The sequence below is a fragment of the Bos mutus genome, chromosome 7 (assembly GCF_027580195.1).
Source record: "Bos mutus isolate GX-2022 chromosome 7, NWIPB_WYAK_1.1, whole genome shotgun sequence".
NCBI lineage: Eukaryota > Metazoa > Chordata > Mammalia > Artiodactyla > Bovidae > Bos > Bos mutus.
In genome coordinates, this window is record NC_091623.1 from 53,116,176 (window position 1) to 53,172,885 (window position 56,710).

General features: G+C 43.9%; 2 protein-coding genes and 1 pseudogene across 4 annotated transcripts in view; 1 reads left to right on the forward strand and 2 right to left on the reverse strand.

The window, feature by feature from the left end:
* The window catches only part of LOC138988506 (zinc finger protein 709-like), a 15,343-nt gene extending 11,494 nt beyond the window's left edge, over positions 1–3,849 (reverse strand). The window contains exon 1 of the mRNA XM_070373612.1: positions 3,697–3,849. Within this exon, the coding sequence (XP_070229713.1) occupies positions 3,697–3,699 (3 nt within the window). The 5' untranslated portion in view covers positions 3,700–3,849. The remainder of the gene's footprint in view (positions 1–3,696) is intronic.
* A 31,689-nt stretch (positions 3,850–35,538) lies between these two features.
* LOC102269284 (zinc finger protein 709) lies at positions 35,539–41,151 on the reverse strand. Of its 3 annotated transcripts, none has more exons than XM_070373610.1 (5): positions 40,191–41,151; positions 39,930–40,056; positions 39,537–39,597; positions 38,944–39,160; positions 35,539–38,047 (listed from the first exon to the last, which is right to left on the reverse strand). In XM_070373610.1, the coding sequence occupies exons 1-5, from the start codon at positions 40,197–40,199 to the stop codon at positions 37,937–37,939; spliced, it is 525 nt and encodes a 174-aa protein (XP_070229711.1). In that variant the 5' UTR covers positions 40,200–41,151; the 3' UTR covers positions 35,539–37,936. The 3 variants fall into 3 exon arrangements, with proteins under 3 accessions (XP_070229711.1, XP_070229712.1, XP_070229709.1); XM_070373611.1 differs by having other exon boundaries at positions 35,539–37,391; positions 40,191–41,147; XM_070373608.1 differs by having other exon boundaries at positions 35,539–39,160; positions 40,191–41,128.
* Positions 41,152–49,817: 8,666 nt separating this feature from the next.
* On the forward strand, positions 49,818–51,311 carry LOC102287448 (transcription factor E2F3 pseudogene; annotated as a pseudogene).
* The last annotated feature ends 5,399 nt before the right edge of the window (positions 51,312–56,710 follow it).

Below are 56,710 nucleotides of genomic sequence, written 5' to 3' on the forward strand. Positions count from 1 at the left end.
TAAACTTGTTTTAACAAATAGTGCAAGAATTAATAGATATTCACAAACACACAAAATGAATAAAATGAATGTTGACACAGGACTTACATATTTTACCAGAAAAACCCTCAAAACCATTACAGATCTAAATGTACAGTACACAAGTAATAACCTCCTGCAAAATTTCACAGAAAGAAATAGAAATTAAGTCATCTTGGCTTTGATGATTAATTTTCAAACAACAAACACAAAGCCTATGAAAGAAAATAAGTATAATTTCACTTCATTAATAGAAAATGCCTCCTCTGAGAAAGAGAGTGTTAAGAGAATGATAAGCCAAGTCATAGGATAGGAGAAAATATTTGCAAATCACTTATGTGATAAATGGGGCTTCATGGTAGCTCAGCTGGTAAAGAGTCTGCCTGCAATGCAGGAGACCCTGGTTCGATTCCTGGGTCGGGAAGATTCCCTGGAGACGGGATAGCTACTCATTTCAGTATTCTTGCCTGGAGAATCTGCATGGACAGAGGAGCCTGGTGGGCTGCAGTCCATAGGGTCACAAAGAGTCAGACACGACTGAGCAACTAAGCACAGCACCACACATGTGATAAATGACTAGTATTCAAAATAACCTCACAACTATGAAAACTCAACAGTAAGAAGATAAAATAATCCAATTAACAATGGGCAAATGATCTCAACAGTTGACCAAAAAGCATATACAGAAGGGAAATAGGAAATATGAAAACAAGCTGAACATCAAATGTCAATTGGAAACTGCAAATAAAACAATAAACTGTCACTACACAGTCATGACTATCAAGAAAAATACTCAGAATACCAATTAGATGTGAAGATCATTTCATTCACTGTTGTTGCTGTTCAGTCGCTAGGTGGAGACTGTGAGTCCCATGCTCTGTAACCCCCAAAGACTGTACTATTCCAGGCTCCATAGGGGTGCTCCAGGCAAGAATACTAGAGTGTTTTGCCATTTCCTTCTCCATGGAATCTTCCCAGAGCAGGGATCCAACTGGAGGCTCCTGAATTGGCAAGGGGATTTACTGCTGAGGAAAATGGAATTTGATACCCCTATTAAGTAAGACTGGAGAAGGCAATGGCACCCCACTCCAGTACTCTTGCCTGGAAAATTTCATGGATGGAGGAGCCTGGAAGGCTGCAGTCCATGGGGTTGCTGAGGGTCGGATACGACTGAGCGACTTCCCTTTCACTTTTTACTTTCATGCATTGGAGAAGGAAATGGCAACCCACTCCAGTGTTCTTGCCTGGAGAATCCCAGGGACGGGGGAGCCTGGTGGGCTGCCATCTATGGGGTCGCACAGAGTCGGACACGACTGAAGTGACTTAGCAGTAGCAGCAGTATCAAGGAAGACAGCAGCATTCTTTGAAAACAACATATACTAAGTACTTAAGACCCAGCGATACCACTCCTTGTTATTTGCTGAAATGAGGACAACTCTTGTATGCACACAAAATTCATACACAAATAGTTGTATGGGGCCCAAGGAGCAGAAGTTAACAGATAAGCAACAAATCCTGCAAGAGTCAAATAATCAGTGGTACATTCATACAATCAAATACTGTTCACTAATGAAAAGGAATGAAGTGTTAATATCAAACTATGAAAACACATGAAGGAAACATGTATTAAAACTGTATTGCAAAAAAAACCCAAAAGAAAACAAAAAAAAACTTTATTGCAACCTGAAAGGAGCCAATCTGAAAAAGCTAGAAACTGTATGATTCTGAGTATACGAAGGCCTTCAAGTACTTCCCCTTGCAGGCTACAAGGGGCCTTGCTGATGCTACATCATTTCAGTCGTGTCCAACTCTGTGCGACCCCATAGACGGCAGCCCACCAGGCTCCTGTGTCCCTGGGAGTCTCCAGGCAAGAACACTGGAGCGGGTTGTCATTTCTTTTTCCAATGCATGCATGGATGCTAAGTCGCTTCAGTTGTGGCCAACTCTGTGCAACTCTATGGACATCAGCCCACCAGGCTCCTCTGTCCACAGGATTCTCTAGGCAAGAATACTGGAGTGGGTTGCCATTTCCTTCTCCTCCAAGGGGCCTTAGCCGGGCCCTTAGGCTGAAGACAATGAACCCAGGCTCTGCTCCCCACTACAGGTACTCTACACCACCACTAAAACGTTAAACACACAAATCTTGTTTGACCAATTCACCATGTACAAGCCATGTCTACTACTTCACCGAGAAAACCACAAATAACTTCCTTTCATAAAAATATATGTCAATCATTATTTTCAACACAAGTAATCCTACTTGAATACTTTTTGTCTGCAACTGTAAATCCTGGAATGCCTTGGAAATGGACCAAAACTAGAGTGCCCCCCGCCCCCATGATTTCACCATACTCACTCAGGGAATGAAACAAAGTGAAACAAATGGAATGTAAGAATGGACTATTTCCCAAAGACATTCCCATCTTAAGTCTTCGGAAATATTGTATACAGTTCGTTAAGCTCCATTAATTAAATATATCTTACAGTATATAAAAAATAAACAAATAAATGAGTAGATCTTCTGAAGGGGACTCAAAGGGTAGTTCATCAATAAAAGTTTCAAAAAAGAAAGGAAAATCTTCATGAAAGGATTTCCTATGGAGTATCTGTTCCCAGTTAAAAAAAATTGGGCGAAAAATGGCTATTAGACAACGAATTTACTGGCGGTTACTCTCGGCTTTCCGCTAAGGTAAAATACCTACGGATGTCTCCCCCGCACCCCGGAAAAATGCCATCCAAGACTGAGCAAATAGGATAAAAAGTTAAAATATTGCGTTTGTTTGAAATGCACCGCAGAGACGAATAGTTGACCATTTCAATCGGAATTTTGGGAATGAGGGGAACGACCTGGAAGTTTAATGATTACTGCCAATCATAAAAAGGGCTTCCCTGATGGCTCATTGGCAAAAATACCGCCGGCCAACGCAGAAGACGCAGGTTCCATCACTGGCGGTAAAACATCCCCTGGATAGCAACCCCGTCCAATATTCTTGCCTGGAAAACTCCACGGAGAGAGGAGCCAGGGCGGGCAACAGTAGTCCATGGGGTCCCCAAGCATCGGACACGATTGAGAAACTAAAAAACAACAAAGAGCTACTAACTGGTATTAAGGTCTTTGAGATCCCGCTTCCCAAATCTTTGGAAAAATCAGAGGACACCGGGTGCCTGCAGAGTAAAAAGGCAGCCTGGGAGCCCTCTGCTGCTGCCGCTAAGTCGCTTCAGTCGTGTCCGACTCTGTGCGACCCCATAGACGGCAGCCCACCAGGCTCCCCTGTCCCTGGGATTCTCCAGGCAAGAACACTGGAGTGGGTAGCCCTCAGACAACATCTAATCCTACGACCTGACCCTGGAGAACGAGTTGCGATTGTCCCCTGTAGACCATGCACGTGGTAACACAATCTTGGGAAGAAGAGGGGCTGCGCGCGAAGAGCCGCCGATAGAGCCTCCAGGGCCGAAGTTCCGGCGCGCAGTGCCGGGACCAAACGCCCAGGTCCCGGCTGCCGGACCATCCATCCCCCCGCTGCAAGCCGGCGGGGACTGAGATCCGAGTGGCACCCCAGACCCAGCGTATCCACAGACTCCGGCGGTGACCCCGAGGTGCCGGATCAAACCGTGGCCGGGTTCGGACGGTAGCGACCAGTCCCACCTAGCTGTCGGTAACCCAGTCAGCGGACTCACCATTTCAAGTTGCTTGGAAGTTACTTTGAGTCCCTCCCAAGAGCTCCAAAGACTTGCACAGATCGCAGGGCTTCTGAACGTAAGAGGGACCAAAAGGGTGAAACCGGAAAGACACCGGTCTTTCTCCGCAGGGGGAGAAAGGAAGTCCCGGCATTGGCGCAGAATTGCCCCGCCCACCTGCCGCATCGGCCTCCTGGCTGGACAGATTCCAGTGTCCCGCCTCTTCCTCCTGAGTGACAACCTGTGGGAGGTGGGATTGGACCTCCCCTGGCCTGTTACTTGTGCTTGGAAAAATAATAGTTTTGGGGTCTATGATTCCGTTTCAAGATGGAGCAAGTACAGATAAGATGGTGGCCCTGGCCAGTCCTGCCTGGAACAAACGGGTCATAGGTCCTCCCGGGGTCAAGGGCTTGGTGTCAAATTGTGTGGCCAGGCATGGAACTGTGCTTCTTAAGAAAGTCAGACACTGAAATGTGAACTCACCGTCTCTAATACAGGGGTCGCCTCCATTTTCATCTTTGGTCCTAAGGAGGGCTGAGCTTTCCACCTATCCCTGCCCCAGCCCCACTCATTAGGTCCTGAAACTCAAGAATCCCTTGGCTCTGGTTGGAGGTCTGAATCACTCAGCCTTACCTGGGTGCCAGCACGAACCTCAGTCAAACCACAGCCTGTGAGGTGTCTTCATTAACTTCTCGGGTGTACGTTTTATGCAGGATGAAATTTTATTGACTAAGTTATTAATTTGTTAATTTTATTCCAGTGTAGCTGATCTACAATGGTGTGGGAGCCTCAGTAGAATAGCAGGTGAGTCAGTCACATATTTATATATGTTGTAGTTTGGTCACTAAGTCGTATATGAAACTTTTGTGACCCTATGGCCTGTAGCTCACCAGGCTTCCCTGTCCATGGGATTTCCCAGGCATAACTTGACTGTGGAGATTGTTGTATGTATCTCCAAATATATTAAAAGCATAAAAATGATTAATTAATGGGTGCCTTCTACTGGCGGGGTGGCCCGTAATACTCTCCAGGTGTATTCCAATTGACAGTATCATTTCTTGTTTTTATTCTATTATGGGAAATAGGAATACAGTTACCTTACATATATTTTAACTGTTGACATTACAATATTTTGTTGGTACACGGACGGTTTCAAAAATTAATCACTCAATCTAAGAAATAATTGGAATAACTTATTCAAGACAGATTTGAGGATTATAATCTGGGAAGAGCATCTCAGATAGCTCAGTGTAGGAGGAGTTTCGGAGGACAGCAGAAGCAATCCAGGCCTGGGAAAACTGTTAAAGAACCAGAAGTGCCTGGCAGGGATACATCCCAGGACAGCCACAGAAATGGCTCCACTGAGCAGTCATCCTCCTGCAGCTTGTCACTCAGGCACAAAGGGGTGGGGTACTGAAATCTACATAGCCAGGAGGCCAGGAAGGCAACTGGAAAGGTCCACTGGCCAGTTTCTAGTTGCCATCCTGCGTGGGTGGGTTTTGCTAATACTTGTGGGTTCCCAGTAGTTCTTGAGTATCTTCTGTGACTTGTGTTTGTCTTCAGAGTCTTTAGGAGGGACTCAGACCTCCTAAAGAGTCTGTTCAGAAGGCCTTGCTACTTTTGATTTCTAACCTGTTGATCTCATTCATTTCATTAAAGACTTTGAGATGCTAGCCCAACCTTTCATCCCAAGAAATAAGTCAATCTTGATCATGCTTTATAATACTTTTTTTCATAATGCTGGTTCGCAGTTGCTAGTATTTGTTGAGATTTTTTTGAATCTATATTCAGAAAAGAAAAAGGTGTGTGTTTCTTTGGTTATTTTATTTTATTTTATTTTTTGGTAGTTCTCATCTGGGTATAAGAGAAAAACTGGTGTCAAAAACGGAGTGTGGAATATTGTCTGCATTCTATCATTTACAATAGATTGTGAAAATTGTGAAAATCAGTAAATAAATATGGCACCAAGGGAGCACTCACAGAGTCCATTACACACAATGCCTAAATGGTGTCTATAAAGAAATACACTTGTTCTAGCCAAGGAATCGAGAAAGCCCAGCTCCTCCATTAAAAAAAAAAAAGTTTTGGCTGCACCTCACAGCATAGGGGAATATTAGTTCCCAGACCAGGATTCCAACTATGCCCCCTGCAGTGGAAGTTCAGTGGAGTCTTAAGCACTGAACCAACAGATAGTGTAACCCTCCTCCCCTCCCCCATACAAACATGCTGTATAAATGGTTGATAGATAATGAGAGGTGAAACTGACTTTGGCAAAGAGAAAAGTGCTCTAGAAATTTAAGAATTTATTGCCAGCCCTACATAAAGCCCATCTAGGGTGGAAAAGGTCTTTGAGATTCCAAGTCCCAAACATTTGGAAAAGGAGATTTCACATTCCAAACATTTGGAAAAGGAGATTCCACGGGTCCTACCACCGCCCAGAATCCTTCTCACTGACATCCATCTTGACTGACCAATGTGTACGCCACCAGGAAGAACCCTGAGTCAGAGTGACTGACCAAAGCAACCCGGAAAGTAATCCCATCACCATAAAATCCGGGCCATGTGGCAGAGCAGTTCTCCTGGGTTCCCTTACCCTAATGGTCTCTGTTTGGGCACAATTCATTCCCCAGTGTTAGACAAGAGTTGCCTTTCAGGACGCCCAGGTGCTGCCGATCAGTACCACAGAGCCTCAGAGAACAGACTCTGGCGGTGACCAGGAGACGACGGTTCAAACATGGTCGACCAAACATGGTCGGTTCAGCCAGTCCCAAAGAGTGCCTCTGCTGTGGCCGCAGCCGGATCAGCACACTCACCATGTCCAGGTTGCTTGGTTTGTCCGAATCCCGCCTAAAGGAAGCCAAAGACCAGTGCAGGTCACAGGGGCAAACAAGAGACTTGAAAGTTACCAGGAGAGCGAACCACAGAGGAAACATGCGCAACCTTTTCCGCAGTTCAAGAAAGTAAGGAAGTTAAGGTTCAATCTTGGCATCGCCCCGCCCACCGCCATAGTGGCCTCCTGGTTGGACAGATCCTAATGCTCCGCCCCGCGGGACTGACTGAAGAAGGTGAGCGGAATTTATGGTGAACTCACCATCTGTAATAAAGGGACTGGCTCCATTTTCATCTTTGGTCTTCGACAGCGCTAGCCTTCCACCCATCTCTGCCCTGTTCCCATTCAATGGATACATAAGGTAAAGAATCCCGGAACTCATGGCCCTGGTAGGAAGTGAATCAGTCAGCTTAAGGGCGTGCGAGGACAAGTCTCAGTCAAGCCACAGGATGTGAGGAACGTACATTAAGTGCTCAGGTGTACATTTGACACTGGAAGAAATTTTATTTGTTAATTTATAATTTTTATTGGAATATAACGATCCACAATGCTATGCTAGCTTCAGTTGTCCAGCATAGTGAATCAGTCATGCATATACATATATCAGCTCTTCTTAGATTTTTCTCCCATATAGGCCATTACAGAGTACAGAATAGAGTTCCTTGGTCTACAAAGCAGGACCCCATCAGTCATCTATTCTATAGATAGTAGCATGTGCACTTCCATCCCAGTGTCCCAATTTATCCCTCCTCCCTTATGCCTTGGTAATTACAAGTTTGCTCTGCACATCCCCGACCCTACCTCTGTCCTGCAAACAAGTTGATCCACGTGTCCTGGTCTGTGCATGGGTTGGAAAAGAATTTCCAGACATGAGGCAGAACGACAGAAGAATAAAGTTTCTTAGAGTGGGAGACGCTATTAGAACAGCAGGCCTGTAAGTTTGCTATTAAAATACATTAAACTATTAAAAAAAAAAAAAAAGAACAGCGGACCGACTTGATTCAAGGGGGAGCCAAAGGCTTTTGAAGGCTTTTGGCCAATTTTTATAGGCTCAAGACAGAGAAAATTCCTACTGGAATGGTGGCATTAGGTGATTGGTTAGGATGCTATAGGGTGTATAGTAGGATGAGTATTTTACATTATATGAGGTCAGGGAACTGGCCAGTTTCTATCCAGAGGCTTATGGCAACAGTTGCTATTGGGCTTGGTCAGTTCCAGAGATTTTTATCCTGTGACCATGGTACAGGGCTCTGCACCACCTGTAAGGCACATCATGTCTCAAGGAAGAGCCTATTCAGACTCTAGGCTAGGTCTGCTTCTTTTCTTTTTCATTGCCTTTGTTATTAGTTTTGCTCAGAGGCTCTGTGATATCCAACTCTTTGAGACCCTGTGGACTTTAGCCCACCAGGCACCTCTGTCTGTGGAATTTTCTAGGCAAGAATACCGAAGTGGGTTGTCATTTTCTACTCCAGGGGATCTTCCTGACTCAGGGATCCAACTCACCTACATCTCTTGCCTCTCCTGCATTGGTACTTGTGAAAGTCGCTCAGTCATGTCTGAATCTGCGACCCCATGGACTATACAGTCCATGGAATTCTCCAGATTAGAATACTGGAGTGCTTAGTCTATCCCTTCTTCAGCGGATCTTCCCAACCCAGGAATCGAACTGGGGTCTCCTGCATTGCAGGTGGATTCTTTACCAGCTGAGCCACGAGGGAAGCCCCAGCTACCACGGAAGCCCCAGAAAGCCAGCACAGGGAGCTGGGCGCGGGGCGCAGGGGCGACGAGCGGCAGTGGAACCCAACGAGGCGAGGAAGGGCGAAGGCGATCACCAGGGGACTCTGGCCGACCTGCCCCGCCCCAGGCGAGGACGGTCTCCCGCCCACGCTCGGTCCACAAGAGACGCAGAGCGCCGCGGCGGCGTGGAAGAATGATAGGGTGCCTCCCGTGGCAGATCGGCCTTCCAGGAGGGGCCGGGAGCGAGGCCTGGGAAAGTGACCAGGGGCCTCCGGAACGACCGAAGCTCCCTCGCATCCTCCCGCCCAAGGGCCGGGCGGCGCGGGCACGGCCGCCAGCCGGGGACCGGATCCGCGCTCTGGCGAGCACACCCGGGCGGGGCGCGGCGTGGGCACCTGCGCTCCTCCTCATCCACCACGGAAGGACGTCGGCAGACTGACTGAGGCGACGGGCAAAGGAGCGGGACCGCGGCGGGCCAGGGGAGCAAGACGCACCAGGGCTCGGCCCGGGGATCAATAGACAGGACGGAAGAGGCTGACGGACGGACAGAGAGGGGCACCGATGGGGTGCGGCCACATTGGCCGAAGTTGCGAAGACGTGGCAGCAGCAAAGAACCGGCCGTGGAGATGGGGTGGCCTCGCGCCATCGCGAGGGTCCCCAGGGCCGTTCGAAAAGACCCGAAAGCAAGTCGGCCGCCGGGGCATGCCGCGGGATCTCATGGCCGGAGGCCTCCAGCACAGGGGCGGTCCCGCGGCACCCAGGACGCCGAATGGCCTCCCGGGCTCCCGCGGGGCCATCCTGGCGGGGCTCACGCCCGCCACCGGTAACACCCAGAACCACAGCGGGCCTGGGAGAACGCTCTCCCGCCGCGTACCGCGCCCCACGGCTCTCACGCACTACTCCTCCCAGGAGGCCACCCACTTGAGACGAGGCAGGTTCGGTCCCAGACATGGGAAGCGGCGCGGGCAGCCACCCGTCTAGGACCGGGTGGGGGTGCGGGGTTGTGGGGCGGAGGGAAGGCCAGCAGCGACGGGGAGGGGCTGCAACCACGCAGGGCGAGGGCCCCGGGACAGTGACCAGAAATACCGAGATGCGAACGGGCCACCAGGAAAACAAGCGCAGGGTCCCACCGCCACACACACAACGGCGGTCCCTTGACGCCTGGGACGTCGGACTGCCCACCCCTCCCCACCGCCCACCCCGACCCCCACCCCGGCCTCCCACAATCCAGCCCCGCCGCCGCCGGGGAGACCCGCGTGCCACAGCTTTAACGCATGCTGCGGGAAGGTCCTGGTCACCCATCTCATCTGTCTGTCTGTTTCAGGAAGGGGGACCCCTTCCAGAGCCTGAAACTGGGCTCTTATCTGACACTGGGACATGAATTGTCTGAGGAGACACATGTGCTGACAAAGCAAGAGATTTTATTGGGAAATGTCGCCAGGGGCGGAGAGTAGTAGGGTAAGAAAACCCAGGAGAACTGCTCTGCCGCATGGTTCGCAGTCTTGGCTTTTCTAGTGATGGGTTAGTTGCCATTCATTCTAAGTCAAGTGTCCTTCCTGGCTGTGCTCACCTCCTTCAGCAAAGATGGATGCCAGTGAGGATTCTGGGAGGTGTTCAGACATGTGGTGTCTTTTTAACCTTTTGCGAACTCTTCCGGCTGGTGGTGGCTTATTAGATCCATGTTCCTTACCAGGACCTCCTGTCGTAAAACAACTGGTGGAAATGGTTACTATGGAGCCTGGCCAGCTTCCCCTAACAACTCCCCTCTGGAGACTTTATACTCAAGAAATTTAAACTCAAGAGTTGAGGGTGATGACAGCCTCTCATTGGATGAATATTGAAGCAGTTGATTTATTGTAGGAGATCCGTACATTTTTTTCTATGTGACCTATAATGGATCATTCTTTTGTGATGAAGAAGCTCTTGCTGTGGTGTGTAAATAGACAATTCCTGTAACTGATAAGGTGAGGACATGGGTTAGAAGTTCTCTGATTAACAAATTGAAGAATAAAAACCACAACATATCAATAGATGTAGGACTGATTTAGAAAAAGGATGATTTAGAAAAAGATGTAGGACAAGATTTAGAAAAATTTCAGCATCTGGGTTCCCTGCTGGTCCAGTGGTTAAGAGTCAACCTTGCAATATAGGGGACACTGGTTTCATCCTTGATCTGGGAAGAGCCTACATCCCACAGAACAACTAATAAGCCCATGTGCCAAAAATACTGAGCCTGCGCTTTAGACCCCTTAACAAGAAAACCCACCGAATGGGAAGTCCATGCATGGCAACTAGAGTAGCCCCCACTTCAGCAACTAAAGAAAGCCAAGTGTAGCAACAAAGACCCAGCATAGCCAAAATAACTAAAAACTATTAAAAACATTTTCAACATTCATCTATGATAAAAACCCCCGAAAGTGTGCACTGGAAATATCAATGTAATGATGGCCATACATGACAAAGCCACAGCTAATATATGCTCAGTCACTAAGTCGTGTCTGACTCTGACCCCATGGACTGTAGCCCGCCAGGATCCTCTGTCTATAGGATTTCCCAGGCAAGAATATTGAAGTGGGTTGCCATTTTCTTCTCCAGGGGATTTTCTCAACCCAGGGATCAAACTTGAGTCTTCTGCTTTTGCAGGTGATTCTTTACCATTTTGACACTAGGGTTTCCTTTTACTCCCCTAAAACAAGGCAATCCAGCCTCATATACACCTTTACCTAAAGACACAGCTTCCAGGCAACGTACATACCAGCTGAGGACCACCTTAACAAAAGGCCTAAGAAAAGAGAAGAAATTACCAAAACTTCCAACTCTATTATTTTTCACGGTGCTGAATCTTAGTTGTTTGTGCATGGGGTTTCTCTAGCTTTGGTGAGCAGCTGCACCATCAGGGAAGTCCCCAAGTTTTGGGGACTTTATAAGACCAGAAGTGTGGCTCCCCCAAAAAAAAAAAATCCAAAGCCCCCATTCCTTTTACCACTACCAAAACTTCCCCTATTGTTCTAAGAGGCTTATAAGTATTAAAGAGGAAACAGCCATCCTAGGAAGGATGTTTGAGATGCAAATGTCCTAACTAATCTTCTCCTGAATCCTTACCTCTGCCTTCATTTTAAAATGAAAGTTGTAAAATGCAAATGAGATAAGAACTTTGGGTGAACGTTTAGAAATAATTATGTTTTGAAAAAAAAAAAATGTTTTGGAGTCTCTCCGGATATTGAACAACTTGAAACTTAAAATTGTACTAAAATTAGTGAGGAAAAATTTGTGGAAAATACACCCAAATAGTTTTGTACACAATCAGCCAGAATTGAGTAAGTTTAAATAGGTTTAACTGAGTAAAATGAATTTTTAAAAGGAAGCCAGCAAAACCTTAATTTGGCTTTTCTCTTTTAAAGACAAGCCTTCTAAGTATGTTGAACTGCCTTTGGTAACAGATTTTAAATTTCTTTACCTTTTAATTTTGTGTATTTGCCTTTGAAACTGTTTTAAAATGATTTATTTATTTTTGGCTGTGCTGGGTCTTTGTTGCTGCACTCAAACTTCTAGTTGTGGCAAGGAGGGGCTACTTTTCATTGCGGTGTGTAGGCTTCTCACTGGTGTGACTTGTTTTGTCGCAGAGCACTGGTTCTAGGTATGCAGGCTTCAGTAGTTGTGGCTCATGGGCTCAGTAGTTGTGGTGCATGGGCTTAGTTCCTCTGTGGCAAGTGGTATCTTCCTGGATCAGGGTTGGAACTCATGTCCCACGTATTGCAAGGCAGATTCTTAACCACTGGACCAGCAGGGAAGCCCTGCCTTTGAAATCTTATTCTTACTTTGGCTAAGTGAATAAATTCTTTTATGGAGACCTGTGATCCTATTGTGTCTTAAAACACTTTTGAATTTTTGAAATCAAATTATAATGAAGTTTCTTTGACCTCTGGCTAACTTTGGGATACTTCGAAGGGCCCTTGAAACAACTCAGACAGAGATACTAAACTAATAGGTTCATTTGGTATGTTAAATTACATGGGAAGTATTATCAGTTCAGTTCAGTCGCTCAGTCATGTCTGATTCTTTTCGACCCCATGAATCGCAGCAGGCCAGGCCTCCCTGTCCATCACCAACTCCCGGAGTTGACTCAGACTCACGTCCATCGAGTCAGTGATGCCATCCAGCCATCTCATCCTCTGTCGTCCCCTTCTCCTCTTGCCCCCAATCCCTCCCAGCATCAGAGTCTTTTCCAATGAGTCAACTCTTCACATGAGGTGGCCAAAGTACTGGAGTTTCAGCTTTAGCATCATTCCTTCCAAAGAAATCCCAGGGCTGATCTCCTTTAGAACGGACTGGTTGGATCTCCTTGCAGTCCAAGGGACTCTCAAGAGTCTTCTCCAACACCACAGTTCAAAAGCATCAATTCTTCGGTGCTCAGCCTTCTTCAAAGTCCAACTCTCACATCCATACATGACCACTGGAAAAACCATAGCCTTGACTAGATGGACCTTTGTTGGCAAAGTAATGTCTTTGCTTTTCAATATGCTATCTAGGTTGGTCATAATTTTTCTTCCAAGGAGTAAGTGTCTTTTAATTTCGTGGCTGCAGTCACCATCTGCAGTGATTTTGGAGCCCCCCAAAATAAAGTCTGACACTGTTTCCACTGTTTCCCCATCTATTTCCCATGAAGTGGTGGGACCAGATGCCATGATGTTCATTTTCTGAATGTTGAGCTTTAAGCCAACTTTTCCACTCTCCACTTTCACCTTCATCAAGAGGCTTTTGAGTTCCTCTTCACTTTCTGCCATAAGGGTGATGTCATCTGCATATCTGAGGTTATTGATATTTCTCCCGGCAATCTTGATTCCAGCTTGTGTTTCTTCCAGTCCAGCGTTTCTCATGATGTACTCTGCATATAAGTTAAATAAGCAGGGTGACAATATACAGCCTTGACGTACTCCTTTTCCTATTTGGAAGCAGTCTGTTGTTCCATGTCCAGTTCTAACTCTTGCTTCCTGACCTGCATACATATTTCTCAAGAGACAGATCAGGTGGTCTGGTATTCCCATCTGTTTCAGAATTTTCCACAGTTTATTGTGATCCACACAGTCAAAGGCTTTGGCATAATCAATAAAGCAGAAATAGATGTTTTTCTGGAACTCTCTTGCTTTTTCCATGATCCAGCAGATGTTGGCAATTTGATCTCTGATTCCTCTGCCTTTTCTAAAACCAGCTTGAACATCTGGAAGTTCACGGTTCACGTATTGCTGAAGCCTGGCTTAGAGAATTTTGAGCATTACTTTACTAGCGTGTGAGATGAGTGCAAAATATCAGTCATAATTCTAGTTATTATCTGAAAGTATTGTATGTCACAGCAGTAAGAAAGTTACCTTGTCAGTTTTCTTTGTAATCAGATTTAAATGTGCCTTTTTAAGTCTTTTGTCATTATAGATAACTATGGTTTCACTCTGATGACTTTTCAAAAATGTCTCCTCTTCAGGAAGATTTATAAAAAGGACCTTTGGATAAATACAAGTTTCTGATTTCCACACCATACTGTTAAACTAGGTAAGTAATCAAAGAATTCTAATGGTAAACCTGATGGCTTCATAAAGCTGTTAAATGAAAAGGATTAATTATATAGGGCTAAGTGAACTGGGAAATAATTTTATAATTTTTATGGCTTCTATCTAAAAAAATTACTGGCTTATATCTGTTACCCAGGGGTAAGGAAAATCTTCCCCTTAACCTAATTATGATTTAGAAATGTAGTAAATTAAACCTTTTTAAGAAGAATTGAAAGATGTACTTATTTATGTCTACCTGGTTGATTGTACCAGTAACATATGCTTGTCTCAAAGATTAAGCTATGCATATCTGGATGTGCACAGCTGGTATAGTGTAACTGTAGGTAGCTTATTAAATCATTTATGGCCCCTTTGGCTGCCTAGTTATTGCAACTGAATTACAACTAGTTATACTAATCATTGTTTTCATTTAATGTTTATTTTCAAATTGTGCTTTGTGTCTCCTAGTTGCCGTATGTCTTTTTCGATGTTACTAGCTACATTACTTATATCTTGGTTAATTTCGAAGATTGTTGTCTCTCTATTAAAAAAAAAAAACACATTTATTTTGCTGCTCTGGGTCTTAGTTGCAGCATGCAGGATCTTTTAATTGTGGCTTCTGGGATCTATTTCTCCAACCAGGGATTGAACCCAGGCCCCTCTGCATTGAGAGCTTGAAATCTTAGCCACTGGGCTACCTGGGAAGTCCTCATAAGACTTACAGCATTATGTAAGACATAAGTCTCTTAACAGTACCTAGTACATAGCCAGGTCTCCAACAAAAAACTTACATGGGTAAACATCTTGAGGAAATACCAAATAATTGCAATAGTATGACTCTAGGTATGGGAAGAGGCAACGAGAGAAAAATGTCTCCTGGATCATAGTTAGGCCCATGATCCAGAGAATCTTTAATTATTGATGGGAATCTAATCCAAAATTTTTAACACCTGGAGTGGCACATCCAACATTTTCAACCGACCTGGGATGAACCTCCCAGGGTCATGGAATAAAATTTGATTATGAAATGTCTCCCAAATATTGGTCAAATTCCTGACCAAGAGCAGAGGATCTGAGAAATGCTGCCATATCAGTCATCAGTGATTGCAGCCCTTCAACACAAGTTGGTGAGCAATGAGGAAATTCGGGATATGGGACACAGGTCTCCAGATCAAGGAAATTTTTTCAGTGAGCCCAAACTGTTGCATCTTCCCATACATAGAAAAGTCCTGCTGCTGCTAAGTCGCTTCAGTCGTGTCCGACTCTGTGCGACCCCAGAGACCGCAGCCCACCAGGCTCCCCTGTCCCTGGGATTCTCCAGGCAAAAACACTGGAGTGGGTTGCCATTTCCTTCTCCAATGCATGAAAGTGAAAAGTGAAAGTGAAGTCGCTCAGTCGTGTCCGACTCTTAGCGACCCCATGGACTGCAGCCTACCAGGCTCCTCCGTCCATGGGATTTTCCAGGCAAGAGTACTGGAGTGGGGTGCCATTGCCTTCTCCGAGAAAAGTCCTACATACCTTAATTTGAAATTTAGGTTGTCAATATTTCTAAGTCTACAGGTATCAAGTAGACACTTTCCAAAGAAGAACAAGGAAGACAAATCTCAACATTTGGAATCCTGGCAGTGATGGTAGACACTCCCAGAAGATCCAAGTGAGAAGCAGTTAGAATGATCACCACCCTATTTCCCACAAGATTGTGTAATGGACATTGAATGGGGACACTGACAGTCTGACATCTCAGTCTGCCAGTTTTCCGAATAAAATCATATTCCTTGCCTCAACACCCTGTCTCTTGCTTAATTGGTCTGTCATGCAGCGAACAGAGTGAGCTTGGACTCGGTCACAGATCCACTCTCTTAGCAAATTTCAGTTGTACAATACAATGTGAAATATCAGATTGAAACAGGAGGGCAGGGGGAGGGGCACAATCTTTAAAGAATTGCATAGCCATGAATAGAACCAAGTAGGTCCAAGGTGGTAGAAGGTTTGGCTTCTAGTGAAATTTGAGCCTCATTTTATGCTTATTATAATATATTAGCATCTGAATGACACACTCACCAGCACCATGACACTTCCAAGACTGACCATAAAAGGTCAAAAAATTGGGTAATGGCCCATGAAAGAAGAATCAAATGCTTCCACTTCCTATGAAATTACCCAGCTGATATAATGTAACCACTGTGTATTTCCGGCCTGTCGCCCAAGCCATATGCTCTGAGATTCTTAAGCTTAAGATACCTAATGAGTATCTAAGGGGATGGTGTACGGATGGGTGGAAAGCTCAGAACTTTCAAGGACCAAAGATGAAAACGAAGCCAGCCTTTTTATATTTATGAGTCTGTGGACAATTTCTAAAGTCTTTATTTCATTTGTTACAGTATTACTGGGACCTTAGCTCCCTGACCAGGGATCAAAGCCAGACCCCCTGCAATGGAAGGCCAAATCTTAACCACTGAATGGCCAGGGAAGTCCCCCCAGACATCCTCTTATCTGTAATTGTTGATGTTCAGTCACTCAGTTGTATCCAATTCTTTGTGACCCCATGTACTGTGGAATTCCAGCCTTCCCTGCTCTTCATTCTCTCCCAGAGTTTACTCAAACTCATGTCCATTGAATTGGTAATGCCATCCAACCATTTTGTCCTCTGTCGCCCCCTTCTCCTCCTGCCCTCAGTCTTTCCTAGCATCACGGTCTCTTCCAGTGAGTCGGTTCTTTGCATCAGGTGGCCAAAGTATTGGAGCTTCAGCTTCAACATCAGTCCTTCCAGTGAATAGTCAGGGTTGATTTCCTTTAGAATAGACTGATCTCTTTGTTATACGTTATGGCAGAGTAGAAGGATGTGTGCTCATTTTCTCCTGTGAGAACTCCAAAATTGCAACTTGGTGTTGAACAACCATTGACAGGAGAATGTTGGATCCCACCAAAAAAAGACACCCCACCTCCAAGGGCAAAGGAGAAGCCCCAACAAGATGGTCGGAGGGGTGAATTTGCATTTGGAATCAAACCCCATACCCACCAGAGACTCTCAGAGGGCTCAAACAAAACCTTGTGTGCACCAGGACTCAAGAGACCCCACAGAGACTGAGCTGGACCTCCTTTTGAGTGTTTTGAGTGTCTCCTGTGGAGGCATCGGTCACTAGTGGCCTGCCGCAGGGACAAGGGCTCTGGCTGCAGCAGACCTGGGACATGTGGTATGTGCATAAGCCCTCTTGGAAGAGGTCACCATTAGCTCCACTATAGAGCTACTGAGCAGATGACCCACAAACTGCAGAACACTGTTAAGAAAGTTCTGGGACCCACAACAGATTTTTCATTCTGGGGATCCAGCAAGGGGACAGAGAACCACAGGGAATTTGACTTTGGAGGCCAGTGGGATTTGATTACAGAACTTCCATAGGACTGGGGAAACAGACTCTTGGCGGGCACAAGCAAAACCTTGTGCACATCAGGACCCAGGAGAAAGGGGCAGTGTCCCCACAAGAGACTGAGTCAGACTAGCCTGTGAGTGTCTAGGGGTCTCCAGTGGGTGCGTGGGTTGACAGTGGTATGCCACAGGGTCAGGGGCACTGAATACAACAGTGTGGGCATAAGTCCTTTTGAAGGAGTTTGCCATTACTGCCATTACCCCTATCATAGTATGGTCTCAGGCCAAACAACAGGGAGGGAAGACAGCCCCGCCCATCAACAGGTAATTGGATTAAAGAATTAATGAGCGTGAAAAGAAAGTGAAGTGACTCAGTCATGTCCGACTCTTTGCAACCCCATGGACTGTAGCCAACTACGCTCCTCCGTCCATGGGATTTACCAGGCAAGAGTACTGGAGTGGGTTGCCATTTCCTTCTCCAGAGGATCTGCCTGACCCAGGGATTGAACCCGGGTCTCCTGCATTGTAGGCAGAACGCTTTACAGTCTGAGCCACCAGGAAAGTCCTACTGAGCACCCATCAGAGCAAAACCCAGATTCCCCCATTAGTCAGTCTCCCATTAGGATGCTCCCACAAGCCTCTTATCCTTATCCATCAGAGGGCAGACAGAATGAAAACCACAGTCACAGAAAACTAACCAAACTGATCACATGGATCACAGTCTTGTCTAACTCAGTGAAACTATGAGCCATGCCATGTAGGGCCATCCAAGACCAACAGGTTATAGTGGAGAGTTCTGACAAAACGTGGTCAACAACAACAGACTCCAAATTGGGAAACAAGTACATCAAGGCTGTTTATTGTCACCCTGCTTACTTAACTTACATGCAGGTACATCATGAGAAATGCCAGGCTGGATGAAGCACAAACTGGAGTCAAAATTGCCGGGAGAATGATCAATAACCTCAGATATGCAGATGACACCACCCTTATGGTAGAAAGTGAAGAGGAACTAAAGAGCCTCTTGTTGAAAGTGAAAGGAGAGTGAAAAAGCTGGCTTAAAACTCAACATTCAGAAAACTAAGATAATGGCATCTGGTCTCATCACTTTGTGGCAAATAGATGGGGAAACAATAGAAACAGTGACAGACTTTATTTTCTTGGGCTCCAAAATCACTGCAGATGGTGATTCCAGCCATGAAATTAACAGACGCTCCTTGGAAGAAAAGCTACGATCAACCTAGACAGCATATTCAAAAGCAGAGACATTACTTTGCCAACAAGGGTCCATCTCGTCAAAGCTATGGTTTTTCCAGCGGTCATGTATGGATGTGAGAGTTGGACCAAAAAGAAACCTGAGTGCTGGAGAATTGATGCTTTTGAACTGTGGTGTTGGAGAAGACTCTTGAGCATCCCTTGGACTGCCAGGAGATCAAACCAGTCTATCCTAAAGGAAATCAGTCCTGAATATTCATTGGAAGGACTGTTGCTGAAGGTGAAACTCCAGTACTTTGGCCACCTGATGGGAAGTGACTCATTGGAAAAGACCCTGATGCTGGGAAAGATTGAAGGTAGGAGAAGGGGACGACAGAGGATGAGATGGTTGGATGGTATCAAGGACTCGATGGACATGAATTTGAGCAAGCTCCGGGAGTTGGTGATGAACAGGGAAGCCTGGCATGCTGGAGTCCATGGGATTGCAAAGAGCCAGACATGACTGAGTAATTGAATTGAACTGAACTGATCTCCTTGATGTCCAAGGGACTCGCAAGAGTCTTCTCCAGCACCATGGTTTGAAAGCACCAATTTTTGTCCATTTATCTGTCTATGAACATGTAGGTTGTTTCCATTTCTTGCTGGTATATATCGTGCTGCTATGAATATTGGGATGCCTAGAGCATTTCTAATCCATGCCTAACATTCCAGAAAACTTTCAACATGAAAGAGCTGTTTTAAAAGTTTACAATTATGTAGTGCTTACTAAAGATCTTTCTTCAAGTGTAACCTTGAATGCTGGAATTCTACTAATTTTGGAAATGAATACTAATATGAGCTAATGCTCTAAGTTGTCATTCAACACTAGTGTGTGTGTGTGTGTGTGTGTCTCTGTGTGTGTCTGTGCACTCAGTTGCTCAGTTGTATCTGACTCTCTGTGACCCCATGGACTGGAGCCTGCCAGGCTCTTCTGTCCATGGGGTATCCCAGGCAAGAATACAGGAGTGGGTTGCAATTTCCTACTCCAGGAGATCTTCCCTACCCAGGAGTTGAACTCATGTCTCTTTCAGCTTCTGCATTGGCAGGTGGATTCTTTACTGCTGCCACCTGGGAAGCCCTTCAACACTAGTACATAAAGTTTCAGTTCAGTTCAGTTGCTCAGTCATGTCTGACTCCTTGCAATCCCATGGACTGCAGCATGCCAGGCTTCACTGTCCATCACCAGCTCCCAGAATTTACTGAAACTCATATCCATTGCATTGGTGATGCCATCCAACCATCTCATCCTCTGTTGTCCCCTTGTCCTGCTTTCAATCTTTCCCAGCATCAGGGTTTTTCCCAGTGAGTCAGTTCTTTGCATCAGGTGGCCAAAGTATTAGAGTTTCAGCTTCAGTATCAGTTCTTCCAATGAATATTCAGGGTTGATTTCCTTTAGGATTGACAGGTTTCCTTTAGGATAGATCTCCATGAAGTCCAAGGGACTCTCATAAGTTTCAAAGGTAGTGATTTTTTCCTTTAATCAGATAATGAGTTTTTTCTTTTCCCATTTGAAGCCTTTTGGATCCAGGGGTGCATTTAACTGTATTTGTAGTATGCAATTAGATTTAAATGTTTATGATGTTCTATTCATTCTCTGTTTATGGGCCATTGAAAAAATGACAGTTTGGTATTTTATTTAAATATTTATTTCTGTTTATTTGGCTGTGGCACTTGGGATCTTTGATCTTTTTGAGGGGGGGCAGGGGCAGTATTTTTGTTGCAGAATGCAAACTGTCAGTTGTGCCATGTGGGATCTAATTCCCTGACCAAGGATAGAATCAGGGGCCTCTGCACTGAGAGTACCAAGTCTTAGCCACTGGATCACCAGGACAGTCTTGGCAGTTTGATATTTGATGGGATTTTCCTAGTAGCCTTGTGTGGTAGTTCCTGGATAGTCATAACCCATTATACATATTGTATCCTTTTCGGTGAGAAAGATACATTTTGTTTGTGTTGCAAATGGAAGCCTTTAAAAATTTTCCATTCTATTAAATACTTGGAATACATTTTATGTTTGACAAGGATAGCAGTGTATACTGTTATATAAAGTATGATTTGTCTTTCCTTCTGACTGGTATTTGTTGAAAAGACTATGAGATAATACAAAATATGTGATAATACAAAAAAAAAAAAATCTAGAGTTGGAGAGGTCCTGTCTGAAAATAGAAAGATTTTCTATAATCTATCCCTTTTCCACTTCCATTTTAGCATTCACAGATAGCTCACCTGTACATGATTTAACAGCAAAATGCAAAGAAAACATACATTTCTCAGATTTTAGAGCCCCAACACCATACTTGAGACTGCTGTATCTTCTGTAACACAATCTGAGTCCTAATTTTTTAAATTTAACAGGAGGATAATTGCTTTGCAATGTTGTGCTGGTTTCTGTCATACACCAACATGAATCGGCCACAGGTATACATATGTCGCTTCCCTCTTCAACCTCCTTCCCACCCCCTTGTACCCCAGAATCCTATTTTTTTTTTGGGGGGGGGCATTACCATGCAGCACGTGGATCTTCCCTGACCAGGGGTAGAACTCATGCCCCTGGTGGCTCAGACAGTAAAGAATCTGCCTGCATTACAGGAGACCCAGGTTCGATTCCTGGGTCAGGATTATCCCCTGGAGTAGGGACTGGCTACCCACTCAAGTATTCTTGCCTGGAGAATTCCATTGACAGAGGAGCCTGGTGGACTACAGTCCATGGGGTCACAAAGAGCCAGACATGACTGAACGACTTTCACTTTTGTTCTTACACACTAAACCGCCAGGGAAATCTCAGTCTAATCTAATCTAATCCATTTCAAACTTTGATGTTTCCCAGCACTGAGCCTTCCGTCCTCCCTTTCTAGCCCCCACTCATTTGGTACTTAAGGTAAATAATCCCAGAACAGATGGCCCTACTGAGAAGTTTGAACCCCGTAACCCTAGCTGAGTGCAAGGGTTCTGCTCAGTTTAACAACAGGGTGTGAGAAGTTTCATTAAGTTCTCCCATGTACATTTCATATAGGAAGGAAATTTATTTTCAGTCAGTTACTGCTGCAAATCCTACTGAACATTTAAATGTAAATGACTATAGTGTCCATAGGGAGAAGGAAATGGCAACCTACTCCAGTATTCTTGCTTGGAGAATCCTGTGGACAGAGAAGCCTGGAGGGCTGCTGTCCATAGGGTCACACAGAGTCGGACACGACAGAAGCGACTTAGCATGCATGCATGCATAGTGTCCATAAGACAATTGATTCTTTTTTTTTTTCTGGTAGAAGAAACACATTAACTCTTCTCCCTTCTCCCATCCCCCTTTTTGAGGTATCATTCACTAAAATCTTTCTCCTTCTGTTAGGATCACAATGTCTTAATTAACTTTTCTTAGAAGACAGTTTTGAAATCAAGTTATGTTAGTCTTACTACTTTATTTTTTTCTTTAAGAATGATTTGTCCATTCTGCCTTCCTTGTATTTCCTGGTAAATTTGTGAAAAAGATTGTGTATTACACTTACTGTTGTGACTGTGGTAGATACTACATTGTCTCTTAGATCATTATGTATAGTAGTACCACATCAGCAACATAAGTGCCTATCTGTGAAACTGGCATGTTTTCTTATTGGTTTACATGCTTAATTTTTTGAACATGTTTATAGTTTTCTGAGTATTCAGTTTATATTTCTTTTGTTACATATGTTTCTCTTTGTTTTCTTGCATTTATTCTACTGTAAATACATTTCTTAATTTCATTATCAGAATGTTTATTATAAGTGTATAGAAACAATTATTTTTGTCTTGATCTTGTATCTTACAAACCTGTTGAATTCAAATTATCAGTTCCTTTAGTTTTTCTAGTGGGCCCTAGATTTTCTATATATAAGATACTGGATTGAAAGTAGAGATGGTTTTAAAGCTCCCTAACCAATCTGCATACGTTTTATTCCTTTTCTTGCTGAGTGGGTTCTTGGCCTAAATCTCCAATAAACTGTCAAATATAAGGAAGAGATATAGTTTATTAATTATGACTTGGGAAAACATTCACTCTTTCACCTTTAAACATAGTATTTGGTGTTTTCCATAGCTGTTCAATATGAGGTTAGAAAATTTCAGTCTGCTTTTGGTATGTTGAGTGTTTTAATCATGCAGGACTATTGGATACTGTTAATTATTTCTTTGAGTCTGTTGCCACTTTTTTATTATTTTTTTTTCCTGAATGAAGGCCTTAGAAAACTTTTTTTTCATAGGTTTTTTAGTAATTTATTTATTTTTGGCTGTACTGGGTCTTTGTTGCTGTGCGGACTTCTCTCTAGTTGCAGTGAGCAGGGGCTACTCTTTGTTACAGTGCACTTCATTGCAGTGGCATCTCTGGTTGCAGAGCACAGGCTCGAGGGCACACAGACTTCAGTAGTTGCAGCACATCCTTACCTACCATGCCTAAAGTATCTATAAACAAATACACGTGTCCTAGCCAAGGAGTCAAGAAAGCCCACCTCCCCCATTTCATTTTTCACTTTTCCCCCAAACTTTAAACTTTTAATTTTGTATTGGGGTATAGCTGATTCTCCCCCATTTTTTTTAAAGGGATCTAGTTCATTGACCAGGGAATGAACTCAGGCCCCCTGCATTGGGAACATGGAGTCTTAACCACTGGACAATGAGGGAAGTCCCTCTCCCCAAATTTTTAAAAAACTATTTGCCTGCACCTTGCAGCATGGTGGATCTTGGTTTCCCAATGAGAAATGAAGATCTTTCTTAAAAAAATTTTTTTATTGAAATATAGTTGACTTATAATATTGTATTAATTTTGCTGTACAGTGATTCAGTTATGCATTGTATACATACTTTAAAAATATTTTCTCCATTATAATTTATAACAGGATATTTAACAGTTTCCTGTGCTATATGGTAGGACCTTATTTACCTGTAATCATTCTTAATGGAATTGATTTCATCCCAGTAGTTGACTAGAGATGTGATCTTATGGATCACTGGTAAGACAGCACTGATAATACCTATGATTTAACTGTTGCAGATAAGAATGAGTAAGAAATTATTTTTTCAACAAAAACTGTGACTAAATTTTTAAGAAATTGGTCTAAGGATAATGTAGCTGACATCCTATTTACAGGATATAACTGACTGATATTGTATAATAAGTAAATGAAGAAAACTGCATGGATTTCAGAATATTCATAAACAAAATGGGTACTTTATTCTTTGAGGTAAGGAGAAACAAAATGTGTCATCTAACAAATGCTTCAAAAAATAGTTGGTAAAGTATTCAAAATGAGTACAAAAATGACTGCTTCAGAAAAAATTCAATTTAAGTCACAGAAAATAAAATACAATTAAAAAACACACTGAAGGATTATGTTCAACTACAAGTAATCGGAAACAGCCACAGCCTTCCTGACAGAAGGAAGGTGCTTCTCACAAGGAAACACTGGGTCAAGGATGGCACTGCACAATGCACTGGAGAAGCAAATTGATACGCAGGAGAGAAACAAAGACATAATCCAGAGAAGAGTAGTATCAGAGAATATTCCCAACCATAGAGCACTGAAATATTGTCATAGTAGACACAAGAGGCCTTACAGGAATTCAAACTCTGCTGGATCTTTGATGTGGAAGCTGTGAAGACATCAGGGGAAACTATACTTCTTTATGAATGGAAATCAAACATTGGTTGCTGGTGTTGAGGCTACTCTTGACTGCTGCTGCTGCTAAGTCACTTCAGTCATGTCCGACTCTGTGCGACCCCATAGACAGCAGCCCACCAGGTTCCTCTGTCCCTGGGATTCTCCAGGAAAGAATACTGGAGTGGGTTGCCATGCCCTCCTCAAGGAGATCTTTCCAACCCAGGGACTGAACCCATGTCTCCTGCATTGCAGGCAAATTCTTTACCATCTGAGCCACCAGGGAAGCCCAAGAATACTGGAGTGTGTAGCCTATTCCTTCTCCAGGGATTTGAGGATTCTTTACCAGCTGAGCTACCAAGGAAGCCCTAATAGCAGGCATATAAATTCCTTCCATGTTTGTCTCAGAATGGCCTTATTTTTTCTTAATTTTTATTAGCAAGTGTAATGATCCTTAAAACTTAAGAAAAAATAAGGTCATTCTGCCATCTATGGGGTCACACAGAGTCGGACACGACTGAAGCGACGTAGCAGCTGAGACAAAAACGGAAGGAATTTGTCACTAGTATACAAACTTTGAAAGACCCGTTAAAAAATTCACCAGTAAGTAGTGACCTACATGAGAAAAGAACCTAAAGAGAAATGTACATGTATAACTTATTCACTTTGCTTCATACACTTGAAACTGACATAACACTGTAAATCAACTGTACTCCAACTGTTTTTGTTATTTTTGTTGTTCAGTCACCAAGATGTGTCCAACTCTTTGCAACCCCATGAACTGAAGCACGCCAGACTTCTCTTGACAGTACAGCCTTGACATACTCCTTTCCCAATTTTGAACCAGTCCGTTGCTCCATGTCTGGTTCTAATTGTGGCTTCTTGTCCTGCATATGGGTTTCTCACAAGATAGGTAAGGTGGTCTGGTATTCCTATCTCTGTAAGAATTTTTCAGTTTGTTATGATCTACACAGTCAAATGCTTTCAGGCATTAATTAATTAATTAAGTAGATATAATTTTTTTTAATTTCCCATGCTTTTTCTATGATCCAATGCATGTTATCAGTTTGATCTCTGGTTCAAAAATCCTGCTTGTACATCTGGAAGAGTTCTTGGTTCAGGTACTGTTGAAGCCTAGCTTGAAGGATTTGGAGCAGGACCTTGCTAGCATATGAAATGAGTGCAACTATACAGTAGTTTGAACATTCTTTGGCATTGCTTTTCTTTGGGATTGGAATGAAAACCGACCTTTTCCAGTTCTGTGGCCCCTGCTGAGTTTTCCAAATTTGCAGGCATACTGAGTACAGCACTTTAACAGCATCATCTTTTAGGATTTGAAATAGTTCAGCTGGAATTCCATTACCTCCACTAGCTTTGTAGGAATGAAAAGTGGTGTGTCCACTTTAGAAAGCAGTGTGAATATTCCCCAACCAACTAGACTTGCCATATGACCCAGCAATCTAACTCCCAGGCATGGACCCAGAGAGAACTCTAATTTGAAATGATACAGACACCCAGTGTTCATAGTAGCACTGTTTACAAGAGCCAAGACATGGAAACAACCTACATGTTCATCAACAAATGAATGGAAAAAGAAGATGTGGTACAGATATACAATGGAATATTACTCAGCCATAAAAATTGAAATAATGCCATTTGCAGCAAAATAGATAGACCTACAACTATTCATACTAAGTGAGGTAAGTTACACTGAGAAAGACAAATACTGTATGGTCACTAACTTACATGTGGTATCTCAAATATATCACAAATAAACTTATTTTCAAAACAGAAACAGACTCACAAAGATATGAATAAATGACTGGTTTTCAAAATAGCCAAGAACTATTAAAACCCAACAGTAGGAAGACAATCCAATTAACAATGGGCAAAAGATCTCAAAGAACCATTGACCAAAAACGATATACAGAGGGAAACTGGAAATATGAAAACATGCTGAATATCAAATGTCAATGGGAAATTGCAAAGAAAACAAAGAGCTAACACTACACAATTATTCAAAGACTAAAAAGCAAAACACTCAGAACACCAAATAGAGGTGAAGATTATCTTCATTCACTGCTGTTGCTGTTGTTGTTCAGTCACTAGGTCCTGTCTGACTCTTTGTGACACCATGGACTGTAGCCCACCAAGCTATAGTCCCCAGGTCAGTAGGTGTCCATCCAATATGCTATTAGGGAAAAGCAGAGAAATAGGTCCAGAAAGAATGAAGAGGCTGGGCCAGAGCAGAAATGATGCTCAATTGTGGATGTGTCTGGTGGTAAACATTAAGTCCAATGCTGTAAAGAACAATGTTGCCTGGGAACCTGCATTGTTAGGTAAATTGGACAAGGTCAGGTAGGAGATGGCAAGAGTCAACATTGATGTTTTAGGAATCAGCAAACTAAAATGGATGGGAATGGATACATTTAATTCAGATAACCATTATATGTACTACTGTGGGCAAGAATCTCTTAGAAGAAATGGATTGGCCCTTATAGTCAACAAAAGAGTCTGAAATGCAGTACTTGGGTGCAGACTCAAAAATGGCAGAATAATCTCAGTTCGTTTCCAAGGCAAAATGTTCAACATTAGAGTAATTCAAGTCTGTGCTCTAACTACTAACACTGAAGAAGCTGAAGTTGAGCAGTTCTATAAAGACCTACAAGACTTTCTGGAACTAACACCGAAAAAAGATGTCCTTTCATCAGAGAGGACTGGAATATGAAAGTAGGAAGTCAAGAGATACCTGGAACAAGTTTGGCCTTGGAGTACAAAGTGAAGCAGGGCAAAGGCTAACAGAGTTTTGCCAAGAAAATGCACTGGTCATAGCAAACACCCTATTCCAACAACACAAGAGACGACTCTACACATGACATCACTGGGTGATCAATACTGAAATCAGCTTGATTATATTCTTTGCAGCCAAAGATGGAGAAGCTCTATACAGTCGGCAAAAACAAGACCTGGAGCTTACTGTGGCTCAGATCATGAACTCCTCATTGCCAAATTCAGGCTTAAATTCAAGAAAGTAGAGAAAACCCCTAGAGTTTATTCCACCATCTAGTGGAGGTGACCAACAGATTCAAGAGATTAGATATGGTAGACAGAGTGTCTGAAGAACTATGGACAGAGGTTCGTAACACTGTACAGGAGGTGGTGACCAAAAGTAACCCCAGTAAAGAGAAATGCAAGAAGGCAAAATGGTCGTCTGAGGAGGCCTTACAAATAGCTAAGAAAAGTGAAAGGCAAAGGAGAAAAGGAAAGATGTACCCAACTGAATGCAGAGTTTCAGAGAATAGCAAGGAGAGATAAGAAAGCCTTCTTAAGTGAACAATGCAAAGAAATAGAGGAAAACAATAGAATAGGAAAGACTAGAGGTTTCTTCAATGATATTGGAGATACCAAAGAAACATTTTATGCAAAGATGGGCACAATAAAGGACAGAAATGGCATGGACCTAATAGAAGCTGAAGATATTAAGAACAGGTAGCAATAATACACAGAACTATACAGAAAAGGTCTTAATGACTGGAATAACCACAATGGTGTGGTCACTCACTTAGAGCCAGACACACTGGAGTTTAAAGTCAAGTGGACCTTAGGAAGCATCACTACGAACAAAGCTAGTGGAGGTGATGGAATTCCAGTTGAGTTATTTCAAATCCTAAAAGATGATGCTGTTAAAGTGCTGCAATCAAAAGGTCAGCAAATTTGGAAAACTCAGCAGGGACCACAGAACTGGAAAAGGGTTAGTTTTCATTCCAATCCGAAAGAAAGGCAATGCCAAAGGATGTTGAAACTACCATACGATTGCCCTCATTTCATGTGCTAGCAAGTTTATGTTCAAAATCCTTCAAGCTAGGCTTCAGCAGTAGGTGAACCAAGAACTTTCAGATGTTCAAGCTGGATTTAGAAAAAGCAGAGTAACCAAAGATCAAACTGCCAACATCTGTTGGATCATAGAAAAAGCAAGGCAATTCTAGAAAAACATCTACTTCTGCTTCATTGACTATGCTAGAACCTTTGACTGTGTGGATCACAACAAAATGTGGAAAATTCTTCAAGAGATGGGAATACCAGAGCACCTACCAATCTCCTGAGAAACCTGTATGCAGTTCAAAAAGCAACAGTTAGAACTGGATTGGAACAAGGACTGGTTTGAAATTAGGAAAGGAGTACATCAAGGCTGTATATTGTCACCTGCTCATTTAAATCATATGCAGATCATGCAAAATGTTGGACTGGATGAATTATAAACTGGAATCAAGATTGCTGGGAGAAATATTATATCAACAACCTCAGATATGCAGATGATACCACACTAATGGCAGAAAGTGAAGAGGAACTAAAGAGCTTCTTGATGAGGCTGAAAGAGGAGGGTGAAAAAGCTGGATTAAAACTCAACATTCAAAAAAATAAGATCATGGCGTCTGGTCCCATCCCTTCATGGCAAATATAAGGGGAAAAAGTGGAAGCAGTAACAGACTTTATTTTCTTGGGCTCCAAAATCACTGCAGATGGTGACTGCAGTCATGAAATTAAAAGATGCTTGCTCCTTGGAAGGAAAGTTATGACAAACCTAGACAGTATACTAAAAAGAAGAGACATTACTTTGCTGACAAAGGTCCATAAAGTCAAAGCTGTGGTTTTTCCAGTAGTCATGTTCGGATGTGAGAGCTGGACATAAAGAAAGCTGAGCACCAAAGAACTGATGCTTTCGAATTCTGCTGGAGAAACTCTTGAGAGTCCCTTGGATAGCAAGAAAACCAAACCAGTCAATCCTAAAGGAAATCAACCCTGAATAATCATTGGATGGATTGATGCTAAAGCTGAAGCTCCAGTACTCTGGCTACCTGATGGGAAGATCAGACTCACTGGAAAAGACCCTGATGTTGCAAAACATTGAGGGCAGGCGGAAATGGGGGCAAGAGAGGATGAGATGGTTGGATGGCATCACCGACTCAACAGATATGAGTTTGAGACTACTCTGGGAAATAGTAAAGGACAGGGAAGTCTGGCAAGCTGCAATCCAAGGGGTCACAAAGAGTTGAACACGACTTAGCGACTGAATAACAACAACAAATGTGTATTAAGACCCAGCAATACCACTCTGTGTTATTTGTCCAAATGAGGGCAACTCTTGTAGTCACGCAAAAACTCATACACATACTTGTATGGATTTAATTCACAACTAGCATAAGTTAACAGGTAAGCAACAATCATGACTCAAACAATCAGTGTTAAGTCCATCCATAAGATCAAATACAGTTCACAGTAAAAAGAAATTAAGTATCAAGCTATGAAAACACACGACTGAAAGCATAAAAGTGTACTGCTACCTGAAAGAAACCAATCTGACAAAGCTATAAACCATATGATTTCAAGTACATGAGGGCCTTCAAGTACTTCTCCTCCCTTCCCCTAAGCTCCAAGGCAGCCTTAGCCTGAAGACACTGAAGGTGCTCTCAGCCATCACTGAAATTTTAAACACACAAACCCTGTCTGACCAATTCAGGAAAATCACTCCAATCCAGTGTTTCTGTGGAAATGAAAGAAGAAAATTATAAGCCGCTTCTACTAGTTTTCCCAGAAAACCCCTCATATCTATTCCTTTCTGAAAAAATGTCAATCATTATTTCCAAGGCAGGTTTATTACTACACAATTAATGATACTCGAATACTTCTTGTCTGCAAGTCTAAATCCTGGAGTACCAAAGCAAGTGTCCAAAAGAACTCATCGTATTTACTCGGGGAATGAAAAAGGTGAAACAAAAATTCTTCACAGCGCAAAAATGTAATACTTCATATTTTTTTTCCTGTGAAACTCACTTCTCTTACCTCTTGGCAAATATTGTATACGGTGTTTCAAGCTCTAGTAATTAAATACATCTTACAGTGTTGAATAAACTTAAATAAGTGAGTAAATCTTTTGAAGGGGACTAACGTAGGGACAGGCAGGGTAGATCGTCAAGAAAAGTTTAAAAAAAACCTCCACAAAAAGATTTCCTATGGAATATCTGTTCCCAGTAAAATATCAAGTAGAGAGACGATTTCATACAACGTACTTCCAAGGGGTTATTCCCGGCTTTCAGGACAGGTAAGGTATCTACGGTTGCCCATCCCCACCCCCCACCCCACCCCCGCAACCCGCGCCCCGGAAAAATGCCATCCAGGACTCCGTGCAAATAGGATAAAAAATTAAAATATTGAGTTTCTTTGAAAAGCATCGCAGAGATGAACAGTTGACAGATAATTTGAATCAGAGAGGCGAAATGAGGAGAGTGAGGGCAATGAGGGAGAGATCTGGAAATTTAATTATTTATGGCCAGTCCTACAAAGGGCTTCTCGGTGGCTAAGCGGTAAAGAATCCGCTTGGCAATGCAGGCGCTGCCCCTGGTGAAGGAAATGGCATCCCACTCCAGTATACCTGCCTAGGAAACCCCATGGACAGAGAGAGGTGCCTGGCGGGCTGTCCATGGGGTCGCAAAGACTCAGACACGACTGAGTGACGAAATAACTGGGGTGGAAACCCCCAACTAGAATACCAACCCTCATTTAGAATAACAACTTTCTGCCTTCTGCCTCTGTTATCTTGCTTAAACAGCTTTTGCTCACCACCTCCACTTCTGTACTCTTGCTTGCTCATGGCATCGGCGGGAATCTAAGTTGCCTGAGGAGGGGGTATCTGAGTTGCTTGAAAGAGAAAGTCCTGAAGACCCGGAGGTCTGTGCTGTATAAAAGATACCCAGAGCAAAGTCCGGGCGCTCAGCCTCTGGAGGCGACTCCGCTGAGCCCGCACCAGTGCTGAATAAACCCTGTTGTTCTGCATCTTCCAGTGCCGCTGGTCTCCTTCTGCCGCCACGGTTTCTATAACACAACGACAACAAAGAGCTACTAATGGGGGCTAAGGTCTTCGATTTGAGATTCCGCTTCCCCAAATCTTTGGGAAAAGAGGAAACCAGGTGCCCGCGGCATAGAAAAGACAGCCTGGGACCCCTCAACCGACACCTAATCTCACTGCTGGACCCTCTGGAACAAGTCTCGATTGTCTACCGAAAAGTGTGAACGTGGTCAGGGGACAGTCTCGGGGAGAAGAGGGGCTGTGGGCACAGAGCCGCCGGGAGAGGTTCTGGGGCGGAGGTTCCTGCGCGAAGTGACCAGACCGGACGCCCGGGGTCCCGGCTGCCCGGCCAACGCCCCTGCTGCGAGCTAGCCGGGACTGAGGTCCTAGCAGCGCCGGAGACCCTGGGTTTCCCAGACTCCGGGGATGACCGCAGTGCTGGATCAAAAAGTGGCCGGTTTCCGCTAGTTCCGATCAGTCCCTCTCCGGCGTCCGTAACCTGGGTCAGCACATTCACCATTTCAAGTTCCCGCCCAAGAACTCCAACGACCAGTGCAGATCACAGGGCTACTGAACGTGAGAGTAACCAGGCTAAGGAATCAGGAAAGACACTAGACCTGCTCAGTCGGGAAAAAGGAAGTCCAAACCAGGGGGTGTTGCCCCGCCCACCTACCTCAGAGGACTCCTGGTTGGACAAATTCCAATGCCCCGCCCCTCGCGCCTGAGTGACAACCTGTGGTAGGTGGGATGTGTCGTGTCCCTGCTTGGCACTTTTGCTTCTGCTGCTGCTAAGTCGCTTCAGTCGTGTTCGACTCTGCGACGCTGTAGACGGCAGCCCACCAGGCTCCCCCGTCCCTGGGATTCTCCAGGCAAGAACACTGGAGTGGGTTGCCATTTCCTTCTCCAATGCAGGAAAGTGAAAAGTGAAAGTGAAGTCGCTCAGTCGTGTCCGACCCTTAGCGACCCCATGGACTGCAGCCTACCAGGCTCCTCTGCCCACGGGATTTTCCAGGCAAGAGTACTGGAGTGAGGTGCCATCGCCTTCTCCTGGCACTTTTGCAATTGTTTCCTGGCCTGAGATCGACTCTGCAGGTCTGCAGTAGTTTGTTTCTTTACAGCACTGAACTTTACTTCCATCACCAGTCACATCCACAACTGGGCATTGTTTTCGCTTGTTATTTCTCTACTTTTCTCCAGTAGCATACTGGGCACCTACCAACCTGGGGAGTTCATCTTTCAGTGTTGTATCTTTTTGCCTTTTCATACTGTTCATGGGGTTCTCAAGGCAAAAATACTTAAGTGGTTTGCCATTCCCTTCTCCAGTGGACCACGTTTTGCTTATTTAAGTTATATGCAGAGTATATCATGCGAAATACCAGGCTGGATGAAGCACGAGCTGGAATCAAGATAGCCAGCAGACATATCAATAACCTCAGATATGTAGATGACACCACCCTTATGGCAGAAAGTGAAGAAGAGCTAAAGAGACTCTTGATGAAAGCGAAAGAGGAGAGTGAAAAAGCTGGCTTAAAACTCAACCTTCATAAAACTAAGATAACGGCATCCAGTCCCATCACTTCATGGCAAATAGATGGGGAAACAATGGAAAAAGTGACAGACTTTATTTTTGGGGGCACTTAAAACCACTGCAGATGGTGACTGCAGCCATAAAATTAAAACGTCCTTGCTCCTTGGAAGAAAAGCTATACCAACCTAGACAGAATACTAAAAAGCAGAGACATTACTTTGCCAACAAAGTTCCAATCAAAGTTATGGTTTTTCCAGTAGTCATGTATGGATGTGAAAGTTGGGCTATAAAGAAAGCTGAGCACCAAATAACTGATGCTTTTGAATTGTGGTGTTGGAGAAGACTCTTGAGGGTCCCTTGGACAGCAAGATCCAACCAGTCCATCCTAAAGGAAATCAGTCCTGAATATTCATTGGCAGGACTGATGCTGAAGCTGAAACTCCAATACTTTGGCCACCTGATGCGAAGAACTGACTCATTAGAAAGACCCTGATACTGGGAAAAATTGAAGGCAGAAGGGGACAATAGAGGATGAGATGGTTGGATGGCATCACCAACCCGACAGACAATGAGTTTGATGAGCAAGCTCTGGGAGTTGGTGATGGACAGGGAAGCCTGGCATGCTGCAGTCCATGCAGTTGCAAAGAATCCGACAAGACTGAACGACTGAATTGAGTTTGTTTCTTCTAAGGAATTTATGCATTTCCTCTAACTTATCTTTTTAAATATAATTTATTTATTCATATCTGGCTGTGCTGGGTCCTTGTTGCTGCACAGGCTTGTTTCTAGTTGTGGGCAGCAGGGGCAACTCTCTAGTTGTGGTGTGCAGGCTCTCCTTGCGGTGGCTTCTCTCATTGCTGAGCAGGGGCTCTAGGGTATTCGGGCTTGGTAGTTGTGGCCCATGGGCTCAGTTGCTCCAAGGCATGTGGGATTTTTCCCGACCAGGGATTGAACCCGTGTCTTCTGTACTGGCAGGTGACTTCTTTACCACTGAGCCACCAGGGACGTCCTGTAATCACTTTTTTTTTTTTTAACCCTATAATTCTACTTTTTAAAAACATTTAATTGAAGGATAATTGCTTTACAGAATTTTGTTGTTTTCTGTCAAACCTCAACATGAATCAGCCATAGGTATACATATATCCCTACCCTCTTGAACCTCCCTCTCATCTTCCTCCCCATCCCACCCCTCCAGGTTGATACAGACCTCCTGTCTGAGTTTCCTGAGACACACAGCAATTCCTATTGGCTATCTATTTTACATATGGTAACCGCACAACTGCACTCAACTCACACACTAGTAAAGTAATGCTCAAAATTCTCCAAGCCAGGCTTCAGCAATACGTGAACCGTGAACTTCCAGATATTCAAGCTGGTTTTAGAAAAGGCAGAGGAATCAGAGATCAAATTGCCAACATCCGCTGGATCATCGAAAAAGCAAGAGAGTTCCAGAAAAAACATATATTTCTGCTTTATTGACTATGCCAAAGCCTTTGACTGTGTGGATCACAATAAACTGTGGAAAATTCTGAAAGAGATGGGAATACCAGACCACCTGATCTGCCTCTTGAGAAACCTATATGCAGGTCAGGAAGCAACAGCTAGAACTGGACATGGAACAACAGACTGCTTCCAAATAGGAAAAGGAGTACGTCAAAGCTGTATATTGTCACCCTGGTTATTTAACTTATATGCAGAGTACATCATGAGAAATGCTGGGCTGGAAGAAGCACAAGCTGGAATCAAGATTGCCGGGAGAAATATCAATAACCTCAGATATGCAGATGACACCACCCTTATGGCAGAAAGTGAAGAGGAACTCAAAAGCCTCTTGATGAAAGTGAAAGTGGAGAGTGAAAAAGTTGGCTTAAAGCTCAACATTCAGAAAATGAAGATCATGGCATCTGGTCCCATCACTTCATGGCAAATAGATGGGGAAACAGTGGAAACAGTGGCTGACTTTATTTTTGGGGGCTCCAAAATCACTGCAGATGGTGATTGCAGCCATGAAATTAAAAGACCCTTACTCCTTGGAAGGAAAGTTATGACCAACTTAGATAGCATATTAAAAAGCAGAGACATTACTTTGCCAACAAAGGTCCATCTAGTCAAGGCTATGGTTTTTCCAGTGGTCATGTATGTATGTGAGAGTTGGACTGTGAAGAAAGCTGAGCACCAAAGAATTGATGCTTCTGAACTGTGGTGTTGGAGAAGACTCTTGAGAGTCCCTTGGACTGCAAGGAGATCCAAGCAGTCCATTCTAAAAGAGATCAGTCCTGGGTGTTCATTGGAAGGACTGATGCTGAAGCTGAAACTCCAATACTTTGGCCACCTCATGCGAAGAGTTGACTCACTGGAAAAGACTCTGATGCTGGGAGGGATTGGGGGCAGGAGGAGAAGGGGATGAGAGGCTGAGATGGCTGGATGGCATCACCGACTCAATGGACATGAGTTTGAGTGAACTCCGGGAGCTGGTGATGGACAGGGAGGCCTGGCGTGCTGCGATTCATGGGGTTGCAAAGAGTCAGATGCGACTGAGTGACTGAACTGAACTGAATGTAAGTTTCCATGTTACTCTTAATAGAATTTATTATTAATAGAATTTACTTCATCCTAGAATCTGACTAGAGCTATGATCTTAGAGGTCACTGGCAAGATGGCACTGAAACAATCTTTTTAACTTCTGTAGATAAGAAGAAATGAGGGACTTTCTTGGTAGTCCAGTGGTTGGGAATCTGCCTGCCAATGCACAGGACACAGGTTCTGTCCCTGGTCGGGTAGGATTCCACATGCCACAGGGCACCTGGGCCCATGTGTCACAAATACTGAAGCCCATGCACCCTAGAGCCTATGCTCCACAACGAGAGAAACCACCGCAATGCGATGTGCGACACCACAGCTAGAGAGTAGCCCCAGCTCGCCGCAACTAGAGAAGGCCCAGGAGCAACAATCAAGGCCCAGCACAGCCCCCAAAAGAGTAAGAAATTAGTTTCATGAGGAAAACTGTAACTGAAAGCAAGAAAACGCCCCAAAGATAAAGCAGCTGACCTTGTACTCACTCACAGGATAAAACTGACAAGACTGTATCAATGATTAAATGAGGAATAATGCATGGTTTTTCTGAATGGGTACTTTATTCTCTGAGGACAGGAAAAACAAACTTGTTGGCTAATGAACAGTTCAGAATATCGGTAAAATATTTGAAATGACAAAACCTGTTTCACAAAAAAATTCAAACAGGAAATACAATAAAAAACACATTGAAGGTTAATGTTCAGCTCCAAGTAAGAGGAAACACCCACGGCCTTCCTAACAGAAGGAAGGTGCTTCTTCTCACAGGGAAACAACGGATCAAGAATGGCACTGCACAACGCACTGAAGAAGCAAACTGACATGTAGGAGAGAAACAAAAATACAGTCCAGAGAAGGGTGGAATCAGAGGACATTCCCAACCAGAAAACTCTGAAATACTTTCCTTGTGGACACAGGAAGCCTAACAGAAAAAATTCAAACTCGGCTGGATCTTTGATGTGGAAGCTATGAAGACATTGGGGGAAACTATACATCTATAAAAATGGAAATCAAACACTGGTTGCTGGTGTTGATGATATTCTTCACTAAAAGTTCATGGAGTTTGGAAAATAAGCTGGAAGATGCTGTCCTTGAAGCTCCTGTGTAACTGTCTGTCTCCCAGGGTGGGGGCTCTAATATCTGAACAATGTCTTTTTTACATTTGCTTTTAAATCACACACAGGTGAGCTACTGGTGAATGCTAACAAGGAACCACAAAGAGGATGGATTTTAGAAAGTCTAGGTTCTAATATTCGAAGAAGGCAATGGCACCCCACTCCAGTACTCTTGCCTGGAAAATCCCATGGACGGAGGAGCCTGGTGGGCTGCAGTCCATGGGGTTGCTAAGAGTTGGATACGACTGAGCGACTTCAGTTTCACTTTTCTCTTTCATGCATTGGAGAAGGAAATGGCAACCCACTCCAGTGTTCTTGCCTGGAGAATCCCAGGGACAGGGGAGCCTGGTGGGCTGCCATCCACGGGGTCACACAGAGTCGAAACGAGTGAAGTGACTTAGCAACAATACTCTTTGACATCCTAGCCATACATAATATTAATTCCAAGTGATTAATAGAATGGAAATGGAAAAAGGCTCCTATACTCACCACCACCAACTGGAGTGGGTTGCCATGCCCTCCTCCAGGGGATCATCCCAACCCAGGGATCGAACCCAGGTCTCCTGCATTGCAGGCAGATTCTGTACTGTCTGAGCCACCAGGGAAGCCCAAGAATACTGGAGTGGATAGCCTATCCCTTCTCCAGGGGATCTTCCTGACCCAGGAATTGAACAGGGGTCTCCTGCATTGCAGGCAGATTCTTTACAAGTTGAGCTACCAGGGAAGCCCATAAAAAAGGGTACAATATATATAATAGATTATGTATCTAGGAACTGCCACACTGATACTGAGCCGGACCCTGTGGGGCTCCTGGGGACAACGCCTTTCTGTGTCCATCTGTTTGATTACAGGAAACAGCCTTCACTCAGCTTCCATGAGCTTCCCTGAGTTCCAGTGGGCTGAGGCAAGCAGCTGTTAATCAGGGAAGGGAGGGGGTGCAAGACCAGGGATAAAGAGTCAAGAGCAGCCTTGGGGCAAGGTCCTGATTCCCCATCAATGAGCACACACAACAATATCTTTGAGCTATTTTGCAGAAACTGAAACTCCCTCAGGTGGGAGAAGTTAATGATTAAGGAGGGCATGCTGCCCACAAACAGGTAGACCCCAGACCAGTTGGACCTCAGGTTGATGATGCTGATTCCAACTTGCCTCATCACCCACCTGTCAGAAGAATGTCCATGAAGTGAACCTCTTTGAACAATTACTATAAAACTTTCTCAGTCTCTTCCCTAAGTGGGAACACATGGTTTTGAGGGCATTAGCCCGCTGTGGCCCCCTTTGCCTAGAAAAGAAACAAAGTTATCCTTTCCTATTACATCCAAAGAGGAAAAAAAAAATCACTATCTGAGTAAAGGAAAAATTACTACCTTTAAACCTTATGTACTGTGGTTGAAAGATAACTTACAGAAATAACTGACATTAATATTCCTTTCTGAAATGAGTAGAAATCCACCATTTAAGGTTAAACTTGAAGAAAGATCTTTAGTAAACACAACACATTTATAAATTTTAAAAACAATTCCTTTGGGACTTCCCCAGCAGTCCAGTGGTTAAGGCAACGAGCCTCCACAGCAGGGGCATGACTTCCAACACTGGTTGGGGAACTAAGATCCTATATGTCCCAAGTTGAGGTCAAAAGAAAATACTAATAAATAAAAATAAAACAACTCTTTCATGCTGAAGGTTTTCTGGTACATTAAGCATGGATTACTTTATCAATTTATCTCATGTTATTTACATTTACACATCTTCTCCATGGGAGTTTTTCCATATAATGATATCAGCCAATTTAAGGATTTCTGAGGCTGTTTACAAATAAGGTTTTACCTAGTAAATCCTTTTATGGATCCAGAAACTACGATTGGAAAAGCCTTTTCCACATTCTTCACATTTTATATGATTTCCGTCCAGTGTGTAGTCTTGTGGGTCTTTGAATGACTGATACACAAATAGAAGATTTCTGACATTTCCATCAAATTGATAGGTTTCTGTCCAGTGTGAATTCTTTCATGCATGTCAACATAAGTGGAACAGAAGGTTTCCCTTTTATTTCCCATTCCCAAACATTCAAAATGTCCCCGCTGTCAACTATGGGTCCTTCGATGTATTTTTAAAAACGATGGATACCGGTACCATTTACCACACTGGTCACATTGATATGGTTTCTCTCCAGTGTGACTCCTTTCATGTACTTTAAAAGAACTGGGATGAATGAATACTCTCTTGCATTCTTTACATTTATAAGGTCCATCCCCAGTGTGTGTTATCATGTGTTTCTGAAGGGTTACATTCAATAAGAAGGCTTTGCCACATTCCTTACACTTATATGGTTTTTCTCCAGTGTGGATTCTTTCATGATTTCGAAGCGACCAGGCAGTATTCAATATTTTGGAGCATGTTTTACATACAAACGGTGTCTCTCCTGTGTGATGTCTTTTGTGTGCCTGGAAGGACCTCAAACGTTTGAAAGCTTTACCACACTGCTTACATTCGTAAGGTTTTTCTCCCCTGTGAATCCTTTCATGTATTTCAATAGTTTCAGGACTTTCAAAGGTTTTTCCACATTCTGTACATTTATAGGGCTTATGTCCTTTATGAGTGCTTTCATGCATTCGTAGGTGACTGGGATAAATGAACGCTTTCTCACATTTCTGACACTTGTAAGGTAAATCTCCAGTGTGTGTTCCCATGTGTTTTCGAAAAGTTGTGTGCCACGCGAAGGCTTTGCCACATTCCTTACATTCATAGGGTTTCTCCCCCGTGTGACTCCTTTCATGGGTTTTCAGAGCACTAGGAAAAATGAATGCTATTCCACATTCTTTACATTTATATACCTTCTCACGGTACTTTCGGCGATCTGATCTGTTTTCAATGTGACATTTCATGTGTCTAGTAAGGGATGAATGATACATGAAGACTTTCCCACATGCTCTGCATTCCCATGGTTTTATATCACGAGTTCTCTTCACATTGGGAGTTGGAATAAGGTTGAAGCTTTCTTCAGAGGAATTAATATCTTTCTTTTCGGAGTGTCTCTCTGCCTTGGGATTTCTGTAAATCATGAGAATACTATTAATGATTTTTTTCCTTAATTACATTATATTTATTGTCTTTATTATGATTTATAGGAATAGTGAGGTTTTCTATCTTGTGTGACTTGGTAGAAGTCAAATAAACTGAATGCTGTTAACAGGACTTTCCCTTTTCTATTAAAAAGTGATATTCAAATATAGGCTTTATGAATACTGACTGCACACAAACTGTATTTCAAACACAGAACATTTATATCACATTAAAGAAAATTTGAGGCAGACATTTTCTAAAAACAACTAAATTTGAAGATGGAGCTATTTATTTTGTTTGCTTCCTTTTAGGTTTTCATAAGATTCTCACATGAGACATGCTTTGTACTATACATATGGCTCACCGTAATTTTCTCTCCTGGTTTTTGTCCTGATCGTCAATGTCCTGATCTTCCTGTTTTGCTTCTGAAATGCAGACCCAGAAAAAAGATCCCAAAGTATTAGACATTATAGAATGTTATGTCCATAATGAACTCTGACACCGCCCAGTTTCTTTTTTTTTCTTTTCACCTCCCTGTACATCTTGTGGGATCTTAGTTTCTTGACCAGGGATTGAACCAGGGCCACGGCAGTGAAAGTGCTGATACTTAACCTCTGCACTCCCAGGGAATTCTTTTTTCCCCCCTACTTTCTTTACCAGTGTCCTCTCTTTCCACATTCCACATCTCTGAACAGTACAGACGGATAAGAAACACTTGCTCTCTAATTGACAAAGCGAAGGAATTCTTCATTCTTACCTACTGAGACTACATTCCTGAAGTTTTCCCGCATCACATCTCTGTAGAGTTTCCTCTGTGAGGAATCCAGTAAAACCCACTCATCCAGGGTGAAGTTTACAGCCACATCCTCAAAGGCCAATGAGTCCTAAAGCACCCAAAATATGTAACAGTAAGATGCATGAGACAGCACTAGATACCCACACTCCATTTACAGGAGGGTGATGTACTATTTTATTGTTTATAAAGAGTTATTCTATGACTTGATCATGAAAAACTTACTCTCCACATTTCCTCAATAATTTGACAGGATCATGAAGAAATGAAACCATTTACACTTCATTTCTGTGGTCATAGTGTTACTCCTATCACGATCATAGCAGAGCCAGAGAATGTAGGGAAACATTAGAAATCCTACGCAGATGGAATAAATACCATTTTAGGAATCATTTAGTTCTTGTGAAAAAATTCTTTCATATTCTTCCTTATGGTCTACAATTTACAGTACCCCATGGGGCAGAGGATCCAGACCGCATGAGGTTTCAGTGAATAAAAATGCAGCGAAAAACTGGATAGTGTTTTCTAGTTCTATCACCTAACATCAGTGCCCAGGCGGCCTGCAGAACTCAAACTTTTAACAAAGCCCAGCTGGCCATACTGTCCCAAGGTCCTCCAAGTTTTTAGAAGAAATCACATGCAGTTGCCTGAATGTAAGTACTCTTCTGCAGAAGCACTGCCTTTAAGTTGTGTAATAACTATCACAGAGTCTGTTTTTCCTTTTTTTCTATAAAAAAAACTTGATGTAGGTAGGAAGCGATTTCAAACTTAGACCTCAGTTATGGGGAAGAAGCAATAATACATTCGGGACATTCCTGGTTCCTAAATTATATATTTTTTTAAAAAGTGATATTCCAGTACACGGTTTATGAATACTGGTGGTTCAGTATTTAGGAATCTGCCTGCCAATGCAGGAGTGCTATTCGCTCAGTCGTGTCTGACTCTTTGCGATCCCTTGGACTGTAGCCCACCACAATCCTGTGTCCATGGAATTCTCCAGGCAAGAATACTGGGGTGGGTTGCCACTTCTGTCTCCGGGGTCCTTCCTGACGCAGGGATCGAACCCTCATCTCCTGCACTGCAGGCAGACTCTTTAGTGTCTGAGCCACCAGGGAAGCTCCCAAAGCAGGAGACAAAAGTCCAGTCCTTGGTCAGAGAAGATCTCACATGCCCCAGGGCAACTAAGCCTGTGGGCGACAACTACTGAGCCTGTATTCTAGAGCCCCGTGCTCTCTGCAACAAGAGAACTAACCACCACAAGAAGCCATAGAGAAAATCTGTGCACAGAGCGAAAATCCAGTAAGTTAAAAAAATAAAAAATCTAGACCACAAAATTCCTATACTCAGGTGCCTCAGGGCGGCTTCCAGCCAAATTTTAGAACATATAGGGCAATTATGTGCTGGAAAATCTCTTTTCATCACACTCTTAACAGTACACCCTGAGCCTTACTGCCCTTAAGTAATAGGTTAAGAGCTACAGTTTACAACAGAGTTCACCAATGTCCATAATACTCTGATGGTGAATTTTCTCATAATTATAAAAGATGTAAGACTTTCATCATTGGCTTCCTTCAAAAGGACATGAAGTCTCCATCCTGCAATTTCAGGAACAAGTGTTTCCCAAGCAGCCACTACAGCCACTGCCAGATGACAATCTAGTCTGGGATTTGTGAATTTGGAAGTCATGATTCGCCATGTCACAAGAGGAGAATAAGAAACTTGAAATGAACAAGTCCTCCCAGAGTCATGACAGCACTGATTCAAAGGGCAAACTGGTGTCCTGAAAATGGAAAAGAGAAAAGAAACGACTTTTTAAAAATGCCCCAAATATTCTGTTCTTAGAGCCTGTTACCAAAAAACTCTGTTTCACCAGTCTCGCATGAAGACAAAAAAAAATATAGAATACAATATCCATGACCCTCACATGACCTTCTTTAACAGAAGACTTAGATACATACGATGAAAATAACTGAAGGAGAAGAGAGACAAAAATAAGTAACAACCGGTAAGATTTTCCTAATACTAATGATGAATCTCAGTTGAACAAGAAAAATGAAAACATCTAAAATGGAGATGAAAGTGTATTATAATCAAATAGAGAAAAAAAACAAAAACAAAAACAAAGGCAAAGAGACTATACTGCCAGAAGGTAGAAATACACTTTTGATATAGAGAAACAAAGACTAGAATCAACTTGGAGTTCTTTTCAGGAAAACAAAAAAATACAAGCAAGAACCAAGTGGACCGAAGTATTTAAAGACCAACACACACACAGAGATTAGAAGGAAGCTGACAAAATGATAAAAAGGTCCATTCTCCAAAAAAGTGTCTTTCACATGTACATACATAGCAACAAAGCCGCAAACTATATAAGGCAAGACATGAAAAATGCAAGGAGGACTCCTGGGCAATTATCTGGAGAAAAAACATGATTTTTAGAAAAGATACATGTGCCCCAGTGTTCATTGCAGCACTGTTTAACAATAGCCAAGACATGGAAGCAACCGAAATGTTCATCGACAGAGGAACAGATAAAGAGGATGTGGTACATATATTCAATGGAATATTACTCCACCATTAAAAAGAATGGAATAATGCCATCTGTAGCAACATGGATGGATCTAGAGAGTGTCATCTTGCCTGGAGAATCCCAGGGACGGGGGAGCCTGGTGGGCTGCCGTCTATGGGGTCGCACAGAGTCGGACACGACTGAACCGACTTAGCAGCAGCAGACAGTGTCATACTGAGTGAAGTCAGACAGAGGAGAAATATCTTATGATATCCCTTACATGTGTAATCTAAAAAGAAATGATACAAATGAACTTACTTACAGAACAGAAACAGACTCGCAGAATGAGTTTATGGTTGAGGGTGAGGGGAGGAGACAGAGTTAGGGATGGACATATACACACTGTTATATTTAAAACGGATAACCAACAAAGACCTACTGTATAGCACATAAAAGTTTGCTCAATGTTATGTAGCAGCCTGGATGGGAGGGGAGTTTAGAAGAGAATAGGTACATGTATACATATGACTCAGTCCCTTCCCTGTTCACCTGAAACTATCACAACGTTGTTAATTGGCTATATCCCAGTACAAAACAAAAACCTAAAAAGAAAAAAAAAATTGAACTGAACAGCACCATGAAACAACTCAGTTTAATTGTAATCTAAGAAATGATCAACGCAATGAAAGCAAAATTGACATTCTTTTTAAATACACATGGAACATTCAACAAGACAGAAAACTTTCTGAAACATAAAACTAACTTAAGGGGCTTCCCTGACGGTCTAGTAGTTGAGAAACCACCTGCCAATGGAGAGGACGCAGGTTTGATCCCTGGTCCAGGAAGATCCCACATGATGACGGGGCAACTAAGCCTGTGCGCCACCACAACTACTAAAACTCGCCCACACCTACAGCCTGAGCTCCACAAGAGAAGACACCGCAATGAGAAGCCTGCACGCCGCAACTAGAGAGTAGCCCCTGCTCACCACAAGTAGAGAAAGCCTGTGCTGCAAGGAAGACCCAGCACAGCCAAAAATAAATAACTAGTATTAAAGAAAAAAAAAAACCTTAAGAAATCTGAAAGAACAAAAATCATATAAACTATGTTCTTAGAACTCAAAGGCATTCCTCTAGCAATCAATACAAGCAAGAGTTGGAAAATCCCCTAACACACAGAGGTTCCACAGCATATCTCTAAACAATAAATGGGATGAAAGAAGTCTCAAGAGAAATTAAAATTTACGTAGAGCTAAACTGTGGGATCGGAGAAGGCAATGGCACCCCGCTCCAGTACTCTTGCCTGGAAAATCCCATGGACAGAGGAGCCTGGTAGGCTGCAGTCCATGGGGTCGCTAAGAGTCGGACAAGACTGACTTCACTTTCACTTTTCACTTTCATGCATTGGAGAAGGAAATGGCAACCCACTCCAGCGTTCTTGCCTTGAGAATCCCAGGGACGGGGGAGCCTGGCGGGCTGCCGTCTATGGGGTCGCACAGAGTCGGACATGACTGAAGCGACTTAGCAGCAGTAGCAGCAAACTGTGGGATGATGCAAAAGCTGTATCTACAGAGAAAATTATGCCATCATCAAATACACTCAGAAAAAACAAAGATTTGTAAACAATAATGCAAGCATTTATCTTAGGAAACAACAAAGAGAAGAGCATAAAACCAGAAAGAAAGTGGAATAAATTATAAAAATCAGAAAGGAAATTAATATAATTGAAGGAGAAAAAAATTTAAGCCAGATCTTTGATGAGATTAATAACACTGATAAACATCTAGTCAGTAGACTACAAGGGTAGATAGAAATTATTAGTATCAGAAAGGAACAGAGAGGGAAATGAAAATTTAAAAGGATTTTGTAAAATCCAGCACCCACTTATAACCACAAATAAGTAACAGAGGGAATATCTATTCCTGGTGAAAGAAGATATTCATGAATCCTGTAGGTAAAAGCAAATATTTATTCTCTAGGGCATAATTAGGCTTCCCAGGTGGCTCACATGGTAAAAAAATCAGCCAGCCAATGCAGGAGATGTGGGTTCAATCCCGGGTTTGGGAAGATTCCCCTGAAAAAGGAAATGGCTACCCACTCCAATATTCTTGCCTGGGGAATCCCATGGATAAAGGAGCCTGGCAGGCTACAGTCCATGGGGTCCCAAACAGCTGGACGAGTGACTAACACTTACTTCTACACTTCACTTATCTCTGTGAAACATCTGAAAGTTTCTCCAACAATAGATAACTGGAGTTCCCGAGACTGAAAGAAAATCAGTTGTTCTCCTATAGATCCACAGTGAACTTGGACAACGAAGGAAAGGCAATTCAAACAAAATCTTTTTAACAAACATGGCTGGAAATAATGGATATTCACAAAAACACACACACAAACAAAACAAATGTAGACACAGGATTTATACATCTCACCAAAAAACCCTGAAAACGTATCACAGATCTAAATGTAAAATGCATAAGTGGGACTTCCCTGGTCGTCCAGTGGCTAAGACTTCATGTTCCCAAATGCAGGGGGCTCGAATTCAATTCCTGGTCAGGGAACAAGATTCCACATGTCGAAACTAAGACCTGGCACAGCCAAATAATACGTAAATAAATGAGAAAATGTTTTTTAAGATTCAAAAGTAACAAACTTCTGGAACATATCATAGGATGAACTCTAGGTCACCGTAGGTTTGGTGATGAATTTTCAAATATAACAACAAACACAAGGTCTGTAAAAGAAAAAAATGTAAAATTTCACACCATTAAAATAAAAAAATGTCTCTTCTATGGAGGTGATATATGTGTACATATAGCTGATTCGTGTTGTTGTACAGAATTGTAACATTGCAAAGCAATTATAAAAGTGAAAGTGTAGTCACTCAAGTGAGTCTGACCCTTTGTGAACCTATGGACTGTAGCCCACCAGGCTCCTCTGTCCATGGAATTCTCTAGGCAAGAATACTGGAGTGTACTGATATTTCCTACTCCAAGGGGTCCTCCCAACCCAGGGATTGAACCTGGGTCCCCTGCATTGGCAGGTGGGTTCTTTACCACTGAGCCACCAGGGATGCCCTAACATGGGGGGAATGGAATTTGGTACCCTTACCATGGAAGATAGGAGCTTTCTTTCAAAACAAAATATACTCAATATGTAAATTAAGGCCCACAATCACACTGTTATTTGTCCAAATAAGGTTGACTCATTTTCACACAGAACCCGCACATAAATACCTGTAGAGCTTTATTCACAACTGTCATGAGTTGAAAGGTAAGCAAGATATCTTGCAAGAGTCAAATAATCAGCAGTATATCCACATGATGAAATTGTTGTTCAGCTGCTCAGTCGTGTCAGACTCTTGGTGACCCCATGGACTGCAGCACACCAGGCTTCCCTGTCCTTCACCATCTCCTCCTCAGTCATCCCCTTCTCCTCCCGCCTTCAATCTTTGGCAGGTGGATTCTTTACTACTGAGCCACCAGGAAAGAAATCAAGCTATGAAAACACACCAGGAAAGCTCAAAAGTATATTGCTAACTGAAAGAAGTCAATCTGACAAAGCTATAAACGGTATGATTCCAAGTATATGAGTACCTTCAAGTACTTCCCCTTGAAGGCTCCAAGGGGGCCTTAGCCTGAAAACACTGACCTCAGGCTCTGCTCTCCATTTAAAGGGCTCTCTACCACTACTGAAATTTTAAATATACAAACCCTGTCTGACTAATTCAGGAAAATCACTCAAATCCAATGTTTATGTAGAAATGAGAGAAGAAAACTACAAGTCACTTTTACTACTCCACCCAGAAAACCCCAAGTATCTATTCCTTTCAGAAAATATATATCAATTAATATTTCCAGGGCAAGTTTATTTTCTACATAATTAATTATACTTGAATACTTTTAGTCTGCAAGTCTAAATCCTATAATGCCATTTGAAATCAACCAACAGTACAGTCCAAAATAAATCACCAGACTCATTCAGGGAATAAAAAATAGTCAAACAAAAACTGTTCACAAATGGAATGTAATACTAGAATTTATTCCCCCCTGAAATTAACCTCTCTTAGTTCTTACCAGGTTCTATTAATTAAATACATTTTACACTATTGAAAAAAAAAAAAAAGAAACTCAAATTAAGGACTAAATCTTTTGAACGGGAGTTAACATAGTGACTGACAGGGTAGATCCAGAAAAGTTTTCAAAAAATCCTCTAGGTGGGCTCCCCGGTGGCTCAGAGGTAGACAGGAGACATCGGTTCCATTCCTATTCTGGGACGATCCCACATGCGGAGGAGCTACTAAGACAGTGCTCTAGAGACCGGAGCCAACTACTGGGCTCACCTGCCCTGAGACCCCTGCTCCGAGGCGGCCCGGGTGACCACTGCAATGAGAAGCTCGAGCAATGCAGCCAAGAAAGGCCCCCGCTTTCCGCTACTGGAGAAGGGCCCGCGCAGAGGCAGAGGCCCAGCACAGCCAAAAATGAATAGATGAATTAAAAAAAAAAAAAAAATCCTCCACGAAAGGACTTCTTCTAGGATATACGTTCTCAATCCAAAAAAAAAAAAAAAATCGGGAACGGAAAGGATTTCATACAACCTACTTCCCAGTGGTTATTTTCGCGGCTTGTCACTCAGGTAAAATATCTACAGACCGCCCCCGCCCCGCCCCGCCCCTTGCAAACATGCCATCCACGACTCCGCAAACAGGATGAACAGTTAGAACATTGCTTGTGTTTAAATGCAACGCAGAGACAAACAGCTGATAAGTAATTTGAATCAGAGAGGCGAAATCGACTTTGAGAATGAAGGGAGCGATCTGGAAATTTAACGATTCATTGCCAGTCCTACAAAGCTGCTCTAGAGGGCTAAGGTGTTCAATTTTAAGAGTCCACTTCCCAAATATTCGGAAAACTCAGAGGAAAGCCGGCGCTCCCCCTCTCCTTCCTGCAGAAAAGATGGTCTGGAACCCCTCAGACAACAGCTAATCCCACGACAGAACCCTGGACATGTCCCGATTGTCCCCTGAAGACCGTGCACGTGGTCAGCGCACAATCTAGGGGAGAAGAGGGTCTGCAGGCGCAGAGCCAGCGGGCAGAGGCTCCGGGGCGGAAGTTTCTTCCGGAAGTGACAAGATTGGACGCCCGGGGACCCGGCTGCCGGCCAGCAACCCCGCTGAGAACCCGAGGGGACTGAGATCCGAGCGCAGCCCCAGACAACGCGTATCTGCACACTCCAGGGGTGAACACGAGGGGCCAGGTCAAAATGGCGGGTTTCCGCCGTTTCCCACTTGTCCTACCGCGGCGTCCGATGCCCTGGTCAGCACACTCACCATTTCCAGGTCTCCTGGGACTGTCTGAGTCCCTCCCAGAGACAACCACCAGAGCGACAGAAGATGCAGGAGAATGACCAGGGCAGTGAACCAGACAGAACACGAAACCTGCGCAATGCGAAAAAGAAAGGAAGTCCACGTAGCGGGACATCGCCCCGCCCATCTGCCTCAGCGTCCTCCTGGTTGGACAGATCCCAAAGCCCCGCCCCTTGTGCCTAAGTGACAACTTGCGGGAGGTGAGGTGAGACCAGACCCCCGTGCCTGTCACTTTTGCTGCGTTGTTGTTATTGTTGTTGTGCTTAGTCACTCAGTCGTGTCCGACTGTTTGCGACCCCATGATAGAAGACTTTTTCCTGGCTAAGATTGCTTTTAGTGTCTTCTGCAGCTCCTCCTGCACTGGGATTCCTGATTCAGTTTGAAGAAGGAGCAAGTACAGATAAGAGGATGGCCCAGGCCAGACCTGCCAGGAACAAGGTTTTTGAGTCCACCAGGGGTCAAGGGCTTGGTGTAAGGTTGTGTGGCTAGGCATGGAATGTGCTTCCTTTTAAGAAAAGCAGACACTTAAATGTGAACTCTCCTCTGCAGTAAAGGGGTCTGGTGCATTTTCATCTTTGGTCCTTGACTGCTCTGAGCCTTCTACCCATCCCTGCACCACCTCCACTCATTAGGTACTTAAGTTGAAGAATCCTAGAGCACTTGGATCTCTGTTAGGAGGTCTGAATCACTCAGCCTTTGCTGGTGCCAATGTTGCAGGAGAAGCCAATTTTGACTCCATGTTAAAACTGTTTCTTTGACTTGCTTTTCATTGCTTTTGTTATTATAGTCATATATAATGACAAGCCCTTGACCCCTGGAGGACTCAAAAACCTTGTTCCTGACAGGTCTGGCCTGAGCCATCTTCTTATCTGTACTTGCTCTTTCTTCAAATTGATACATAAGCTTCCCTGATGGCTCAGTTGGTGAAGAGTCTGCCTGCAATGTCAGAGACCCAGGTTCGATCCTTGGGTGGGGAGGATCCCCTGGAGAAGGAAATGGCAATCTACTCGGGTATTGTTGCCTGGAGAATTCCATGGACAGAGGAGCCTGGTTGGCTGCAGTCCATTGGGTCCCAAAGAGTCGGACACTGAGTGACTAACACTTTCACTTTAAATGGCCTGCCTCAGACGACCCTGCCAAAGGACATTTGTTCAGATCACAGGGAGATAATCTGACTCTGTTGCCTGTGAGAAGAAGAGATTGACACATCGCTTCCAAAGGCTAGCCGTTCCCTGAGATGTTTTGCGAGACTGATGGCTCTTTTTGCTTTACTTCCTCATTGCCTCTCCCTCTCTATTCTGGCCTTTTGTTATTTTTTAAAATTTTAATTGGAGGATAATTGCTTTACAATATTGTGCTGGTTTCTGCCATACATCAACATGAATCAGCCACAGGTATACATAAGTGCCCTCCCTCTTGAACCTTCCTCCCATTTCTCACCCCCATCTCACCCCTCTAGGTTGTCACAGAACACTGGATTGAGCTCCCTGTATCACACAGCAAATTCCCACTGGCTATCTATTTTACATATTGTTGTTGTTCAGTTACTAAGTCGTGTCCGACTCTTTGCAAATCCACCGGTTGCAGCACAGCCAGGCTTCCCTGTCCTTCACTATCTCCAGGAGGAGTTTACTCAGACTCATGTTCATTGAGTCAGTGATGCATTCCAACCATCTCATCCTTTGTCAACCCCTTCCCCTCTTGCCCTCACTCTTTCCCAGCGTCAGGGTCTTTTCCAATGAGTCTGCGCTTTGCATCAGGTGACTGAAGTATTGGAGCTTTAGCTTCAGCATCAGTCCTTCCAATGAATGTTCAGGGTTGATTTCCTTTAGGATTGACTGGTTTGATCTCTTTGCTGTCCAAAGAAATCTCAAGAGTCTTCTTCAGCCGGCCGGGTTGTGGGCTGTCTAGGGGTGAGGGGATCGTGGGTTGGTGGCCCGGCCTGGGCGCATCCCGGCGGTGGCAGCGGCGGTGCCTGGATGGCCGAGCGCCTGAGCCTTCCTCGCCGGCCGGGGCCTGCCCTTGACCCGCCTCTCCCCTTGTCCCTTCCTTCCCCCGCCCTGTCCCCTTCTCCGCCCCCTGTCAACGGAGGGCGGGGCATCTGTGTTCCCGTCCCGCCTCCTGGGTTTGTTCCTCTCCCCCGGACCCGCCGGTGACGTTTCGCACAGGTGCGCGGAGGACGCGCTTGTGACTGGGGAGGGGGCGGCTGCGGGAGGAGGCGCTGGAAGGGGAGAGGGGGCACCCACTTCCTCTTGCTCGCCGGCTCCCTGGCTTGGGACCGCTTCCTGGTGTACTCACACCCGCCCCCCGGCGCGGCCACCCTCCGTCTCCTCTCCGCAGCACCCCGCCTGACTCCGCGGGCGCACGCCCTCGCCCGGCACCGCCGGTCCGCTCGGCCCTCCGGGCCCACTCTCTAGCCGGCACCCTGGCCTCTCCCCCTACCCCGGGGCCAGGCTGGTTTCGGAAACTCCCTTACAGCAGCAGCAGGCTGGAGCTAGGAGAAAGCCATCGGCAGTACTCTCACGTGGTTTTAAAACCCCCAAGGACAAAGGAAGAGCTGCATTCCGAAGTCCAGATAGCCCCCAGATTCCAAAATCTCCCTTAGAAAAAACACGGTATGATACATCCCTTGGTCTACTCACCAAGAAGTTCATTTAACTACTGAGCCAATCACCTGATGGGGGTCTCAGATCTGAACAAGGCAGGAGAGGTGCTGAAGGTGCAAGGGAAGGATTTATAACATCAACAAAGTCCTGGAAGGCATCCACCTCATTAAGAAGTCTGAAAACAACGTGCAGTGGATGGGCTGCAGTCTATCTGAGGACAGGGGCACACTGGCCTAGTGTCAAGGCCTGTCAAAAGTGACCGAGCTCAGTCAGGAAGAGAAGAAATTAGATGAACTGATCCAAAGCTGCACCCTGGACCTCAAACTGCTAACGGAGGATTCAGAGAATCAAAGGTTAGCTTATGTTACATATCAGGATATTTGAAAAATTAGTGGCCTTAAAGACCAAACTGTTAATAGTTGTGAAAGCCCCTCCAGAAACATGACTTGAAGTGCCTGACCCAATAGAGAGCCTATAAATACATTTGGCAAGTACCCAAGGACCCATTGAGGTTTATTTGTGTCCAGAAGAGACTGAAACACACAGTCCAATGAAAGCAAACAGCCAGGCCACAAAGGGAATATCCCTAAGCCCACTTCCAAAGACTTGGCTTCAACCAACTCAGGACATAGTGATTGCTTGATTTCTATGACAAACCTTTTCTCCTCTGGCCTCCCTCGCCAACCTTTTACAGCAGACTGAGGACCCAATTCCTTCCAATCTAGAAGGACCATTTGTGAACTTACTGCCTCCCTTGCTCCAAGAGGACTATCTCCTAAACCTCAAGGAGGAAGAAAGCATCAATGATCTCTTTGATGCTTACGATTTGAAAAGCGTCTGCTGGTGGAAGACTTTATGTGTAGTTGATGTGTAGTTGTGAACTCCTTTTATAAACCAATGCCTTTTTATTATGAAACCAGAACATGTGTCATGCACTGTTGTCCCTTCCTCCTTTCTTCCTCCAAGATAGTATCTTGAAGTAAACTACAGATTTCAGAACGAAGCTGACATTTTAATGAATTAAAAACCAAACAAACAACTGCCTATGAATGCACAGTTACAGGCTCCCTTGGGAAAGCCCTGTCTTGCCCCAGGTTCCAAAATCTCCTGGATGAGTCAACAAGTGAGAAAATGTGCAATCAGGTGTCTCTCATCCGTCCTCTGCCTCCCCCGCTCCTTCCCTCCTGGATTGGCTTGCTGTGTCTGAGGGACGATGGGCTGTAGAATGGGGTCTGGCCACCTGACCCATTCAAAAGCAGCAATTTTCCTTAATAGCATTTCAAGTCGTGCCTTCCCCGCAGAATGCATGTCTTTGGGGTCTGCTAATTTGGGATGGAAACCGCAGGCACTGTAAACTTGAAGTCATGCAAAAGTATGAAATGGATTTCTTCAGCTTTTCTTAGGAATATTTAAATTACTCTCATATTCAGTTTAAGCCATGGACTGTGTGTACCACTCCGACGCCAAGAGATCTGCCACATCCTTTCAGATGAAGAAACTGTTTGTTCTTGAATATTCGTCCAGATACAGAGTTCTGCCCCTCTAAGCTGTTATGGAGTTTCCTGTCTCCATAAACCCCTCCCACTCTCTTGCCCGTGTCGGGGGAGTTTGTTATTTCCTTGGGTCTGTCTTGTCGCAACAAAAATTTGATGCAACAGAAGGACCAGTGTTACAGCTCCATGTTACAACTCAGTTTTGTTTAGAAAGTAAAGGAAAATACATCCTCCAGTTGTGAGGGCATGCCAACCCAAAAGACCCAAAGAGAAGAGAGGCCCCCCCAGCCCAATTTTGGCTCCCCTTTTTATATGTTTTTTTCTCCTCCCCCTGAGCCTGCCCTATGTAAATTGGTCTAGCATGGAGGGCTATTTGTTTTACCTGAGGTTCTCTCTCCGGTCTTCCGACCTTCCTTTGTTCTATTTTAGTGGGCTTTTCCCTTCCTTGTCTTTTAGCCACCTCCATTCTGGACTCCTTTTTCCTATTTTGACTACCTAACACCACCAATGTATTTGTAAGTTTGAAGTTTGTAGCAAGTGCCTACTTAGGAGTTCTTTGTGGATTGTTTTAATTTTTTTTTTTTTTTTTAGCTGCCATTTAAGCATTCCTGTGGCACCCATCAATCATTTCAATATAATTGTTTACTTGGAAGCGGTTTCTCCTAATTCAAATTGTTTTAAGCAGAGGTAGAGAACCTCTACTGATCAGAGCATTTGTGATTTAAGGCTTAACAGCCTTGGGGAGAATCTTCACCCCGTCTCACTTTCTTCCCCAGGAGGGGGTGCTCGGAGCAAGTGGAGCTCGCTGACAGGGGGGCGGCCCATTGGAGAGAACCAGGTCAGATGACGTCACAGCCCCAAGGAGCAGCAGGTGTGGATGGATCCCTTTGTCCCTCGGGCTTCCCAGGCCCCCTGTGACTGGGGAAAGGGCTCTTATACTGCACTCAGGGAGACCACTTCTCAGGATGGGGTCGGATGGAGAGGTCTTTGAGGAGAAGGACATCCCCCGTCGTAAGTAGCATGCTATCAGTGACACTTAGCTTCAGCCCTTGAGAGGAGGGAGCTCCCACTGTGTTGGGGGCTACAGGAGTCCTGGCCAGAACTCCCTGTTTCCCCTTCCACTGTGAAGGAGCAGGTTGGAACAAGGAAAGCTGGGGCTGTAGAAAAAAATGTAGGGCAGGATGCCAGGGCATCTCCCACTTAACTCTTCAGGAATGGCATCCCAAGTTGGAGGCTTCCTGACAGTGGCAAAATCGTACCAGTTGAGTCCAAGAATGGCTTTCCCATTGGCCAGGAGGGAGATGGCCATCTCCCGTTGGGAATGTGGCAGAGCACCTCACATCCATTCCTTGGATGCTAATGACTGTGGGAATGAGGGAGTCATCTAAAAAATAAATAAATAAACATCATCACAAAGAACAGTTGAGTTGAATCACTGTTGTGCCTGACACAGTGGGAGGCACATGGTAGGCACTCAGTTCAACAGGATGGGGGAAAAAATATACTGGGTTGGCCAAAACGTTCATTTGGGCTTTTCCATACCATCTTACGGAATATCCCTTACTTATATCCCTTAGAAAAGTACAAAACAAACTCACGAAAGCCCAAGCTGATAACAGGCACTCCCCTCAGTGCCAGCAGATCCTGAGTCACAGTAGAGGCTTCAGGGACCTCCGCTCCTGCCTCTGGATTTTCCCCCGTCAGGCCCTGTACTGTATGCCACTCGAGCTGCAATTATGCCTCCTGACAGAGCTGTGCTGAAAACAGATAGCCCTGAACATAGGACCCCCTCATTCAGATTCCTGTTATGAATTGGAGCCTGTAAGCAGCACTCCAAGAGCTCAGCACAGCTGTGGAGAACCCCCTGAGACAAGATACAGCTGATTCTGGGACCCCCACCATAACCTACTTGCAGGAGGAGGGGGCCTCCCCTCTCTTAGGTCCCTAGCCAGGTGCCAGGTGACGAAGGAGGTCACCCCTTCCCAGACCCCTAGGCTCCCTGTGGGCTCCTTAGGATTCCCTGAGTGAAGAGCAAGGAGAGTTCATAGACTTCAGAATGATTATGTCCACATTCATATGTGATCCAGCTCTTCACGCCTTAGTTGGGACATTCTGCTGAAGGAGGGGACTCAAGGGTTCACAACAGACCCAACATCAGCTTGTCATCTTAGCCCTGACCAGCAGTTGGCTTGGACAGCATGTGTGTATAAACCCATGGGCAATCGATTGTCTAAGAGTTGATGATAAAAGAATGAGAGAGTCATTTCCTAGGCAGGTTGATAGGAAATCTAGGGGTCCCCAAGGAGAGAGGGGTCTGGAATTCTCAAGGAGGAAGAAAGGACAAACTTTTCACAGTCTTTGTAGACCAGGACCTGGGGACTGGAGTCGATGAAAATGAGAGGGTAACAGGCAGGAAGGCCAGGGGTCTCCAAATGGAGAAAATAGCCTACAAGTGTCAGACATTTTTATCTCTCTTAAGCGGCAGGAGGAAACAAACTAGCAATATTTTTTCCTTCTCTATACAAATTTAAAGGGAGGTTTCTCTTAAAATACTGTGTTGCCATAATGACACCTGGTTTCACCTGAAGTTAGCTATTCTTGAGCCTAGAGATAACCAATGCCTTTTTCTTATGGAAATGTTTGTCTTAAGCTATGCTAATGTACTATGCCTTTACCCCAAACTCTGTCTCCAAGTCGGTTCCGCCTCTTGGCCCAGAACCTACTTGACAAACCAGTATGTTATACTTAGATATTGTTCCCCTAATCTATGTAAATGAAACTATTTGTATGGTGGCCTGCCCTTCTTCAAGATTCAAGTTAATCATTTTATGGCCCAGGATAAACCATTTGGGGCCAAGATTATCCCAAAATGCATCTTATGGGTGAGGGGCCTGGTGCCATTCTAAATTTTAAGACATTCCTTTCTTTCATTAACAGACTGCTGGTGACTATATAACATCCAGCTGAAGACTAGCAGGGGGGTACTCTTTCTGCCCCCTTCTGATGCCTATGTCAGAAGCTTTCTCTATCTCCTTTATACTTTAATAAAACTTTATTACACAAAAGCTCTGAGCGATCAAGCCTCGTCTCTGGCCCCGGATTGAATTCTTCTCCTCCGGGGGCCAAGAATCCTGGTGTATTCATGTGATTCAACAACAGCCTTTCAAGAATTCTGGGAATTTCTTCCCTACCAGATACCCACGATGTACATCAAGGTAACACTTGTCTGTATATATACTGAGGCCTCGCCAGGACACTCTTATCCACATCAGAGCCCCAGGTACTGCTGATAGTAACCAAGGCACTCATTTCACTTCTCAGGACATCTGGTGGAACACGGCATTCAGTAGAGTTTTAACCTTTCTTCCAAGTCTCAGGGTTCAGGCCTCATAAGAGCACCATAATGGCTCACTGGAATAAATTTAAATCAGTTGAATGAAAGATGACCTTTTCCAGTTATCAATCATCATCTGAGATGAATATTAGTGCATCTGTCTTTATCTTTTTTTTTTCTAATAGACTTATTTATGGCAGTTTTACGTTTACAGAAAACTTGATGAGAAATTAAACAGAATTCCCATATAACCCCTGTGCCTCTGGATAGTTTGCCCTATTTTTAGTAATTTGTATGACTGTGGTATGTTTGTTACATTCAATGAGCTAATATTGATGCATTAAAATCTACATGTAAAATTGCTTTGATTCTGTGTGTTATGGGGTTGGCCAAAAAGTTCCTTTGGGTTTTTCCATAAGATGTCACCAAAAATCCAGATGAACTTTTGACCCACCCAATAAACGGTCTGGACTTTGATGTTAGGAAATAACATATCTTTCATTTCTGTATCTTGTACTTTCGCTCTTCTAAAAATCCCTTGTGCTCCACCTCTTATTTTCTCCCTCCCACCCCAAATCATTGGCAACCAAAGATCTTTCACTTTCTCATAGTGTTGTCATTTCCAGAAAGATACAATCACTTAGCAATCTTATTTTAAGGTTTCTCCATGTCTTTTTAGCTTGATACCTCATATCCTTTTATCACTGAACAATATTTCATTGAGTGGATGTTCTCATGATTCTTTTCTCTATTGTTTATTGGAGGATATCTTGGTTACTTGTAAGGCTTGGCAATCATGAATAAAACTCTTATAAAAATTCATAATTAGGTCTTTTATGAACCTAAGTTTCAGCTCATTTGGGGAAATAGAAAGGGACATGCTGGAGTGGGTGGAAAGAATGGGTTTAGTTTTAAGGAACTGCCTGTTTTCCAAACTAGGCATCAGTTCAGTCACTCAGTCGTGTCCAACTCTTTGCAACCCCATGGACTGCAGCATGCCAGGCCTCCCTGTCCATCCCAACTCCCAGAGTTTACTCAAACTCATGTCCATTGAGTTGGTGATGCCATCCAACCTTCTCATCCTCTGTCATCCCCTTCTCCTCCCACCTTCAATCTTTCCTAATCAGGGTCTTTTCAAATGAGTCAGCTTTTCGAATCAGGTGGCCAAAGTATTGAAGTTTCAGCTTCAACATCAGTCCCTCCAACAAACACCCAGGACTGATCTCCTTTAGGATGGACTAATTGGATCTCCTTGCAGTCTGAGGGACTCTCAAGAGTCTTCTCCAACACCACAGTTCAAAAGCATCAATTCTTCGGTGCTCAGCTTTCTTTATAGTCCAACTCTCACATCCATACATGACCACTGGAAAAACCATAGCCTTGACTAGACAGACCTTTGTTGGCAAAGTAATGTCTCTGCTTTTTAATATGCTGTCTAG

Bases quoted from the DNA above. Each gene is read 5' to 3' on its own strand.
- LOC102269284 (XM_070373608.1), bottom strand. The intron at 39,598-39,929 runs GTAAGAATGAAG...TCTGCATTTCAG, and splicing joins CAGGAATGTAGTCTCAGTAG to AAGCAAAACAGGAAGATCAG. The intron at 39,161-39,536 runs GTGAGCCATATG...CATGATTTACAG, and splicing joins AACCAGGAGAGAAAATTACG to AAATCCCAAGGCAGAGAGAC.